We start from the raw sequence: 64,525 nt of genomic DNA on the forward strand, positions 1-64,525 counted from the left end.
AACTTTAAATCACTTCTCTACGTTAAATTATGGCGAGTCACTATGGGCACAAAGATGAGTGTTTTTTTGCTCTCTTCACGCCGAAACCCCATTCAAGTCAATGGAACAATTTCTCGCCGTTTTTCGCGCTTTTCGGCAAAACGGCCGGTCGAAGCTCTTTGAAAACTCGACTTTATTCCACGGAACAAACATTTACATATTCAACTAATTATACTTGATTGCTGCTGTGAATCAGGAAGGATTGTGCAGGAAAGCACACTTTCCTTCAGGTTTGAGTGCCACTGACAAAGCTGTGTGTTTTTAACAAGCATTAGTGTGAAATGAGTTTAGATCAAAGCTCAGACACACGTGTCTTAACTCATCCTAACCATTTGAAATATAATTACAGCTGGAGAAAACTAAAACAAATCCCCAGAGTAATTTTGCCAAGAAAACAATACAGAAGTGTGTAATCCTTTTAAATGATTGTTTATATGATAACTAGGATATATTTTAGCTATAGTATTGGTAGTAATAGTAGTTATACTATTGGTCCTGATGACACGTCTAAAACAGCACGTTTTTGACCTGTAGGAGAAAGAAAATTTATATATTTAAATATATCTTAGACACTTCAATAAAAAAATTAAATCAACATGTTTCGCCATTTGGAGAAAACCAACTAGAGTATTAATAGCATCCCTCGTCTGAGCAACACATGAAAACCTACTAGTGTGTAACAGTGAAATGTTTTCTGTGTGAGAGCTCTGGCCTTTCATATTATTATTGTATGTATCTTTCATCCCAGTTGTTTTTATATCTTATTTTTTGTCCGTAAATTGCTGCTACTAAACACCAAATTTCCCCTTGGGGATTAATTAAGTATATATTCATTCATTCGTCCTGGTTTGAACACTGCAAATTACAAGCTCTACCCACTGGAAATCACAGAGGACAAAGGCCCACAAGATATTAACTAATATTAATGCGATTAATGTTCATGGTGGATACATTTGTTTTCCCAAACCTGAAACCTTTTTTAAAAGGAGAAGAGTAGACATTTGAACTCTGGCGTGAGGCAAAACATGATGGAGATCACCTGGTTTAAAACAGCTGCTGATGGTCTCACCTGTGTGTTGTAATTAAGGGATGTATATAACAGCTGGCGGTGGATCAGAAGGCAGTCAGTGTTGGTCTGTTGTTCAGTGCCTAGCGCTCCTCGCTGGATTCCGCTACTTCTTTTGTTTGGCTGCACTCAGACTGCAACATGTGGAGGCTTGGTAGCATGTAAGTTCAATTTCTTTTTTCGAAGACTGCTAGCTGCACACGTAATGTCTCTAAATGATGTGCTTTTACTTGTTTAAGATTGTTATGGAACTTGATGGCTGCAGGAATCCTCTTGGGTCAAGCAAGGCCGAATATGAAGCTCAATTCACAGTCGAGTAAGCCTGAACTCAAACAACGACTTTACCGTTGTTACAGAAAGTTGACTCTTCCTCACAAGCCTTTTCTTCTAACAGGCAGCGGCTTACACTCAGACTGTGTGGGTAATCTAATGAGGCTGACTGTGGACAAGGCCCTAGCAGTAGGGAATGAGCTTGAGGTGGAGGCCATAAGTGAGTCTACAAGGTGCTAACAAGCATGACTGGTTCCTCACTAGGAGAGTGGTGTCCTCATGTTTATCTTTATTCCCCCCAGACGACACCCAGCACATCGTGTTAACACCCACCTTGGCTGCTCAGTGTGGCTACAGCATGGAGTCTGACCCGTGGGGCGACACCAGAATCTACTCCTCTCTGCTGGGCTGCTACGTGGACAACAACGTATGTTTTGAGCTCATTTTATTTGACGTTTTATTATAATTTCCCAGTGAGGAAAACGTGTCATCAAATGTTTGGCATTAATTCCTTAAACTGCTTGATTTCAGCTCTGACTTTCCTCATGTCAAATTCTTTCTCATGCATTTAACTTGTAGGACGCTCAAACCTTTCATGTTGGCTTAAGGCTCCGGCTGTACGGCCCCAGTGGATCAGACGTGGTTTCCCACGATGTGATGCAGACGTGCCGCTACACTCGCTGGGCCTCTAGAGAGATTCTCTGCGACAGGAACTACATGGAAGTAGGTCACTAAACATTGATGGTTCTACCAACTCGTCTCTGAGAAACTAAGCCACCATTTCTTGTTCTGAGGTATCGCACCACATTTCTACTCCTGAAGCTAAGGGACCGGCTCAAGATGTTAAAGAGATCGACACCATTCCTGAAGTATGTGTAAAAAGTCCACTGTTGCTTTTCAACCATTTAGCTCATTGACTGGAGGAACTTATGACTTCTCTTCCCTATAGGCCTCTGGGGCAGCACATGGTATCTGGAAGTTGACATTTTACACCCCAGAACCAGTGACGATGGCGCTGAGGGAGGCTGAACAAGCCGGCTATGGTGCCATGGTGACCTCGACCCGTCTGGTGATGCGATCCCCGTACAATGCAGCAGAGACTTCTTCAGAGGATGTAAGCAACACGGCCATCTCAAGTGTTTTGCATTACACCTTGCTTCGAAGCATGACATTAAACCTGACCTCTCTCAGGTGGGTGGAGTCTCCATGGAAGTGTTCAGGGTGAGCGCCTACTACAAGGCCCCACATGGGCTGAGTGTGCTGAACTTGGCAGCTGCTTGTCCCACAGGCAAGTCTGGAGCACTCGGTGGATGGACGCTGTTGGCGTTGCATTGTCACACAGTTGCATCAACAGTTTTTCATTAACAGGTGGCGTCCTCTTCATCAACGATGTCATCTCTTGGCACGTGCCTCGCCGTGTGACACCTCTGGTAGATGGCAGCTTTGAAATTCTAGAAATGCACATGGGCATCAACGGGAAGAGGCTTGATGGATCTCAGATGGCCGCACGGGGGTACACGCTGTCCACCACAGAGTTCTACATGGTCATTGAGATCCCAGTGGGGTCGCCTGATGGCCACTACAAGGTTGGGATGTCTATCTTAAAAATGCAAGTCACTTTAGAGTAGTTTTATTAAATGTTGTGAATAATTGCAGAGCCATGCCCCAGATTACCAATACCACATCACCTACATTGTGGAGCCCATGCTTGAGGTACTGTGGAGGGCCACTGACACCCAAGATGATACCAGATACAAGGTTTTGTTCCCCATTGCAACCCCTCTTGCGCTTCACCCTCCCCACGTCCAAGAAGGTAAGTCTCATTATCTGGCAGACAATAACTTCAGGCTAGTGGAGAAGGCTACACACCTGTCTCTGTCTGTCCCTCAGATACTGTCCCAGAGTCCCGGGTGTTCAGCGTTCTCCTGGGGCCCCTTCTTCATGATGTGGTGCTGAGGAACATCACCTTCTTCACCCAAGTTCTCACCGTTGAAGAGAGCAATGGCAGAGGCTTTACCGTCCAGGAGCACCGCTACTCCAATGGAACCAAGACCATCTCCGTTTTAGTGCCCTTTGATGCAGATATTGTCCTGAAACATGTATGAAGTTATAGATGCTACATGTCACTCTGTGCCAGCTTATCTGCTCTGTATTGAAGCGTTTCAGTGACATGACTGGGCTGTTTATATCTGCAGAATCCTGAACCCTTGGTTACAACCTACTCCCTTTCTCTGATCTTTGGGTTCATCATCCTACCTGAAGAAAGTCCATTTGCACACCCAGTCGAGTTGCAGGTATCTCTGCAGGATGTTGGTGAGATATTTTTAATTGGTCTAAAAGATGTGTTATGGAAGCAAATTTACGATAATCTTCAGTGTCTCCCCTTATTGAAATGATGCCAACACAACCCCAGTGAGAGCCTAGGGGAGAAGGATGCTCAGTCAAATGGTGAACCTCTTCTCTGCTTTTAGAGCTGCCCACCATCACTGGCACCTGTGACCAGAACCAGTTTTACATCAGCGTGACGTACGGAAGTCAAGGCAACCATTTCAAGGCAATGATTGGACATCAACAGCTGACACCTGAGATGGCTGACTACCAGGTCCAAGAAAACGGCACACATTTCAGCCTCGTACTGCCGTACACTGCCAAGGACACAGCCTTCGAGGTTTGTCTCTCTATAACATCCCGCCATGAATCTTCTGCACTGGATGACTTCCCTCTTTGTCTTACAGCTGATCACCTCAGATTCAGTAAGAGCCCGCGTTGACTTCTTTCTGTTGCATGCCAGTAATGACTGGGTTCTTGCTGATCTCTTCTTGGCCTGCAACTTCCCCTTAAAAACAACCGGTAAGACTTAAACCTGTAGTTTTTCTGCTGATGAGATTGTAGGACATTGTCTTAGCCCTTACCACCTCTCCCCTCAGAGTGCTATCCCAATGGCACAATGACTGCTATGGCTGTGAAGGTGGATTCTGTGACTAATATCCTCCCAAGTAGGCTGACCCTAAAGGACCAGTCGTGCAAACCGGATTTCAGTGATGATCGCTTTGCATATTTCTCCTTCAGTGTTGCTTCCTGTGGAACCACTAGAACGGTAGGTGTTGGTTCACCTTAAATCCCCACATTATCTGTGTTAAACATTCTAATGCCTCTGGTCTTTATTTGTTTTAAGTTCTTTGACCACTACATGCTGTATGAAAATGAGATTGCCTCACCTTACAATAAAGGAGCACCCCCCACATCACCAGTTGGTCCGCAGTACAGGTAGAGGGACTCACTTATTTATCCTAATAAACTGTCTAGTGAGGGCACCCCTTCAGTGTAATTCTCTTTTCTCCAAGACAAACCATTTCCTGCTACTATGTGGTCAATGAGACTCAGACTGTTGGCTTTAGCTCCAAACCAAGACTCTATGAACCCACCGCAGAGATCGGCTCGGGACAGCTGATGGTGCAAATGAGGCTCGCCCAGGGTAACGTTGACTTTTATTAAAAACCTTCTCTTGCAAGACTGTACACTGTCTGGGCCATGTCTCTTTCTAATGACGCTTCTCCTCCAGATTCATCGTACGAGCTCTTCTACCAAGCAGAAGACTATCCAGTTGTACAATATCTGAGGCAGCCTCTGTATTTTGAGGTGGCGCTGGTTGAGTCTACTGACCCACATGTGGAGCTGATCTTGGAGAGCTGTTGGGCTACACTTGATGAAGACCGGGCGTCTCTGCCCAGCTGGGATATCATTGTGGACGGGTAATGAGTATCATACAACTAAATGCAATCTCAAACTTCAGGTTTGACTTGTAACAATCATCATTTGATGGGTTTAAAAAAGAAGCATTAAAATGTGTGTTATGTATCCCCAGCTGTGAGAATCCTGATGACAGCTATGTGACACTTTTCCATCCGGTTGTGAGTGACGCCAGGGTTTTAGTCCCATCCCACGTCAAACGCTTCTCCATGAAGATGTTCACCTTCACTAAAGATGAGGAGGTTCTGAAAGACGAGGTAAAATGAGTCGTGTCCAAATGAAGCGTATTGGCCGCATGGGAGCTCTGCTTAATAAACCCTTCTGTCGTCTACAGATCTATGTCCACTGTGATGCAGCGGTGTGTGACGCACACAGCCAAGCAGACGGTTCATGCAGAGGCCAGTGTGTGCAACCGCCACAACAGATGAACTACAGACACGAGAGAAAAGGAGTGAAACGGGGTAAGTGACACCTGGAATAACATTTTATCAACTAAATCTACGTGCAGTTGGTGATCGCTTTTTGTTTTTCTAGTGCGACGAGGAACCGACTCTACCAACCAAAGGCAAATCTCCTCTGGGCCTATTCTTTTAACTTCTGAATAAACTTGTCTTTAAACTTTTACAATCATCTCTTCACTCAATTTGTATCAAAGCTTTGAAAAGTCCTTTTGGTTTTCACCCTGCATTACACCATACATACCCACTGTAATGGTGACTCTTTGTATGCAGATGCGGTAGAAGCTGCAAAATGCAGACTTTAGAAATTGTTCATTCAAAGCATCAATCATTTGCTTCATTTTTGTAGCTGGGGGATATGGTCCATGTGCATTAAACTCTGGTTTTAAATTGTTGCCGCCTTTACAGGCGCTTTAGCCCAGAGCTTCACTAGACCAAATGATCCCATGCGCTAAAGCTTTTTGAAAGTGACCCGTTTCATGTGTGTTTCTGCTGAACTCGCCACAAAGTGAAGCGTTACAAAGGCTGCACCACTTGGAGTGTTGTGTTCAGTATCGCTCACAAAGGCCACGAGATCCAAAGTGCGGTTACCGTAAACAGAGCTGCCAACTTTTCAAAAAACCTTGGCGTGAGATTTTGTCGGGTGACCAAAATTTTGCCACACGTTGGTGCATTTAGCTCCACCAATTTGCCTGGATGGACACATGAAATAAAATGATACTACAGAGCCTTAAGGCATAAACGTCAGCAGAGAAACCACACAATAGAGAAACTGGTAGAACTAGTATGAACTGTATTGTAGAACAGAATATATGATGGGGTGTGAACATCAGTAGTGTGTGTAGGGATGTTGACGGTGCATAAGAAAACAATAAGTTAAGTAACAAACTAACTCTGCCGGCCCAGGTGCATTATAGTCACATGGTTATAAAAACAATATCAGTACTCATTAAAGGTTTACGTGTTGGTGCCATGCTGTCGAATCACACTCAAAAGCGACTTCGTCTGTGAGCGAGTGACGCAAGATCCCCGTAGTACCGGGCCGCACAGAAAGAATGAAAAACATAATAATCACAAAATGTTTTATTTTGAATGGGCGGATGCATCCGTATGTGCGTCTGAGCCTCTTAGTCTTGTCAAGAGGCTACGTGATAACGGATTAAATTAATGGCAGAATATCCTGAAAACCTGCAAGCAACATCCAAACCATTAATGTGAATACAGATCGTGATCGGTAGTGTTGCATGCTGCTGGGTGTGGAAACCATGAATGTGAGTAGAGATGCCAGGACTACTATACATGTCAGTCAGTGATCATCGACATCATTAGAGTAAATTTAACATTTTCCCTGAGCCATAGAATATAGTCGTGGCCGGCGATCTCAGAGGCCGCTTGATGACGGAGGTGGGCCGGCCCAACGCCGTCGGCCTACCGGGGAAATCCCCGGTGTCCCCCATGGCCAGTCCGCCCTGCTTTGGGGGAAATAGGATGTCTATGCAGCGAATAGGTTTACAGATGCGCTCCTTAGCGCCATCTATCGTCGGGAGTTTGAAAAGGAACGAATGCGCCTCGGCCCAAAATCAGAATTTTTTTTGCCGTGAGAAATTGGTTGTGTGGCGTGAGTGCGTGTGAAAACATGCAAAAGCGTGTGTCACACGGCAAAACCATGAGAGTTGGTAGCTCTGAAACCATCTCACCGCCACCCCAGATTTTGTTCAGATGTATAAATATCAGTATATTTGTTACTGGTTAAGAGTAAATGAAGATGACACACAGAAAAAGGTATCAGGTCCGCCTAGAAAAAAAATCACTTTCAGGATGATTATTACTTTGAAATGATGCAGCTGTAAGGTCCAACTCTAACCCAAATCATAACACAATATGTGAACATTCTCTAACCCAAATCATAACTCAATATGTGAACATTCTCTAACCCAAATCATAACACAATATGTGAACATTCTCTAACCCAAATCATAACTCAATATGTGAACATTCTCTAACCCAAATCATAACAATATGTGAACATTCTCTAACCCAAATCATAGCTCAGTATGTGAACATTCTCTAACCCAAATCATAACTCAATATGTGAACATTCTCTAACCCAAATCATAACTCAATATGTGAACATTCTCTAACCCAAATCATAACTCAATATGTGAACATTCTCTAACCCAAATCATAACTCAATATGTGAACATTCTCTAACCCAAATCATAACAATATGTGAACATTCTCTAACCCAAATCATAACTCAATATGTGAACATTCTCTAACCCAAATCATAACTCAATATGTGAACATTCTCTAACCCAAATCATAGCACAATATGTGAACATTCTCTAACCCAAATCATAGCACAATATGTGAACATTCTCTAACATGTCAAACTGTTGACCCTTTTAGACAACTTTATTAAGAACATCCTTTTTATAGCCACGTTTTGTCTGCATGGCTGGAACCAATAGTTCTCTCTGCAGACCTGACTACTCATTGTAGTCTGACTCTGTCCTGTCTGGTGTTGGGGGGCTCCTCCTGAAGTCCACTGTCATCTCCACAGTCTTGAGCTTGTTCAGCTGCAGGTGGTTCTGACCACACCAGAGGACCAGCTGTTCAACCTCCGTCTGTACGCAGACTCATCACCGGTCCTGATGAGGCCGGTGACTGTTGTGTCGTCTGCGAACTTCAGGAGTTTAACAGACGCGTCCCCTAAGGTGCAGTCGTTGGTGTAGAGGGAGAAGAGCAGTGGGGAGAGCACACATCCCTGGGGGGCGCCAGTGCTTGTGGTCCGGGTCCTGGGGGGCAACAGTGCTTATGGTCCGGGTCCTGGGGGGCACCAATGCTTGTGGTCCGGGTCCTGGGGGGCGCCAGTGCTTAAGGTCCGGGTCCTGGGGGGCGCCAGTGCTTAAGGTCCGGGTCCTGGGGGGCACCAATGCTTGTGGTCCGGGTCCTGGGGGGCACCAATGCTTGTGGTCCGGGTCCTGGGGGGCGCCAGTGCTTGTGGTCCGGGTCCTGGGGGCCGCCAATGCTTGTGGTCTGGGTCCTGGGGGGCGCCAGTGCTTAAGGTCCGGGTCCTGGGGGGCGCCAATGCTTGTGGCCGGGTCCTGGGGGGCGCCAGGGCTTGTGGTCCGGGTCCTGGTGGGCGCCAGTGCTTGTGGTCCGGGTCCTGGGGGGCGCCAGTGCTTGTGGTCCGGGTCCTGGGGGGCGCCAGTGCTTGTGGTCCGGGTCCGGGGGGGGGCCAGTGCTTGTGGTCCGGGTCCTGGGGGGCGCCAGTGCTTAAGGTCCGGGTCCTGGGGGGCGCCAATGCTTGTGGTCCGGGTCCTGGGGGGCGCCAGGGCTTGTGGTCCGGGTCCTGAGGGGCGCCAGTGCTTGTGGTCCGGGTCCTGGTGGGCGCCAGTGCTTGTGGTCCGGGTCCTGGGGGGGGGCCAGTGCTTGTGGTCCGGGTCCTGGGGGGCGCCAGTGCTTGTGGTCCGGGTCCTGGGGGGCGCCAGTGCTTGTGGTCCGGGTCCTGGGGGGCGCCAGTGCTTGTGGTCCGGGTCCTGGGGGGCGCCAGTGCTTGTGGTCCGGGTACTGGATGTGATTTTTCCCAGCCTCACCTGCTGCTTTGTGGAAGTTTGGTGACCCACTGACAGGTGGGAGCTGGCACGGTGAGCTGGGAGAGTTTAGGTTGAAGTACCTCCGGGATGACGTTAAATGCTGTGCTGAAGTCCACAAACAGGATCCTGTCATGTCCCTGGGAGTCGAGGTGTTGCAGCACATGGTGCAGTCCCATGTCGACTGCATCATCCACCGATCGTTTTCACGGTAGGCAAACTGCAGGGGGTCCAGCAGGGGCTAATGTTGCTAATGTGGTCCCGTTGTTTCATGTTAACCTTTTGCGCCCCAAGGAGAAGCCCTTCTAGAGGCCTTAGTGACGTCTGTTCAAGTAGTCGTATGAACCCCACATTAGTTCTAATACTTATATTTATATTAAAAAAATTCAGAATTTTCTTGGGAATAAAAACTATATTAAAATAATGTATATATATTTTGATCATAACTATGAACATCTAGCATGATCTGAGCAAGATTTAGGCACGATTCCCCAAAAATGCCTCTTCGAGCGGCCACCGAGTTTTTCCAGATGCTTCAAGGCCTAAACAACAACCTACAGATTTGTAGGACCCCTCTTTGTAAAGATAATGACCTTCAGAATCGGAATCACAGTAAAACATGTGCACAATAAAACAAAGCCTTGGGGTGTTACCTAGGCGTTTCAGTAAAAAAAAAAAGTTGTTCGGTTAAAACATGTAAAAGTTATAACCTTTATGCCTAAACATGGTCGGTTTATTGCATGCTGTGTATTATCCTTTGCATCATTTTCCTTACTTGTACTTGTATATCACCTGTATAGTCCTCAAGGCTACTATTCATGAAATCACCTGCCATCAGGACTAATCATCACACTGTAGGCACAGCTACGGAAGCAATGTGGGGACAGGACCTTGGAAACCGTAGAACCACATGGTACCACTTTTTTTACTTCTCTACTTTTGTTCCCCGTGTTCAAGTAGTCGTATGAACCCCATTTAGTTATATTACTTGTATTATTTTATATCATTTTTTTCCGAATTTTTTTGTGAAAAAAATGTATATTTTCAATAAAATTACAATTACATTTTTCAGCTTTCCTGCAATTTTTTATGTAAAACATGGGCATGTACTGTAAAAGTGCCTTTAAAAGGTGAATTTAAGAAATTATGTAAAATCAGAAAATTACCTCAGTTCCTGAAGGGTTAAGGCCCTGATTGTACCACGCTCAACAACAACTATATATACTTTTTTTGTATATATTTTAAATATATATGTATATTACAAAAATGTGTATATACAATACAATGTCTATCTATCTATATATATATATATATATATATATATATATATATATATATATATATATATATATATATATATATATATTCAAATAGATTAACATCTCCTCAAAATACAATAAATAAAAACATAATTGCCAATGTGCCGTTATAGCTGCACCAGGAAGCAACAACAGTCACTGCAGCTACACCAGCGGCCACAGGGGGGCGATAGAATGCTTCAGCTGGAGGCACGTGTTAGAGTCGGACTCGGCAGAAACACACAGGAGCGCGTGCACGGAGAGTTTCAGAGCTCTCGCAGGGTTTGTGGTGTTTGGCTCACCGCGTTGGAGTCCGGCACAGATCCCACGCAGGCCGAGGAGCAGCAGGAGGCCTCCCAGTGCCGCCGGCCGGAACATGGCTGCAACACACACATCAAACTGCAGTCAGAGAGGAACACACTCATCAAACTGCAGTCAGAGAGGAACACACTCATCAAACTGCAGTCAGAGAGGAACACACACATCAAACTGCAGTCAGAGAGGAACACACACATCAAACTGCAGTCAGAGAGGAACACACACATCAAACTGCAGTCAGAGAGGAACACACACATCAAACTGCAGTCAGAGAGGAACACACACATCAAACTGCAGTCAGAGAGGAACACACACATCAAACTGCAGTCAGAGAGGAACACACTCATCAAACTGCAGTCAGAGAGGAACACACACATCAAACTGCAGTCAGAGAGGAACACACACATCAAACTGCAGTCAGAGAGGAACCCAGTGAAGAGCGCAGAGGAGCGGAGTAGTGTGAGTTTAGGTTAAAGACCAGTCGAGCTGCTGCATTCTGGATGAGCTGCAGAGGTCGATGGCACTAGCAGGTAGACCTGCAGCAGGATGTTGTGTAGCAAGGACCTACAGGATGTTGTGTAGCATGGACCTACAGGATGTTGTGTAGCATGGACCTACAGGATGTTGTGTAGCATGGACCTACAGGATGTTGTGTAGCAAGGACCTACAGGATGTTGTGTAGCATGGACCTACAGGATGTTGTGTAGCATGGACCTACAGGATGTTTTGTAGCAAGGACCTACAGGATGTTGTGTAGCAAGGAGCAGCTGTAGCGATAGCAATAGTAATAGCGGTAGCATTAGTTGCAGTAGCAATAGCAGCAGCAACAGCAGCAGCAGTAGCACAGGGCAGTAAGAAAGGTCCAGAAGTGAATGAAATAACATGGGATAACAGACCTATATATACAAATATTTAAACACACCCCCACTGATATGACACACCTCTAGATTGCATACGGTTACACACACTTTTCAAAATGACTCCACCTATTTTAAAAAATGCATATATTTGAATGTGCACGAGTATGTGCGCACACTCACGTGCACGCGTGCGTGCATGTAAATGCACGCGCAATACTATACCCCGTATACTACTCATGTGTTCAATCAGAATCACTTTCATCAAAAAAGCTTTATTGCAAATTTAAGTTGATTAATCTTTTACAGGTAAGTGATCCCATCTTGATGAAGCCAATGAGTGGTTCTCCTTCACCCAGCACCTCGTCAGTCAACACTGTTGCATGGAGAGTTGTTCCCACAACACAGTGTGACGTTCCCTGAGTCGGTGCTTGAAAAAACAGTGGAGATGAAATGAAATGTTTTATTTGAGTTCTGGAACAATCCTCTTGTTTTGTTTCTCAAACAAACCAAGAGGAATAAACATGAAGCAGTACAGATGTATTGATTGGACAGTTTTTTGGCGACTGAAATCCTGCAGCATTAAGACCCACCAAAAGGGAAAAGCAGAGGAAGGATGAGGGAGTCTGAACATTCTCTAAACCAAATCATAACTCAATATGTGAACATTCTCTAACCCAAATCATAGCTCAATATGTGAACATTCACTAACCCAAATCATAGCTCAATATGTGAACATTCTCTAACCCAAATCATAACTCAATATGTGAACATTCTCTAACCCAAATCATAACTCAATATGTGAACATTCTCTAACCCAAATCATAACTCAATATGTGAACATTCTCTAACCCAAATCATAACTCAATATGTGAACATTCTCTAACCCAAATCATAACAATATGTGAACATTCTCTAACCCAAATCATAACACAATATGTGAACATTCTCTAACCCAAATCATAACTCAATATGTGAACATTCTCTAACCCAAATCATAACTCAATATGTGAACATTCTCTAACCCAAATCATAGCACAATATGTGAACATTCTCTAACCCAAATCATAGCACAATATGTGAACATTCTCTAACATGTCAAACTGTTGACCCTTTTAGACAACTTTATTAAGAACATCCTTTTTATAGCCACGTTTTGTCTGCATGGCTGGAACCAATAGTTCTCTCTGCAGACCTGACTACTCATTGTAGTCTGACTCTGTCCTGTCTGGTGTTGGGGGGCTCCTCCTGAAGTCCACTGTCATCTCCACAGTCTTGAGCTTGTTCAGCTGCAGGTGGTTCTGACCACACCAGAGGACCAGCTGTTCAACCTCCGTCTGTACGCAGACTCATCACCGGTCCTGATGAGGCCGGTGACTGTTGTGTCGTCTGCGAACTTCAGGAGTTTAACAGACGCGTCCCCTAAGGTGCAGTCGTTGGTGTAGAGGGAGAAGAGCAGTGGGGAGAGCACACATCCCTGGGGGGCGCCAGTGCTTGTGGTCCGGGTCCTGGGGGGCAACAGTGCTTATGGTCCGGGTCCTGGGGGGCACCAATGCTTGTGGTCCGGGTCCTGGGGGGCGCCAGTGCTTAAGGTCCGGGTCCTGGGGGGCGCCAGTGCTTAAGGTCCGGGTCCTGGGGGGCACCAATGCTTGTGGTCCGGGTCCTGGGGGGCACCAATGCTTGTGGTCCGGGTCCTGGGGGGCGCCAGTGCTTGTGGTCCGGGTCCTGGGGGCCGCCAATGCTTGTGGTCTGGGTCCTGGGGGGCGCCAGTGCTTAAGGTCCGGGTCCTGGGGGGCGCCAATGCTTGTGGTCCGGGTCCTGGGGGGCGCCAGGGCTTGTGGTCCGGGTCCTGGTGGGCGCCAGTGCTTGTGGTCCGGGTCCTGGGGGGGGCCAGTGCTTGTGGTCCGGGTCCTGGGGGGCGCCAGTGCTTGTGGTCCGGGTCCTGGGGGGCGCCAGTGCTTGTGGTCCGGGTCCTGGGGGGCGCCAGTGCTTAAGGTCCGGGTCCTGGGGGGCGCCAATGCTTGTGGTCCGGGTCCTGGGGGGCGCCAGGGCTTGTGGTCCGGGTCCTGAGGGGCGCCAGTGCTTGTGGTCCGGGTCCTGGTGGGCGCCAGTGCTTGTGGTCCGGGTCCTGGGGGGGGGCCAGTGCTTGTGGTCCGGGTCCTGGGGGGCGCCAGTGCTTGTGGTCCGGGTCCTGGGGGGCGCCAGTGCTTGTGGTCCGGGTCCTGGGGGGCGCCAGTGCTTGTGGTCCGGGTCCTGGGGGGCGCCAGTGCTTGTGGTCCGGGTACTGGATGTGATTTTTCCCAGCCTCACCTGCTGCTTTGTGGAAGTTTGGTGACCCACTGACAGGTGGGAGCTGGCACGGTGAGCTGGGAGAGTTTAGGTTGAAGTACCTCCGGGATGACGTTAAATGCTGTGCTGAAGTCCACAAACAGGATCCTGTCATGTCCCTGGGAGTCGAGGTGTTGCAGCACATGGTGCAGTCCCATGTCGACTGCATCATCCACCGATCGTTTTCACGGTAGGCAAACTGCAGGGGGTCCAGCAGGGGCTAATGTTGCTAATGTGGTCCCGTTGTTTCATGTTAACCTTTTGCGCCCCAAGGAGAAGCCCTTCTAGAGGCCTTAGTGACGTCTGTTCAAGTAGTCGTATGAACCCCACATTAGTTCTAATACTTATATTTATATTAAAAAAATTCAGAATTTTCTTGGGAATAAAAACTATATTAAAATAATGTATATATATTTTGATCATAACTATGAACATCTAGCATGATCTGAGCAAGATTTAGGCACGATTCCCCAAAAATGCCTCTTCGAGCGGCCACCGAGTTTTTCCAGATGCTTCAAGGCCTAAACAACAACCTACAGATTTGTAGGACCCCTCTTTGTAAAGATAATGACCTTCAGAATCGGAATCACAGTAAAACATGTGCACAATAAAACAAAGCCTTGGGGTGTTACCTAGGCGTTTCAGTAAAAAAAAAAAGTTGTTCGGTTAAAACATGTAAAAGTTATAACCTTTATGCCTAAACATGGTCGGTTTATTGCATGCTGTGTATTATCCTTTGCATCATTTTCCTTACTTGTACTTGTATATCACCTGTATAGTCCTCAAGGCTACTATTCATGAAATCACCTGCCATCAGGACTAATCATCACACTGTAGGCACAGCTACGGAAGCAATGTGGGGACAGGACCTTGGAAACCGTAGAACCACATGGTACCACTTTTTTTACTTCTCTACTTTTGTTCCCCGTGTTCAAGTAGTCGTATGAACCCCATTTAGTTATATTACTTGTATTATTTTATATCATTTTTTTCCGAATTTTTTTGTGAAAAAAATGTATATTTTCAATAAAATTACAATTACATTTTTCAGCTTTCCTGCAATTTTTTATGTAAAACATGGGCATGTACTGTAAAAGTGCCTTTAAAAGGTGAATTTAAGAAATTATGTAAAATCAGAAAATTACCTCAGTTCCTGAAGGGTTAAGGCCCTGATTGTACCACGCTCAACAACAACTATATATACTTTTTTTGTATATATTTTAAATATATATGTATATTACAAAAATGTGTATATACAATACAATGTCTATCTATCTATATATATATATATATATATATATATATATATATATATATATATATATATATATATATATATATATATATTCAAATAGATTAACATCTCCTCAAAATACAATAAATAAAAACATAATTGCCAATGTGCCGTTATAGCTGCACCAGGAAGCAACAACAGTCACTGCAGCTACACCAGCGGCCACAGGGGGGCGATAGAATGCTTCAGCTGGAGGCACGTGTTAGAGTCGGACTCGGCAGAAACACACAGGAGCGCGTGCACGGAGAGTTTCAGAGCTCTCGCAGGGTTTGTGGTGTTTGGCTCACCGCGTTGGAGTCCGGCACAGATCCCACGCAGGCCGAGGAGCAGCAGGAGGCCTCCCAGTGCCGCCGGCCGGAACATGGCTGCAACACACACATCAAACTGCAGTCAGAGAGGAACACACTCATCAAACTGCAGTCAGAGAGGAACACACTCATCAAACTGCAGTCAGAGAGGAACACACACATCAAACTGCAGTCAGAGAGGAACACACTCATCAAACTGCAGTCAGAGAGGAACACACACATCAAACTGCAGTCAGAGAGGAACACACACATCAAACTGCAGTCAGAGAGGAACACACACATCAAACTGCAGTCAGAGAGGAACACACACATCAAACTGCAGTCAGAGAGGAACCCAGTGAAGAGCGCAGAGGAGCGGAGTAGTGTGAGTTTAGGTTAAAGACCAGTCGAGCTGCTGCATTCTGGATGAGCTGCAGAGGTCGATGGCACTAGCAGGTAGACCTGCAGCAGGATGTTGTGTAGCAAGGACCTACAGGATGTTGTGTAGCATGGACCTACAGGATGTTGTGTAGCATGGACCTACAGGATGTTGTGTAGCATGGACCTACAGGATGTTTTGTAGCAAGGACCTACAGGATGTTGTGTAGCAAGGAGCAGCTGTAGCGATAGCAATAGTAATAGCGGTAGCATTAGTTGCAGTAGCAATAGCAGCAGCAACAGCAGCAGCAGTAGCACAGGGCAGTAAGAAAGGTCCAGAAGTGAATGAAATAACATGGGATAACAGACCTATATATACAAATATTTAAACACACCCCCACTGATATGACACACCTCTAGATTGCATACGGTTACACACACTTTTCAAAATGACTCCACCTATTTTAAAAAATGCATATATTTGAATGTGCACGAGTATGTGCGCACACTCACGTGCACGCGTGCGTGCATGTAAATGCACGCGCAATACTATACCCCGTATACTACTCATGTGTTCAATCAGAATCACTTTCATCAAAAAAGCTTTATTGCAAATTTAAGTTGATTAATCTTTTACAGGTAAGTGATCCCATCTTGATGAAGCCAATGAGTGGTTCTCCTTCACCCAGCACCTCGTCAGTCAACACTGTTGCATGGAGAGTTGTTCCCACAACACAGTGTGACGTTCCCTGAGTCGGTGCTTGAAAAAACAGTGGAGATGAAATGAAATGTTTTATTTGAGTTCTGGAACAATCCTCTTGTTTTGTTTCTCAAACAAACCAAGAGGAATAAACATGAAGCAGTACAGATGTATTGATTGGACAGTTTTTTGGCGACTGAAATCCTGCAGCATTAAGACCCACCAAAAGGGAAAAGCAGAGGAAGGATGAGGGAGTCTGAACATTCTCTAAACCAAATCATAACTCAATATGTGAACATTCTCTAACCCAAATCATAGCTCAATATGTGAACATTCACTAACCCAAATCATAGCTCAATATGTGAACATTCTCTAACCCAAATCATAACTCAATATGTGAACATTCTCTAACCCAAATCATAACTCAATATGTGAACATTCTCTAACCCAAATCATAACTCAATATGTGAACATTCTCTAACCCAAATCATAACTCAATATGTGAACATTCTCTAACCCAAATCATAACTCAATATGTGAACATTCTCTAACCCAAATCATAACACAATATGTGAACATTCTCTAACCCAAATCATAACTCAATATGTGAACATTCTCTAACCCAAATCATAGCTCAATATGTGAGCATTCTCTAACCCAAATCATAACTCAATATGTGAACATTCTCTAACCCAAATCATAACTCAATATGTGAACATTCACTAACCCAAATCATAACTCAATATGTGAACATTCTCTAACCCAAATCATAACACAATATGTGAACATTCTCTAACCCAAATCATAACTCAATGTGAACATTCTCTAACCCAAATCATAACTCAATATGTGAACATTCTCTAACCCAAATCATAGCTCAATATGTGAACATTCTCTAACCCAAATCATAACACAATATGTGAACATTCTCTAATCCAAATCATAGTTCAATATGTGAACATTCTCTAACCCAAATCATAACTCAATATGTGAACATTCTCTAACCCAAATCATAACTCAATGTGTGAACATTCTCTAACCCAAATCATAGCTCAATATCTGAGCATTCTCTAACCCAAATCATAACTCAATATGTGAACATTCTCTAACCCAAATCATAACACAATATGTGAACATTCTCTAACCCAAATCATAACTCAATATGTGAACATTCTCTAAGATGTCAAACTGTTGACCCTTTTAAACAACTTTATTAAGAACATCCTTTTTATAGGCACGTTTTGTCTGCATGGCTGCATGTACTTGGACAAACATATAACAAAAGTCAAGTCTTTGAAAGCTAATTTCTATTTTGTAAAAAGAACTGGATGTGTTGTGAAATAAGAAGAAGAAAAAAAAGAGAGATGTGTAGGTTATCAAAATCATTTATGTGAAGAAAGACAAACAACTTCAAAATTAAACAGGTTTTATTTTTGCAACGTTTCCATTCCATCGCAGTCCACAGTCGGTTACACTGGCTTTAACACTTTGTGTTGCCTTGTTGCCAGACATGTGCTTTTTTATTTTTAAGTACAAATTAATAAAGATATTAATATTAATATTTTCCTCCCTTGGCTGTCGCTCCTTATCCTTATTTCTTTATCTATGGTTCAATAACTGTATAATCACGTCATTTAATACAAAGTTCACAGTTTGCTGCTTGAGTTCTTTAGGTTACACATATTTACAGGTTTCATCATACATATGTACATTTTACAGCGACTCACGATGCGTCCTTCTTCGTCCACATTGTTCTTCAATCTCCACCTTTTAGTCTGCGGTTCACATCCTGATGCAAACTGATGAGCAAAGCATCTTTGGCCTCTTCTCATCACTCACTCTCCCATGAGCATGTGATGTACATGATGTGCATGATGTACATGATGGTCATTATGTGCATCATGTATATCATGTATATCATGTATATCATGTGCATTTGTGGCCCTTTTGCTATCAGAAATGTGCAACTTGTAGCTATACGTAGCTTTAAGTAGCTATACGTAGATAAACGTAGCTTAACGTAGAGACCGAGGCTGTGAACATGTTCATGTTTATTATAAGTTGTACCGTGGAGGTCTGTGGGGACCGACTCGCTTCAGGAGACGACCTCATCTCAGAGGTTTGAGTGCTTCCATTTCTCAGCACTAGAGGTCACCAGTTCACCAGCTTCTCCCTGGAACCTCGTCACAAGTTCAGCAGCGCTGTCTTCTCGGGGTACAGCGCCCTCTTGCCCCTCACCGGCATCCGATACCTCACCTCCTTCCAAAACCCGGAGGAGGGGCAGAGGGACGGCTGTGCCTCGTCCCGCCCTCCTTTCTCTTCGTGCTCTCTCGCCCCCGCCGTGCACGTCCTCCACCGGCGCCTCTCGCTCGGGTTCCTCCACCAGCACACGGCGCCCTGCTTCTTCCTCAGGTGACGCACCGACTCGGGGAAGAGAGCCAGCTGAGCCGGGGAGATCTTCTCCAGCTCCACCAGAATCACCTGCGGAGCCGAGCGCAACATTACAACTAAAAACAACTGGAACTTGAACTACAGTCAGTTTGGCCTCATGAGCGGCTCGCACATCCAGGAATCTTTATTATTAAAATTATTATTATTATTATTATTATCAAATACATTTGTTATCATTATTGAATCCTTCAGCAGCCACAGAACCTTCTGTTTTATTTATTTTTCGTTGGACCTTGAGGAATTAGAATTTCCAACAAATGTAAGAAAAATGTAGTCAAACTTAATTTAACCTGATTTGATGCAAATATCTTGTATTTGTGTGTCATGTGTGTGTGTCAGACACAGTGCCCTGCAGCTGTTACCTAATCTACATATTTAATCTACATGCAAGTGAACACAGAGCTTGTTTGCAGAGAGCGGCTTCCTGGACTTTAACCACAAAGTGCTGGCCTCTCTCTCCCTGTGGTCGAGCATCATTCTGACCTTGAGCGACCCCTCCAGCAGCGCTCGGTGCATCGCTGTCACGCACTCCAGCTGCTGTCGGCTGTCCGGACAGACGTCCTCGTCTCCGTCGCTGCTCTTGGAGACGTCGTTGTTGTTGTCGCTGCTCTTGGAGACGTCGTTGTTGTTGTTGTTGCTCGCGCTGCTCGTGTGTCTCCTGCTGATGAAGGTGGAGGCGGTGTAGAGCAACAGGAGGCGGCGACTGGCCTGGATGTTCTCCTCCACCGAGTCCACGATGGCTACAGGGAGGAGGCGGAGGGTCAGGAGAAAACATGTCGCTCACTCAGTCGTCAAGCTAAGTGGATGGCAATAAAATACCTTTTTTCCACAAATTGTGAGATCACCACAACGAGGAGAGGTCCATGAGCTTAAAGTCATCAAATTAGCACAAAAATATTTGTGTGATGGAGCCTGTAATCTGGCAAATTAGCCATGGACAGACAGAGAGATGCACGCTTCTGAGCGCATGATCTCCCCACTGTGAGATTAGATGTCATGATTTTAGCAGCTTTTCACTCGCATCTAAATATATTTTTGTTTTGTGGGTTTTTGTTTTGGAAACTCTGCGTCCGAATTGTTACTGATGTGCCAGTAGGGGGCGCTGTTGTACCCCCCCCCCCCCCCAAAAAAACACAGTTTAATGTGGTCTCTTGCTGCAAATGTTAAGCTAAATATTCAAGAAAACACTTAAACTCCAGTATAGAATAAATACCATGACTCCATACAATGTCATGTTTTTTAATTGCATTTTTTTTAATTGAAACAGTTTTAATTGACGTCTTCTGTCCTCTATTATTCTACTACTTTTCCAGACGCTTTAGATTGTTGCCGTCGTGTCGGTGTGGAGGTATTTAGGCAGCATCGTGGCTCACCCGTCCCCGGCATGCAGTCCCGGCCCGCGATGAAGAGCTTGTACCCGCAGGCCTTCTCCAACACCTGGGGCAGTGTGTGCAGGGCGAACGCCTCCACCTGCTGGCTGAACCCGGCGGCACAGGCCTGAGGGTACGCCACGTAGGCGTCGTACGACTTTCCATCCAGATCTGACCCCGGAGGAACAGACAAGAACAACAGAAGAACTCTTTTTACGGTATTTTCAGTGGTGCTTCAGATTCAGCCATTTTATTATTTAATATTAAATATATAAAACAAGCAGTTTCATAATCGAGCAGTAGATGACATTTCATCAGAAGCTCTGTACTTAGTGTTGCTGCCTGTGTTTGCTCTCATTGTCGACACCTGCAGTCAGGTGATCGTACCTGCGGTCAGGTGATCGTACCTGCAGTCAGGTGATCGTACCTGCAGTCAGGTGATCGTACCTGCAGTCAGGTGATCGTACCTGCGGTCAGGTGATCGTACCTGCAGTCAGGTGATCGTACCTGCAGTCAGGTGATCGTACCTGCAGTCAGGTGATCGTACCTGCGGTCAGGTACGATCCGTGAGAGCACCACTAAGTGGTTTTACTAATGCAACTGACACACATTACTGCTTTGTTACCTGTGTTTGTGTAGAGGACGGGAAACGCCCCCCTGAACCACAGCACGATGTCGACCTTGAAGAGGTAGTAGAGGACGACGCTGACGATGAAGAGCGCCGCCACGCCGCCGAGCAGCAAGCCAACGGGGAGCAAGATGTTGGGATCTGGAGAGGGAGTGTGTGTCAGTGTTGGGCAATACAGACCTGTACCTGCAGGCGGCAGCAAAGTGTGTACCTGAAGTGTTAATGCGTGCTAATTATTGGATGTCTGGTGTCGCCTCCAGAAGAACTCAGTTCAACAACTTCTCTCGTTCTCTATATTTATTTACTAAATGATCACAAGCAAAGTAGTCAGCGCTGCAACTGCAAAAGCAGTGAGTGGTCCAGCAACACGCAGGTTGGGTCCAGAACCACCGCCCCCCAAACGGAAGTGGGGCCTTTCATACACAGGTTATCGTCACAGGTTGGTCTCGCCTCGTCCTCACATCTGATTGGCTCTATCCTGTCAAGAGGAGGAGAATCCCGTGTTCTCATCTTTTCTCACCAGACTGGACCACAACGACCCGTCTGCTTCACTAGTGTCAACATACTGATAAACAGGTGTGAGTGTTGAAGTGCAGGCGTGTGACTGACTTCCCTTGAGAACTGGACCTTTCATAGACACAACCAACTCCAGCTGATAGCTGTGTTATACTGACCTCGCTGACCTGAACTTTAATAACATGAAGAGTAATGGAAAATATCTGCAGAATACAAGGATTTATATTAACAGAAGGCAGCAGCAGAGTGTGTACCTGCAGGCAGCAGAGTGTGTACCTGCAGGCAGCAGAGTGTGTACCTGCAGGCAGCAGAGTGTGTACCTGCAGACAGCAGAGTGTGTACCTGCAGACAGCAGAGTGTGTACCTGCAGGCAGCAGAGTGTGTACCTGCAGACAGCAGAGTGTGTACCTGCAGGCAGCAGAGTGTGTACCTGCAGACAGCAGAGTGTGTACCTGCAGGCAGCAGCAGAGTTTGTAGAAGAAAGTATCCTTTTATTAATTCCCCTTGGGGAAATTCTTCTCTGCATTTGACCCATCCCTGAATGGGGGGCAGTGGGGGGCGGTTGGGGGTTCAGTGTCTTGCTCAGGGACACTTCGACATGTGAGCTATGGGAGGACTGGGAATCGAGCCGGCTACCTTGTGGTTGCGGGACGACCACTCATCCCCCTGAGCTACAGCCTGAAGGCTGCAGCAGAGTGTGTACCTGCAGGCAGCAGAGTGAAGTAGCCCGTCACGGTGCCTCTGGAGCTCTGTGCTAGACAAGTGTAGTTGGCGTAGAAGTCCTCCTCCCTCAGCTCAGAGAACATCAGCATCCGCTCCAACAAAACGCCAGGAACGGGGAGTTCCTGCCTCTCCACCAATCTGGGGAGGACAGAAGGTTCGTTAAATTCTGCCCGTTGTCCCCGAAAGCAGCAGGTGAAACCAAAGTGGAGGTGAAGGCGCTGACCTCTGTTCGGAGGTGTAGATGCGGTCGGGTTTGGTATTGAGGACATACTTAGAGTTTCTGACTATCCAAACAATGTCAACGCGCGGCTTCCCGACACACAGCACAAACACCAGGCACCGCCTGCTGAAACTGGACCCTAAACACACACGACAGACAATTACACAACTTACACTCTATTAACTATTAATCCTAATATATGAACCCAGGAGCTGCAGCTGGGGTTCAGGCTGAAAACAAGATGAGGTTTCTAATAAATACAGCCATGAGTTTGAAAGCTGATCAAGCAGTGATGTGCATTGGTTCCATAATACGCTGAAGATGCATTGAATCTAAAACTGAAATATCACATGACTGTTCATATCGTTCCTCCGTCAGAAGACGCTGCAGACGGGGGACTCACCCAACTGGGCCGTGAGTTTCACGTTGGCCGGTTCGCGGATTTGTGGCGCCTCAGATGTCACAACTGAAAAGACGTGAAATACAGATGTTGAGGTCATGTAATCACAGGAATATACTGTAAATGGATTGTTACTGCTGTGACCTTTACTGTGACCTTTGTGCAGGTCACTAGTGTCGTGGACACCGTGAAGCACCGATGTCCATTCTCACCTGAGACCGACGCCTCGATGGTCTCCGACACGGATCCCCTCATGCCCCCGAGAGTGAAGGTCAGGGTGCAGGTGTAGAAGGCGTTGTCATTTAGCTCCACCCCGTCGATCTTCAGTTTGGTCCTATGGAGGTAGGTGTAGCGGCCTTTCCCGTCCTCGATGTGTTCACAGCCCTAGAAGAGGAGAGGAGGCCCAGAAGCCTGGCGTTTTATAATGACCGCACGCAATCACTACTTTTATTATGATGGTCGACAGTCACCTGGTTAAAAGAGCAGCATAGTAGACTAAATCTTGAAGCTCTCTCTCCTGACCACCAGGGGGAGACTCCTCTGGTTGTATAGAAGTCTATGCTTCATGTGTTAAAGCTGCATTCTCTCTCCTGACCACCAGGGGGCGACTCCTCTGGTTGTATAGAAGTCTATGCTTCATGTGTTAAAGCTGCATTCTCTCTCCTGACCACCAGGGGGAGACTCCTCTGGTTGTATAGAAGTATATGCTTCATGTGTTAAAGCTGCATTCTCTCTCCTGACCACCAGGGGGTGACTCCTCTGGTTGTATAGAAGTCTATGCTTCATGTGTTAAAGCTGCATTCTCTCTCCTGACCACCAGGGGGCGACTCCTCTGGTTGTATAGAAGTCTATGCTTCATGTGTTAAAGCTGCATTCTCTCTCCTGACCACCAGGGGGAGACTCCTCTGGTTGTATAGAAGTCTATGATAACTCACCCTGTACCACGTGATGTGGGAGGTGACGTCGTAGCTGTCCAGTTTGCTGACGTAGTCTCCCAGAGGGCAGTTCAGGATGTCGGTGATCTTGTTGGTGAGGGTTTGATGAGCTTTCCTCGGCCGCCCACACTCTCCAGCAGCCGGCGGCTCCACCACCAGCTTGGTGGCCTGCCGGTAGCACCGAGACGGAGTCCTGTTGCAAATAAAGACGCAGAGAAGTAAATCTATTGTTCACTCAATGCAGGAACATTTCAAACAGACGGACATGTTGAATAAAACAGCCCCTTTGTGTTCAACCTGTTTGTTGTTGTTGTTTGTTTTTATTTGCAGTATCATGTTGTAGGTTTAATTCTCATCATACGGATCATAATGTTATGCTGCTGTAATTAGATAAATGAATAAGTATGGATGGATGGATGGATGGATGGATGGATGGATGAATGGAAAGATAAGTAGATGGATGGATGGATGGATGGATGGATGGATGGATGGATGGATGCATGGATGGATGGATGGATGGATGGATGAATGGAAAGATAAGTAGATGGATGGATGGATGGATAAGTAGATGGATGGATGGATGGATGCATGGATGGATGGATGCATGGATGGATGGATGCATGGATGGATGGATGGATGGATGGATGAATGGAAAGATAAGTAGATGGATGGATGGATGGATAAGTAGATGGATGGATGGATGGATGCATGGATGGATGGATGCATGGATGGAAAGATAAGTAGATGGATGGATGGATGATAGATGTTAATATAAGTAGATGGATGATAGATGGAAAGGTAAGGAGATGGATGGATGGATGGATGGATGGATGGATGGATGGATGGATTTAACTAACAAAACAGTAGCTCAGATTATGTTCACGATTTTCATGATTTTAGCACTGATGGCGGTGTCACTTTTTAGACAACGACATACGTCAATTGGAAACAAACTTAAGCAACAACACAAGATTCTCTAGATGGCAGGAGAGTACTTTGTTACAGAGTTTACCAGGTGCCCCTAAATGCACCATAATAACATCCCTGTGTGCTGACCTCAGGACAATCACGTATTCTCCAGCGTCCTCCAGCTGCAGGTTCAGGATCCACAGCGTATTCCCGAGCACCAGCACGCGGCCGCTCTGGTTGCTCACCTCCCGGCCGGCCTCGGGGCCGTACCAGGTGACGTTGTACGGGACGGAGGTGAAGTCGAAGACGTCCGGAGCCAGCATGGTGCTGTTGAGCATGGCCGTGTCCCCGGGGACGGAGAACACCCGCTCGAACTGGAGCTCGTAGTCGGTGCAGTTCCCTAAAACACAACAACGCTCGTCAGACACTCGGGACGTTTACTAGGAATATATTCATGTACTCAATGAGCTCAACTTTAATATGATTTCAGAGGACATTTTAAGAAAGGCGGTATGAAGGCACTTGCATATGATACATACTCATGTGTTGTATATCAAAATTTGCAGAACAATCTCAGCTCTCTGTATATTGAGGCACCATTGTCCTAAGGCACAAGTGTAAAGAGATAATATGGCCCTGAAGCTGAGAAATTGAAGCTCGATCTTTGAAATTCTTCACATCTCTTATGAAAACAAAACTTTACTCAAGTGTACAAACTGTTTTCATGCTTGAAATTGGTTTACCAAAGGTATTAGCTCCACAAAAGCAATGGAATATATGAATAAAATGGTAGATACATGTAAATAAATGTCTAATACTGATATTTTGTATTGTCGTTTTTTTAGTAGCATGGTGTCTGTCACTACTTTCATCAAAATGAGAGAGGGACTGAGATAAAATGGGACTAAGGAATGACTTCATACTACAGACCAAGCTTTATGGGGTGTGTGCAAATGAAAAATGAGCATTGCAACAGTTTTTGTTTTTTAAACAAATGATTTACTATACATGTATTATATATTTGAGTCAAAATATATCCTAAAAAGCAATGGCGGATCGTCATGGCCTGCTAAGCCTTCTCTGCTGGCCTAAACAGAATCACAAAGTGAAATTACAATTTTTTATATATATATTTTTTAGAATTAAAAGTTGTAGCTATTTTATAATTGAATTGCTTTTCACAAATACACTACAAGTATTATAATTATGTTTCCCTGATTATTTTCTCATTGCACAGCTCCTGTCTTGCTCTGCTGTGTGGCGCCTTGTTAAGACCGCTCATCCAATCACATTTCACCTCCGTTTCTCAATGGAATTGAGAGCTGGTTAAACTATATGGAGAGGCCTGCTAGCATTATGAAACGTGGGTTTGGCCACAGGGCCCACGTGACCATTAACGTGCGCGTGTCAACGAAAGAAGCTTCTAGAAACTTCTCGCTTCAACCTACAACTGAGAAGCTAGAATCTCAGGCTGAAGCCTGAGAAACGGACTTGCTCGTGGATTTACTGATGACACCCTTCGCACAGAGGGTTACGGAGAGTTATGTGCATCTGGTGAATGAAATGCTGGTTGTGTTACTTTTTTCTACATCTGCAGTCGTATTTAATCATAAACAAGCCACAGTGCTGTGGTTGCTGCTGGCCGAGCCGGGGCTGGGGCCGCGCCGCTCCAAAATGAACCTCTTGTTGGATGCAATCCGCCTTAAAACCCCAAAAGAAGAAGAAGCTCGAACAGTGGCGGCCGGCCAATAGAGGGCCACGGGGCCTGGCCCCACCCACCTTGAGCCACCACAAAAAAAATAAAAATATATATATAATATTATTAATTATACAAAATATAAATAAATTAGGTATGACCAGTACGTCCGGTACCTACCGGACCGAAAAGCAACGCACATTCTGGTGCTTCCTTTCGGTGCCTGAGCCGATTTAAATACTTTTTTTACACTACTCTGTAATGTTGCACGATACTAAAAAGGTAGTGCGGTGTCCGTACGTTAAAAACAATATGATTTTGCATAATTTTTGTATTGATACTTTATTAAAATGGTGCGGATCAGAGGCACTGCTCCCTCTCTCTCATGCAGAGACGGGGCTCAAGGCGGCGGGGCTGCAGCGCTCACAGCAGCACTGCTAGACGAGCTTTTGCCGTCCGTCCTCGGCTTGTTGGAACAAAGCTCTCCAGTTGATATTAATGATGACGTGTAGTCCAGGAAAGCAGCAGTTTATAGAATCCAACAGTTTCCGAGTGGAGTTCTTTTAGACACGGCCCCAATCAGGCCACCTGATCTTGTGTCTGTTCGTTTTTATATATATATATATATATATATATATATATATATATATATATATATATATATATATATATAGTTTATAGTTAAGTTATGTTTAAGTTAAACATGTTGAAGCTGTAGTTTAAAGTCAAGTGTTTTGTATTTATTTATTTATATTTAAAGTATACTTTAAACAGTTAATATATTGTTCAATTTAAAGAAAAAAAATTGCCTTGGCAATAAAAAAGTATCGGTTCAGGCACCGTTTAGCACCGGTATCGTTTTAAAAGTATCGTTTTAGCACCGGTATCGAAAAAAAACGATGCCCATCCCTACTTATAATATACTGAATTGTATGAATAAGATGTCCTTATTATGTCAAAGTGTTGGAATAAATGTTAAATATTTAACTGCAAAGTAGTAATGTGTGATACCTTGTTTTGCATTGATTCATAATGGGATTAGATGACCCTCCCAAATAAAATTGCCACCAGCCGCCACTGAGCTAGAAGCTAGGACCTTGAAGCTCAGGCTGAAGCCTGAGAGATGGACTTGCTGGTGTGGATTTACGTGGTGAGTGAACCGCATGAGACACGCAGCAGGACGCTTGATACGGCACATTTAGAGGAGTTGGCAACGAGGAGGGCGTGTGTGCTGTTGGCGCTTCGGAGCGGGCGTGGACCCCAGAGGGGTAATTGTCGCAATTGCTGTGGAAGTGAACCGGGACTTCCCTAGCTGCATCCAATGCTGTCAACTCATTTCATCAGAATGTTATACAACTGAGCTCATAAGATAGACAACACCAGCTCAGGCACGTGCACAGACATTTTGGGGGCAGGTGCTCAAACCAAAAAAAAGGGCACCCCATCGCCAAAATGATTTATGAAGTTAAAAATAATAGTAATTAATAAATAAAAACACAGGATATTTTTAACTTATATATTTATTTTTGTTAACAAACTAAGTCAAAATATCAAATTGAATTAATAAATGAATAACAGGCAACTTTCCGTGTCCTCTCCTGACCAGGCACAACACAGGTAAAGGAATGTTGAGCCTCTGCCTTCTCTGACGCACCTTGAAATATCTCCTGAACTTCTCCTCAGACCTCAATGCTTATTGTGTGAATGACTCCATCATTAGCTTGTAGGCTGTGGTCCAGGCTTTCTTCCTGCAGAGCGTTTGATGAAGAGCAGTGACTTCACATGCTGGGTGCTGATTTCCATGCCACGGCTATTCCACGTGAGCGGCGCGGAGCATGTCGGGGCGAAATGCTCAAATAAATGGCCCGTCAGATATCACAACACATTTGGGGGGAATTGATGACCCAGAGTCATTTTTATTCTGAAATACTGATGAAGAAAACAATTGGGCTCCAGCAGAAGGGGCACTTTTCTCATCCAGGGCAAAAGGGCAGGTGGGCTTTCACACTCCGGTACACTAGGTGGCGGTATGCACCTAGTCAAGTTGGTTGCGATCCGCAATTAAACTCAAGAAGAAGAAGCAGCAGCTGCTGCAGACTTTTCCTGTGGACAGTACTGTGTAACACGTGGACCTGCTGTCCTCCCCGCGGCGCATCTCACCTGCCTGGCCACCCGAGGCGCGATGGAAAGCAGTGAAGGTGCTCTGAGGTGTGAGAGAGGAAGGGGGGACTGATGTGTTCATACAACCGGGACTGCCCTAGCTGCAGTGCACACCAACAACCACCAGGGGGCCCATGTGAGCAGTCAAGATGGCGCTCTGTTGTTCTCCGGCTGCCACACCTCGACACGAATCTAAAGCTGCACAGCTGAAGCCTAAAAAGACGAGGATGAGAGAGATTGTCCTTGAGTAGCCTCCATACCTCCAACACTGCAAGACTAAATTAATCTGAAGCCAATGCTGCAATTGTTGTGCCTATCCTACTACACTTCCCACTACCACCACCAGAACCACAACAACTCAAAGTATTCTTCGTACGTGGTTCAACAAAGTCGATCAAATGTCCTATTAACCATCTTAAATTAGTGAGATGATTGACATCAGGTTGACCCGCCCTCAAACAGTCTCGTTCATTCTAACAGACGTCAGTCATCTGGATAAATGCTCGTGCACGCTCCTCTTCAGAAGGGGGAGGAGTCGAACACAGATTGCATGATCTTCAAACGCTACAATGTTAAATAAACTCGGAGAAAGAGCGTCTCTTCTCTCCGAGGAGGAGCAGGAGATGATCACGACTACATATGATGAATTTAAGTCCATAATCATGGCAAAGTCTAAAGCTGCGTTCACATCCAAAGCGTAGCGAATATTCGCAACACTTCCTGTTTGTGAACGCAGCTTAACGGTGTCCCCGCTAGTCAGGCTAGAGTCACATAAGCATCGCAAAATATCAAGTTAATGCGTAAATGTTGGGAAAATGTATCGGCTAATTTGAAGTGCCTCATCCCCCAAATCAATCAGATTATATTTATTTAAATGTATCTGCTGGCGAATTAATATACTTATGAGGGTATATGTACTGTATGTGTGTATGTATCATATATGTGTATATATACATGTATGTGCAGATTACCATATACCTAGGAGTTTGAATATGTTCTACAATAATGATATGCATGGTGTACTAACAACACTGTCATATAATTATGATGCTTTCAACACATGCATAGGTTTCTGATAGTCTGCATACTGTGAGACGGGCAATGGGCTGAGCCTGTGGTGATCGATGTCCGCGGTTTGAGAAGCTCTCGTGAATAAATGATTCTTGTCGGCAGAATCTATGGCGCCGCGAACAGGAAGTCATGATGATGTGAGGACGGATCTGGAAGAACTCTCTCCCTATTAAACTGATATAACTAATATCGCTCCTTCATCAATGAGGAAGAAGCTGCCTCTTTTGTCCGTGGGAGTGTCCAGCTGTCCAGTGAAGTTCAGTAAGCCTGCGCTGGAGCAGGTTAAGGGATTTCGATGTGTTGCTATGGTGATTTATCTAAACTTGCTTCGAAGAACCGAAAAACCTGACCTACGTCATCTTATCCTGAGGATTATCCGGCTAACTCAGTAAAGCAGGTACGAAGAACAGGGCCCAGGACACACACTGGAACGCTGCCATGACTTCAGACTGCAATCGTTGGGATTATTCCCAAAAATATTTACCCCTAGCTCTACCGCAACAACCACGACTACTTAACCTTTTGGAAACCAAGCGCACCAAGCCCCTTTTCTCGGACAAGAAATTATTTTTTAAATGTTTCCTTAATTATCTCCGTAACCACGTGGTTGTTTAACTTCATTTGAATTCTAAATGACCGTAACCCTTGTGAGAAGAGACCTATGGTTTAAAATGAATAAATAAAGTAACCGTTAAGGTGAAGTAATTACCTAAACTCCGGAGGTTTGCCGTGGCGATCGTAACGTTTCCCTAAAACGTTAATAAGGACCCCTCAAAACAAAAATAATACAAACAGAATACAAACACAAATAGTACAGTCAGATACCTAGTGCAGTTGAGAGCAAGTATGTATAATATGCAGTTCAACCAAGTCAAGTCAAGTGGTTAATGTCCTGAGATGCGCCTTTAATTGTTTTTTAAATGACAGATTATTACCAGTGTGAGTTATATGAGGAGGAAGTGAATTCCAAGCAGTAATTGCACAGAAAATAACAGTGAGTTTGAGGAGGCTTGTTCTTGGGGTTGGAGGTATCAAGTGACCTAAACTAGCGTTCCTTGTGTGATGGTTATGTCTGTTAGATTTATATTGTAACTGATTGAAGAAATATTCAGGTGTCTGATTAAATACGACCTTCCTGAAAAACGTGAGAAGGTTATAGTGAAGAAGAGTTTCCACTGAGAACCATGACAGGCGAGATGCATATATGCTGTATTAGTTCTTATTGAACACTGGAGTGCTAATCTGACAGCTCGGTTTTGAACCAGTTGTAGTTTGTTTATGTCCTTCTTAGCAGCTACTGACCATATGGATGGACAGTACAGCAGATGACAAAAGACCAGGGAGTGTAACACCTGACAAACAATAGAGTGTTAAATAAGTAAAGCACTTTCTGGTCATAGCTATCAGTGGCGGCTGGTGATTTTTTTTGGGGGGGGGCGCAGTTGGGCGGCGCAGTTTAAATAGCACTCCACAATGAGAAGAAAAGAGGTTTTGAGTAGAATATTCTAAAAAACAAAGCTTTATTTCAAGACAACACAGTGCTCAACACTGTCCAATAACAACTATCAACAAAGTGTAACTGTGGGCTTGAGAGGTTCAGAGCAGAATGGTTTAAGAAACATTGGGTTGGGTTTCAGAGGTTCACAGAATAAAAGAGGTGCCCACACCCTCACATGAAAGAGGTTTAGAGCAGAATAGATTCAGAAAGAGAGACATCACATTTTACATTGGGTGTTTGACAGAGTAGGCCCCACTGCTTGTAAAGACATGTAAACTGGGGCCCTGCAGTAAGGAGGCACTGGTGAGGTGGTCTTTGAAGGCAAAGCGTTCCCTGGTGTGTCCAAGTATGGTGTCACCAACCTACAGATGAATATATAGAGAGAGACAGATAAGATACACACACACACACACACACACACACACACACACACACACACACACACACACACGGTTGAATTGGTATTTTAGATAAAGTTATAGTCTGATATGATATCCATCCAAAGCTAACAATGTCCAGCATGTGTCCTGCTGTGGGAAAGATAAAACATTAAACTCTAACACAGGCATCTGCTGATGTTGACACTCACCTCTGCAGCGATCCTTCAAGCTCATCTTCCTTCACAGCCCGGCGCTTCCTCGGTCAGTGCTTTGCTGCTGAAGTTTGAAATCCGGACGTTCGGGTCCCAACTCTTTCAGCCTCTTCTTGTCAACATCTGATCGTCGGTTGAAAGGTGTTTCGCGTAGAGATACCACAGAGTTTTCGGTCGCCATACTGACACAATCAAAGCCTCTGCTAGTGTTGCTCGTAGATACGTGGGAGCTTTATGGGCTGTGAGGGAATGATGAAGGTCTCTGATTCGACGAATAGTCCAACCACGTTGCAATAAGAAACGATGTCATTGGCTAGGACGCACTTTTGTGCGCCCTAGGATTCTCGTTTCATCCGCCAATGAGAAGCTGTCCTCGCCGTAACGCCCCTGAAATGTTTGCTCGCTGCCATAGTCTTCCATCTGGCCGGCGCCCTGAGAGGGGAGGGGCTTTCCTCAGTGATGATGAACGGCGATATATTATATTTGGTCACATTTAACTGGTTGTTGACAGGGGCTTACGGTCTCCCACACACATTTAGCGCGTCAACACGGTATATTTCTTATTTAAATTATTTGGTACATAATGTTTTTTGACAATATATGTTATATTTTTTTTTTCTTCTTTTTTTTCATCGCAGAATTTTAAGAGGGGCGGCGCCCTAGCGCCCTCTATGGACGCACCGCCACTGATAGCTATGCTCCTTCCCATTCTAGTGACAATGCCATCAATGTGCTCAGACCAGACAGCTGTTGGTCTTCTTGACCTGTTCTATTGCTGAACCTGACAGGTGAAGCTGTGTGTCACCATTAAAGTCACCGTTAAGGTTAAGAACGTACACAAACTCCGGAGGTTGGCCGTGGCGATCGAACGTTTCACTAAAACGTTAATAAGGACCCCTTACAACTTTGAATTTCACTAACAGACACGTCTCTGTAACCCTACGGGCTTGTGGGAGTCTAAAAAAGCAATCAAAATCCTTATAAAGTCCTTATAAACCCCCAATTAGTACTTCTGTAATGGACGGCTCAATGGGCAATGCCCCAACCCTGATGACACATTATTTTACAGTTGTGCTGATGAAAGGGCCGGCATCCAACGCTGGCAACTCATTTAGTCTTCAAATACTAAAAATGTTTTGACTATCCCAAACATCTACCACAAACAACCCCAAAAAAACCAGCACTACCCTCTCTGAAAAACCTGTGAACTCCTGTATTGGAAAGATCAACGGGCACTATGCCAACCCTGTGACCTGAGAATGTTACAGACAATAGACAACACTCCCAGGTAATTGGGGTCTGAGGTGGGTATGTTCCTGCTGTGGAATTTATAATTAACATGTAATTAGATGTCCGTCACATGCTGTTCCTCATTTACAAAAGGAAGCTAGACTGGTTTTGTGCATGTATCGTTACTTCTCAATAGTTTCTGTATTGGACATGGCGTACAGCATCACGTCACGATGTTATTTGAAATGTATTTGATGATCTCAGGGAATCTATTAGCAAATTGCTAGGAACTACGGGGGAAACCACACTTTGAACTGATCATACCAGAAAGATAACTGTTGTTATTGATTGTGTGTTCAAATGGAGTGTTTTTGAAAATCAGATGACTAAAAAGCAAAGGAAAACGTCTAGTGGTTAATGTCCTGAGATGCGCCTTTAATTGTTTTTTAAATGACAGATTATTACCAGTGTGAGTTATATGAGGAGGAAGTGAATTCCAAGCAGTAATTGCACAGAAAATAACAGTGAGTTTGAGGAGGCTTGTTCTTGGGGTTGGAGGTATCAAGTGACCTAAACTAGCGTTCCTTGTGTGATGGTTATGTCTGTTAGATTTATATTGTAACTGATTGAAGAAATATTCAGGTGTCTGATTAAATACGACCTTCCTGAAAAACGTGAGAAGGTTATAGTGAAGAAGAGTTTCCACTGAGAACCATGACAGGCGAGATGCATATATGCTGTATTAGTTCTTATTGAACACTGGAGTGCTAATCTGACAGCTCGGTTTTTAACCAGTTGTAGTTTGTTTATGTCCTTCTGTAACACCTGACAAACAATAGAGTGTTAAATAAGTAAAGCACTTTCTGGTCATAGCTGTGCTCCTTCCCATTCTAGTGACAATGCCATCAATGTGCTCAGACCAGACAGCTGTTGGTCTTCTTGACCTGTTCTATTGCTGAACCTGACAGGTGAAGCTGTGTGTCACCATTAAAGTCACCGTTAAGGTTAAGAACGTACACAAACTCCGGAGGTTGGCCGTGGCGATCGAACGTTTCACTAAAACGTTAATAAGGACCCCTTACAACTTTGAATTTCACTAACAGACACGTCTCTGTAACCCTACGGGCTTGTGGGAGTCTAAAAAAGCAATCAAAATCCTTATAAAGTCCTTATAAACCCCCAATTAGTACTTCTGTAATGGACGGCTCAATGGGCAATGCCCCAACCCTGATGACACATTATTTTACAGTTGTGCTGATGAAAGGGCCTACATCCAACGCTGGCAACTCATTTAGTCTTCAAATACTAAAAATGTTTTGACTATCCCAAACATCTACCACAAACAACCCCAAAAAAACCAGCACTACCCTCTCTGAAAAACCTGTGAACTCCTGTATTGGAAAGATCAACGGGCACTATGCCAACCCTGTGACCTGAGAATGTTACAGACAATAGACAACACTCCCAGGTAATTGGGGTCTGAGGTGGGTATGTTCCTGCTGTGGAATTTATAATTAACATGTAATTAGATGTCCGTCACATGCTGTTCCTCATTTACAAAAGGAAGCTAGACTGGTTTTGTGCATGTATCGTTACTTCTCAATAGTTTCTGTATTGGACATGGCGTACAGCATCACGTCACGATGTTATTTGAAATGTATTTGATGATCTCAGGGAATCTATTATCAAATTGCTATGAACTATGGGGGAAAACCACACTTTGAACTGATCATACCAGAAAGATAACTGTTGTTATTGATTGTGTGTTCAAATGGAGTGTTTTTGAAAATCAGATGACTAAAAAGCAAAGGAAAACGTCTAGTGGTTAATGTCCTGAGATGCGCCTTTAATGTTTTTTAAATGACAGATTATTACCAGTGTGAGTTATATGAGGAGGAAGTGAATTCCAAGCAGTAATTGCACAGAAAATAACAGTGAGTTTGAGGAGGCTTGTTCTTGGGGTTGGAGGTATCAAGTGACCTAAACTAGCGTTCCTTGTGTGATGGTTATGTCTGTTAGATTTATATTGTAACTGATTGAAGAAATATTCAGGTGTCTGATTAAATACGACCTTCCTGAAAAACGTGAGAAGGTTATAGTGAAGAAGAGTTTCCACTGAGAACCATGACAGGCGAGATGCATATATGCTGTATTAGTTCTTATTGAACACTGGAGTGCTAATCTGACAGCTCGGTTTTGAACCAGTTGTAGTTTGTTTATGTCCTTCTGTAACACCTGACAAACAATAGAGTGTTAAATAAGTAAAGCACTTTCTGGTCATAGCTGTGCTCCTTCCCATTCTAGTGACAATGCCATCAATGTGCTCAGACCAGACAGCTGTTGGTCTTCTTGACCTGTTCTATTGCTGAACCTGACAGGTGAAGCTGTGTGTCACCATTAAAGTCACCATTAAGGTTAAGAACGTACACAAACTCCGGAGGTTGGCCGTGGCGATCGAACGTTTCACTAAAACGTTAATAAGGACCCCTTACAACTTTGAATTTCACTAACAGACATGTCTCTGTAACCTAGCTAAGTATGTTCCTTGAGCCAAACACAATACATTTAGTTTTGGAAATGTTCAGGGCTAGTTGGTTCACTTTCACCCAATCAGACACTTTCTCCAGATCCTGATTCAGAATGGTTGCAAGTTCTAGTTTGTTTGATTGATGGCTGTACAGTGTTGTCATCAGCATGCATTACCATGTTGTAATTCTTAATTGATAAAGGGAGATCATGTGTAAAAATGGAAAAGAGTAAAGGGCCTAAGCAACTTCCTTGTGGAACTCAACAGCTAACGTGTCTACAGTCTGATAAACTACCATTACAAAAGACTCTTTGCGATCTCTCAGAAAGATAACTGACCATCCAAGAGGGTGCAGTACTGCTGAATCCATAACTTTCAAGTTTGATAATCATGATTTCATGGTCCAACATCTAACGCAGCACTGAAGTCAAGCAAGACTATGCCGATCATGTTCTTCTTGTCCATCTGTATCAGCCAGTCATCAGTTAGCTGGGCAAGGGCAGTTGCTGTTGAGTGATTCGGTCTGGATGCATGCTGGGAGCTAGCAATGAGGTTATTCACAATAAAATAATCCTGTATTTGTTTGAAAACAATTTTCTCCAACAATTTGCTCAAAATGGGGAGTATACTAATTGGACGGCTATTTACACATGTGAAGGCTGATTGCTTGTCCTTTGGTATAGGAATCACCTTCGCCACTTTCCAGACCTTTGGGCATACGCCGTACATTAAGCACTTGTTGAAGATGTGACATATTGGAATAGATACGTAAACAGAAGCAAATCGCAACAGTTTACCATCTAGATCAGCGGTTCCCAAACTTTTTAGGCCACGCACCCCCTTCTACATTCCGACCGGGTTCACGCGCCCTCAATCCCCCACACCTTAAAAAAAAAACGCAACAGAGCCTATTTATAGCCGCATAAAATCGGACCAATGCGAGAACTGTTTGCTCGCGCGTGGCGTTTGTTACAAGATTTAGTCCGCTGTATACATGTCAGTTACACAAGGCGTCACTTTTAAAGAGCAATAAAGGGGCGTTCACACCAGACGCGACTCTCAAAAACGCGTCGCTAGCAAAACCATTGTTTTCCTCTGGTACGGCGCGCCTTTCATGCGCGCTTTTTAAATGCCGCGCGACGTGTTTTTCGAGTCGCACAGCTCAAACGCACAACTCAGTCGCACAGCTCAAACGCACAGCTCCCTGGATGGCGAGGACACACGCACAGGCTCAGAGGCAGATTGCATTTCACATTTATTTACTTAAACACAGTAACTCCTCCAATGAATCGCCACCTTAACGTGGTGGAGGAGTTTGAGTGGCTCAGTGATCCTGGGAGCTATGTTGTCCGGGGCGTCAGCCCCTGGTAGGGTCTCCCAAGGCAAACAGGTCTCGGGGGAGAGCCCAGACTAAGAGCGATTCAAAAAACCCTGATGAATTGCAGCCCACGGACTAAAGCTACCTCGCCCGGACAAGGGAAACCGGGGCACCCTCCCGGAGCCAGACCCAGGAGGGGAGCTCGTCGGCGAGCGTCTGGTGGCCGGGCTTTCGCCCATGGGGCCCGGTCGGGCTCAGCCCGAAGAAACAACATGGAGCAGCAGTCACCCCGTGGACCCACCACCCGCGAGGAGAATTATCGGGGTCGGGTGCTATGCAGACCAGGCGGCGGGCCAGGCAGGAGACCTGGGCGAGCCGATCGCCGGCGGCATAGACTAGCTCTAGAGACGTGGAACGTCACCTCGCTAGCGGGGAAAGAGCCGGAGCTGGTGCAGGAGGTGGAGCGGTACCAGCTAGATTTAGTTGGGCTCACCTCCACGCACAGCATGGGCTCTGGAACCAAGCTCCTGGAGAAGGGTTGGACTTTGTCCTTTTCTGGAGTTGCCCAGGGTGAGAGGCGCCGGGCGGGAGTGGGGATACTCACAAGCCCCCGGCTGAGCGCCGCTATGTTGGAGTTTTCCCCGGAGAACGAGAGGGTCGCCTCCCTGCGCCTACGGGTTGCAGGGAGTAAAGCTCTGACTGTTGTTTGTGCTTATGCACCGAACAGCAGTTCGGAGTATCCGGCCTTCTTGGAGTCGGTGGGAGGGGTCCTGGAGAGGGCGCCGCCTGCCGACTCCATAGTTCTCCTGGGAGACTTCAACGCTCACGTGGGCAATGACAGAGAAACCTGGCGGGGCGTAATTGGGAGGAACGGCTTGCCCGATCTGAACCCGAATGGTGTTTTGTTGTTGGACTTCTGTGCTAGCCATAGTTTGTCCATAACGAACACCATGTTCAAGCATAAGGTGTATAAGCTCATAAGTGTACCTGGTACCAGAACACCTTAGGCCGGAGATCAATGATCGACTTTGTAGTCGTATCATCTGATCTGCGGCCGTATGTCTTGGACACTCGGGTGAAGAGAGGAGCAGAGCTGTCAACTGATCACCACCTGGTGGTGAGTTGGATCAGATGGCGGGGGAGTCGGCTAGAAAGACCTGGCAAGCCCAAACATGTAGTGAGGGTGAACTGGGAACGTCTGGCGGAGGACCCTGTCCGGGAGGTCTTCAACTCCCACCTCCGGAAGAACTTCTCACAAATCCCGAGGGAGGCTGGGGACATGGAACCCGAGTGGACCATGTTCAAAGCCTCTATTGTGGACGCGGCTGCTCGGAGCTGTGGCCAAAAGGTCATCGGTGCCTGTCGTGGCGGCAACCCGAGAACCCGGTGGTGGACACGGGGGGTGAGGGAAGCCGTCAAACTGAAGAAGGAGGCCTTTCGGGCCTGGCTGGCCCAGGGGTCTCCTGAAGCAGCTGACGGGTACCGGCAGGCCAGAAGGGCTGCAGCTGCGATGGTCGCGGATGCTAAAACTCGGGCATGGGAGGAGTTCGGGGAGGCCATGGAGAAGGACTTTCGGTTGGCCTCAAGGAAGTTCTGGCAAACCATCCGACGGCTCAGGAAGGGAAAGCAGGGCCTACCCCAGGCTGTTCTCAGCAGGGGGGGGGGGGGGGGGGGGGACTGCTGACCCAGACTGGGGACATCGTCGGGCGGTGGAAAGAGCACTTTGAGGAACTCCTAAACCCGGCTAACATGTCCCCCGGAGAGGGGGCAGCACCGGAAGACTTTGGGGTGTTTTCTCCCATATTCCTGGCAGAGGTCGCTAAGGTAGTCAAAAAGCTCCTTGGTGGCAAGAGATCCGCCCTGAGATGCTGAAAGCGCTGGACATTGTTGGGCTGTCTTGGTTGACACGCCTTTTCAGTGTCGCATGGGGGTCGGGAACAGTGCCCATGGACTGGCAGACCGGGGTGGTGGTTCCCATCTTCAAGAAGGGGGACCGGAGAGTGTGCTCAAACTATCGTGGCATCACACTGCTCAGCCTCCCGGGAAAAGCTTATGCCAGGGTGCTGGAAGGGAGGCTCCGACCGCTTGTCGAACCTCAGATTCAAGACGAGCAGTGCGGATTCCGTCCCGGTCGTGGAACAGTGGACCAGCTCTTTACCCTTGCAAGACTACTGGAGGGGTCCTGGGAGTTTGCCCAACCAGTCTACATGTGCTTTGTGGACTTGGAGAAGGCTTTCGACCGGGTCCCTCGGGGGTTTTTGTGGGGGGTGCTGCGGGAGTATGGGGTGCCGGACCCGTTGGCACGGGCTATCCGGTCTTTTTACGCCTGCAGTAGGAGCTGTGTTCGTATCCTCGGTAGTAAGTCAGACACGTTCCCGGTGGGTGTTGGCCTCCGCCAGGGCTGCCCTTTATCACCGGTCCTGTTCTTGACCTTCATGGACAGGATATCTAGGCGCAGCCAGGGGGCGGAGAGGATCCGTTTCGGGAGTCTCGGGATCGCCTCTCTGCTGTTCGCGGATGATGTGGTCCTGTTTGCCTCCTCGGATTGTGACCTCCAGCATTCACTGGGGCGTTTTGCAGCCGAGTGTGAAGCGGCAGGGATGAGAGTTAGCGCCTCCAAATCTGAGGCCATGGTGCTCTGCCGGAAACCGGTGGATTGCTCCCTCCAGGTGGGGACAAACTGCCTACCCCAAGCGAAGGAGTTCAAGTATCTCGGGGTCTTGTTCACGAGTGAGGGTAAGGAGGAGCGGGAGATCGACAGACGGATCGGTGCGGCTGCAGCAATAAAACAGGCGCTGTACCGGTCCGTCCTGGTGAAGAGGAGCTGAGCCGGAAGGCGAAGCTCTCCATTTACTGGTCGGTCTATGTTCCAACCCTCACCTATGGTCACGAACTCTGGGTCGTGACCGAAAGAACGAGATCTCGAATACAAGCGGCCGAAATGAGCTTCCTCCGCAGGGTGGCCGGGCTCACCTTTAGAGATAGGGTAAGGAGCTCGGACATCAGGAGGAGCTTGGAGTCGAGTCGCTGCTCCTTCGTGTCGAAAGGAGTCAGCTGAGGTGGTTCGGGCATCTAGTCAGGATGCCTCCTGGACGCCTCCCATTAGAGGTTTTCCAGGCACGTCCAACTGGTAGGAGACCCCGGGGAAGACCGAGGACACGCTGGAGGGATTATATCTCCCGGCTGGCCTTGGAACGCCTCGGGATCCCCCAGAATGAGCTGGAAAATGTTGCGGGTGAGAGGGAAGCCTGGGTCGGCCTGCTGAACCTGCTGCCACCGCGACCCGACCCCGGATAAGCGGCTGATAATGGATGGATTGATGGATAAACACAGTAAGCCACGTAAAGAACAAAGAGTGACACATGCATAGGCTCAGAAACAGATATAAATAAAAAAGCAGGAGTCCATATGAGGATGTTCACATGCAGCGCAGCAAGAGAGATAGAGAGGGAGAAAGTGAGAGACCTAAGTCTCTCACTTTGAGAGACTCAGGTGAATGAGACTGGAATTGTTTTTGGATGTTTTGTAACTCTTCCAATTTGGATCTAAAAATGTAAGGGGCTTCTGACTTGCACTGGCATGCTTTGTGTTCAGGTGGCGGCGCAAATAAGAGGCTTCAGACAGCTGTTAGCCAGAACCTCACTGCACAACAATCTGCATCGCCAATCCAAGTGAAGCCCAGACCCAGACAATTGTCATCATGTTTCCTCTTTTTTTTCCCAGTCTGATGCTCACTCTCGTTTCCTCTTTTTTCACCTTGACTCTTCGATGGGTCTCTGTGCTCCCGGTTTGTCTGTGATATCTCTTCCTCCTTCTCGGTCTCCTCCGTCTCCTCTTTCTCAGACTCCCGGTCGATTTCTTCTCCCGGTCTCTCCCCAACGCACCTCTCCGTTTCTCTCCCTCCGGTTCCTCCCTCTCTCTCTGTCCCTCTCCTCTTTTATTACTGATAGCTTCAGATGTCCCACCTGACAGCTTCCCCGATTTCAGCCAGTTTAACATATTTTCATGATGTTGCTGAATGAATGAAATGACGTTAGGTGCACAAGCTAGGCTAGCTAGCGTGTATGTAAAAGACAGTCTGGCGGCCGGACCGGAAGTGCATCTATTTATTTAATTGTACGTTTTTAATTTTAAATTTAAATCTTACAAAGGGACATTTTATAATAAAAAAAAATCCTACTTAATTTTTTTTTTTATTATGTTTAATATTAATTATTACACCATTAGACCAGCATTACATTTTTCCTCTCGCGCACCCCCTAGAGGCAGCTCACGCACCCCCAGGGGTGCGCACCACACTTTGGGAATCCCTGATCTAGATGATCTATACCAGCCATTTTATCAGCAGGCAGAGACACAACATTCTCTCAATGTCAGGGGAAGTAACCTGCACAAAATCAAATTGGCAGTTTGTATCCTTCATCATATAATTCTCAATGAGTGTGCATGAGGAGGAGCCATCAGTGAGTGTCAAGTTCTTTCTAAGATAATCAACTTTACTCAAGGATAGATACGTTGTGTGCTCCTCATCAGTGTCAGACGTCTCACTAATGTCAGCATAGGCCATGAATGTGTGCATCCACATGGCTTGAGGATCCACTGTCCCCCTCTGTGTATGTTTAAAAAAGACATCTTTCCATTATTGTAATAGTTCAGTATTGTATGCAAGATAACATGTAACGTTTACGCATGGCAGTGGGACTAATAGGACATTACTCATTTCCGTATGTTTAAAATAAAAACATGAATAGCTTGAATAGATGATTATCATGCAATTGACAGACAATGTTTGTATTGACATGGTATCAGTTGACAAGGTACGTTTATAAATGGCAGTGGCACAATCACTGTACCTTGCACATGTTTAAAATAAAAACATGAATATGTGAACCTGTGTATTATTTGACTAGCTTAGTATTGAATGCACAATAACTAGGTATGTTTATACATGGCACTAGGCCTAATGTAACATAAAACACAATGTTATACAATATACATAGTCGGGGGTCCCTGCTGCATCTCTATCAGTTTGGGGTCTTTGGCCTGAAACACGTTGAAGACACCTGCTCTACAGAGATGTAAGTTCACGTTCATTATATGTCAGGATAATATGTTCATAGGAATCAATGTGTGTTCTGAACTACTGGTGGTGCTACTCTTAACTGGAGGAAGTGCTGTGGCGGTGAAGGTGTATTCATGATAGAGACACAAGATGGACTCGTTTATGAAAATGTGGACTGCAAAATCATTTCAATGTACACTCACTGGCCAGATCAGCAGACATGTACAATCAAATGCATTTTAACAGTCATATAATAAGTGCTTTATAGCACATGCTCTGCAAAGAGCAGGCAATGTTTTTCCAGTCTTCTATTGTCCAATTCTGGAGCGCCGTTCCAGTTGTAGCCTCAGGTCCGTGTTGTCCGGTGTGGTTTTCTGCTTCTTTAACCGTCTGCTTCAATGTTGAACATGTTGTTGTGAGATGCTCTTCTACACACCTCTGTGGTAACGAGTGGTTCTGTGAGGTACCAGTCTGGCCAGTCTCCTCTGACGCATGGCATCAACTTTGCATTGGACTGGATTTTTGATCTTCTTCCAAAACATTCCTACAGCATTAGGAACATTGTGCCTTAATGGCCACGCCTCATCAGCTCCCTATTTAAAGCATCGTAGCAATACATCTGTCAGACATCAGTCCCAGCAGAGAGACAGTGTGCTTCTTTCACCATTTGTAAGTATACCTTTACTTTGATCTTACAACAACTTTGTGTTATTACATGTATTGCTATCACATACAGGGATACTTATGTGTGGGCAGATGCTGAGCACCACCATGTCCTTCCTACTCTATACATATACTTTTGCATTTGATATCTGTATTGTACATCTTTCTCTGCATTATTGTCACTAAATTTGACAATTTGAATGTTAGTCTTGGTGAGACTGGAGACTATCCCTTCATATGTTGGTGGGAGCTGACTATATCAGTGTCTGTTGGCGACATCATATCTGCACAAATACACCACCTGTGTGAAATGTGTCAACAATTATTGTTTAATTAAACCTTTGCTTCGTGGCCCTGCTGGAACAACCACAACATATGAAACTGACCCACTGTGCGGTTGTCTGACTCAAAAACTATTGTGGATCACGTTATTAATAATAGCTCAGAGGATTTGTCTAGTTCATAATTCTGTTCATATTTCTCCTGCTGCATATTAATCCAATGCTTCTGTTTCTGCCCACACAGTGGCAACATGTGCAACCTCGTCCTAACTGCAGGTAAGATTGTTAAATTGAATGAAATGTACTTCTGTTGATTATTCATCAGAATCAGAATAATTTATTGCCAAGTATGTTTACACATACAAGGAATTTGTCCTGGCGGGACGTGCACAACATTTAACATTTAACAATAAATGTAAAACAGAGTGCAATAAAAAGGGAGCATGAATATTTACAATTGGGTCTACAGAATTTAAAAATTAAAGTTATAATTCAAATAAAGTGCACGGAATGAAGTGATTGTGTGAAAGTGTAAGAAAACATACAACAGTTTCATTTAAAGAAGGTAAAACTAAATTCCATTCAACTGGGTGACTGCAGAAATCTCAGAGAGTATTCTCTCATTAACAGACAAATACAGATACAGACTAGTGGACGAAGGATATAAGACCTGTGTTGTAATCTTCATCTATGCACTGACCTGGGGTCTGTACCACGGAGCATTATTTGAGGTCAGCAAGGTAACTTCAGGGTTCAGTCTCCATGGGACAGTTCAAAGTGACTCAAAGTGACAGCTGGCAAGAAATGAATTTGTAAATGGACGGATTTAGAATATGGCTGCTTCATCTTGAGAGCAAGATAGCTGTGTATATGAATGAATGTGTGTATTCTGGTGAAGTATTGTTTAACTTCTACGTATTTGTCCGATATTATAGTTTTCTCTTCGCTCTGCTGACGGCAGACCTGTCCCCCTTTTTATGTGAACGCGCTCGTGACACAGAAGAAACCCTGGGATGGTTTACTGAGTTGATAACCAGCGGCTGTTCGGTTTAGTTGAACCAGATAACTGAAACATACCCTGGGTATGCTGAACTCCCTTTGTGGTTCAGGTCCCTGTTAAGCTTTGTTGAAGCCGATACTAACCAGTCTGTCACTTTCAAGGTCTCTGTGTGGTCATCGCCAGCTTGGGTAAGTTTATAAACATGTATAATTCATAATCAACAGTCTTACTATTCCATGCATTACGTCCTTAACTCAACAAGCGTTGGATAACCAGGAAGTGATGGGGTGGTGGTTTTCAGTGTTTATATGATGCAATGCCATCATCTTCAATGTCATCCACTTTTACTACATTTATACATTTGTGTAATGCACTGAAAATATATGTGCTCTTTCAGAAACAGCTATTAACACAAATCTGAATCTGATTATTTTAGGTTTACCTGGCCTCGGTGTGCTTGCTGACAACCTCTGTTATGGCGAACCAGATGGAGACATCCGTCACCCTTACTATGACCGTTATTTTATCACCTGTGCACATGGAATAGAGCACTACAAATTATGCCCAGGAAATTTGGTGTATAATCCAAGGATAAAGGTCTGTGACCAGCCTCCTCAAACCACCAATGGAAACTTCTGTGACGGAAAAGCAAATGGGGACCACGTTAACCCTTATGACGTACGTTCTTTTATCACCTGTTCACATGGAACAGTCTACGTCAAACAATGCTCAGGAAATTTGGTGTATAATCCAGACATAAAGGTCTGTGACCATCCTCCTCAAACCACTTATGGAAACTTCTGTGACGGATTAGAAAATGGGGCCATCCCTCACCCTTATGACGAATCTTGTTTTATCACCTGCGCACATGGACAAGACAACGTCATTCAATGCCCAGGAGATTTGGTGTATAATCCAACCATAAAGGTCTGTGACTATGCTGCTCAAAGTCCTTTTGATGGAAACTTCTGTTATGGATTGCCAGATGGGGACATGCCTCACCCTTATTACCTAAATTCGTTTATCACCTGCGCACATGGAATAGACCACTTCAAACAATGCCCAGGGAATTTGGTGTATAATCCAACCATAAAGGTCTGTGACTATGCTACTAACGGAAACTTCTGTAAGGGAAGACGAGATAGGAATTTCCGCAACCGTGGTAACCGATATACTTTTATCAGCTGTTCAGGTGGAATAACCTACATCCGACCATGCCCAGCAGGTTTGGTGTATAGAAGACGCAGCGATAGCTGTGAATATCGCAGAAATTACTACAACTACTAAAGGAAAACATAAAAATACCCTTAAGACTGGCAGTCTTTTCACTGTTAAATTGCTGACGTGAAAAGTTGGACAGTGGTAAACTATGATCATTTATCTGACATGCCTTACTTAACTTCATGATGGTTGTTTATGATACAGGCCGATGTCACTGATGGTGTATTTAATCATACGGGTGTGTTCTCTTTGGTTTGTGTTTAACCTTTGGTGACTGGATTTGTTTCACATTATGACACAGATGTCGCATATTGCATATGTATGTATGTGTCTGAATGTACATAATAGAACAATATCATCACGGTAAAATAATGAAACAATAAATCAATCAAATGCTGCAAATATAGCAGACGTGTAATGGCTTGTTTTTGGGGAGTTTTGGTCTGTGTTGGGCTGCTCTGTATTGGTTGCTCTTTTCCTATCTGTTTGTAAAAATGAAAAACACAACAGAGACCGGTTCATAACCAATGCCATGATGATGTCACGGTGTTAGCAGGAGGTACAAGGATATGGAGGCAAACACAGATCACTCAGAGTAGTGGGCTAGACTCACCCATTAAATATGTCATCTCTTTTTGGGAGACAGAATTGATATGGCATACATTTGAGATGATATACTTTGACTCTAGGCCAGGGGGCGCTAACGACTAAAGAAAAGTCACGGAGGAAAATAGAGAGTCTAATTCTGCGTGGACGTATTCATTAGCTTTCACTGCCAACGATGCTGCTGACCTGTCTGCTTGATATGAGGCGACAACAAAACATGTGATGTTGAAAGACTCTTCCAGAACAAACACACAGCATCCGATGAAAAGAGTCACGCTGCAGACGAGTGAAAAAGAGCGATTGTTCAACTGCTGCAGCAAACTGAGCAAAGTAAATATGACTCAACTCCCGCTAGCTCTGTGGCAGCTCGTGAGACAGTGAGGCGTCCGTTACTAAAACCTATCCGTCCTCGGGAGCGTTTCCAAACTCCTCTGCTTCCGGTGATCTGGTCTAAAACTCCGGCGTAGTGAGGACGCTCAGTGTAAACGGACCAAGGGATATAAAGGGAGGACTCAAGGCCTTCATAGTTCAAGTGTTTAATTGACTTCAACGTAGGCCGACACATGCCAGTGTATTTCTTTCCTCCTCTTCATTACAGCTTGATATATATTTGTTATAACAGGTAAAATAGCAATACAATGTCAAGAATTGTTTTCATTATTGTTCTATATTTTCATAAATACTACAAACTATATTTGTTGTATACATAATATGACTATATATACATTTTTATTAGCTGTAATATCAAAGACCTTTTGCAAAAGAAAATATGGCAAACTGGCTCTTTGGAAAGGAAAGGTTGCCGACCTCTGCTCTGAGGCGCTAGCTTGCAACAGTATCAGCACAGCATTGTGTTGATAGAGGAATATGGCATCAAGAGGGATCCATTTGAAGATGTGTAAGTGTAGTTACTAAACTTTGTTACGTGTCCGTAAGATTACATGGTGCTGACTAGTGTTTACACAGAGCACGCCGTGCACGAGAGCACGCCGTGCACGCTGCTCAAACGTTACGACCACTGACCCAAAGTCCTTCCTTCCCGCTGCTGTCAGGCTGCATAACAAGCTGAGCTCACAGGGAACACAAACACTTAGAACACTTTAATTACATTCATCTGGTGCAATATATAATACATTGAAGTACTTTTATTTTATTTTTGTATTCCATCTGTATATTTAATATTGCTACTGTATTCTTCTTTACTGTTTTATTACTGTTTCATATTACTTGATTTTTTTTATTTACTATTTGTCTCTGTGTGCACTGCTGCTGTAATCCTGCAATTTCCTCACTGCGGGACTAATAAAGGATTATTTTATTTGATCTTATCTTTCTTTCAGTTAACTTAGTACTTAGTACTGACCAGTAGTCATTTATTTTACAGAGAGGATTCACATCTGCAGCAGTGTACAACAGCCTAGGTACACAGCTCACTGTTTACCAGGTAACGTAGGTACACAGCTCAGCTGCTCAGGTACACCTGTTGAACTGTTCAAACTTAGTACTGACTAGTCATTTATTTTACAGAGAGGATTCACCACCACCAGCCCCTCTAGCACAGACATCCACCACCAGCCCGGGTCTGTTTTCTATTTCTGAACATGTATATTGTGTAAATATATATATATATATATATATATATATATATATATTTAATGTATAATACATATTTTCATTGAAAACAAATCATGTTGTAATGGTCATTTTTTCATTTGCACATATCCTATGAAGCTTTATCTGCAGTATGAAGTCATTTCTCATTCCCATTCCTATCATTTTGGTGAAAGGTGTAACAGACCACATTTCTACTCAAATAACGATAATAACAAATGTGGTTTTAGACATTTATTTACATGTATCTACCATTGTATTCAAATATTTCACTGCTTTTGTGAACCTTTTTGTGAGACCTTTGATAAACCAATTTCCATCACCAAAACAGTTTGTCCATATATATATATATATAAATGTATATATATATGTATATATATACATACATACATACATACATATCGAATAATATATATATGTATATTAAAACAAATATATAAATCCTATATTTTTTTATTTTATTATATCTTTTTATTTTTTTAAATATATATTTAAAATATATATATATTTGAACAAATGTATTGTATATATTTATACATTTTTGGTGTGCAGAAAACCTCTTTTATAACATATATAGTATTGTTATGTATATTCTTCATGCTGAAAAAAAGCTGAATTGCTTTGTTCTGGAAAAGTGCTGTAAAAAATAAAGTATTTGATCTGTTGAGTTCAATGCCTCGCTCAGTGATTGTGTTGTTCAAATAGATAAACATCTCCTCAAAATACAATAAATAAAAACATAATTGCCAATGTGCCGTTACAGCTGCGCCAGGAAGCAACAACAGTCACTGCAGCTACACCAGCGGCCACAGGGGGGCGATAGAATGCTTCAGCTGGAGGCACGTGTTAGAGTCGGACTCGGCAGAAACACACAGGAGCGCGTGCACGGAGAGTTTCAGAGCTCTCGCAGGGTTTGTGGTGTTTGGCTCACCGCGTTGGAGTCCGGCACAGATCCCACGCAGGCCGAGGAGCAGCAGGAGGCCTCCCAGTGCCGCCGGCCGGAACATGGCTGCAACACACACATCAAACTGCAGTCAGAGAGGAACACACTCATCAAACTGCAGTCAGAGAGGAACACACTCATCAAACTGCAGTCAGAGAGGAACACACACATCAAACTGCAGTCAGAGAGGAACACACACATCAAACTGCAGTCAGAGAGGAACACACACATCAAACTGCAGTCAGAGAGGAACACACACATCAAACTGCAGTCAGAGAGGAACACACTGGAGGAGCCGGGGTGGAAGTGCTAGTGGGAAACAGCTGCAGCAGCTTACTGGAATCCTTCTGCCCAGTGACAGCGGTCACACAGGTTTAGAATACAGAAGGAGCAGCAAACAATGACATCTAACATGTTACACAACACACAACAACACACTGAGGTTAACAGCACCATCACACTAACATGTGAACACACTAACATGTGAACACACAACAACACACTGAAGAAAATAATAATGAAAAAAGTGAGTTTTCCAGAGAAAAATGTGTTATTGCGTTTGTCGATTACCAGCAGTGATCCTGTTGGTGAGCAGTGACACACACATTGTGTGACTAAAGCTACACACACACACTGACACACAGTGTGTGACTAAAGCTACACACACACACACACACACACACACACACACACACACACACACACACACACACACACACAGAGATAAGGATTGACTCATGAAGTTACAAAAGGGAGAATTCATATGAAACTACTTCTAAAAGACACACAACAACAACAACAACAACAACAACAACAACAACAACAGCAGCAGCAGCAGCAGCTGAGAGTTTAGGCACACGTGCACACACACAGACCAGAGCGCACGTGTTGCTTGTCTTTAGAACAACAAATACAATCTGTGGTTTGGGCTCTGCAGCATCTCGGTGAATCTCACAGGAAGTCTGTGACGTTCTGGCTAGATGTGAGCAGTGAGTGTTCATCGTCTTCATCGTCTTCATCAGATAGCACCGATCTAATCTCACCACGTCTCTCACCACTTTCACAATATAGGGAATCCAACACAAGCGGCTGCGACTCATCTTCACAGAATATTCAGCCGCTGAAGTTTGCTGAGTTCTGATCATTATTCTAAACATATAGAGGCGAATGTTTATAGAAAAGGATGCACAAGACATCCGGAATATTTAGATCTCACAGGACGGAGCAAACATGACATCCTGGCATTTTGCTCAATATATAGAAATTTTACGAAAGAACATACAGAACATTTCCCTTTAACAAAAAAAGAGGTAATTCAGGGAATATTTAAGGGAAAAACTGGGCTTTTAAATATGTTTTAGAAATGTTTTGTGAGATTAAAAATGATAAAATACTGAACCCTCAAAGCTGACAATGTATATAAATATAAACTCTTGATGTAGTCTGAGCCCTCAGAAGTTCTCAGACAAACGGAAGACTGAACAAGAAGACAGAAGCCAGACGGTGAAAGTGCTGTGAGGGAAATGGTGAACGGGAGGAAGATTGAGCAGAAAGAGAGGAAGAAAGCTCCTCTTCTGTGGAACCAGCTTCCACTTTCACCTCTTTTAAGACTTTCCTCTTTGATAGTGCTTATAGTTAGGGCTGGCTCAGAAGAGATGAAGACGAGAAGAAGAGATGAAGACGAGAAGAAGAGATGAAGACGAGCAGAGGGGATGAAGAGGAGCAGAAGAGATGAAGACGAGAAGAAGAGATGAAGACGAGAAGAAGAGATGAAGACGAGCAGAAGAGATGAAGACGAGAAGAAGAGATGAAGACGAGCAGAAGAGATGAAGACGAGAAGAAGAGATGAACACGAGCAGAGGGGATGAAGAGGAGCAGAGAGGATGAAGAGGAGCAGAGAGGATGAAGACGAGCAGAGGGGATGAAGACGAGCAGAAGAGATGAACACGAGCAGAAGAGATGAAGACGAGCAGAGGGGATGAAGAGGAGCAGAGAGGATGAAGACGAGCAGAGGGGATGAAGACGAGCAGAAGAGATGAAGACGAGCAGAGGGGATGAAGACGAGCAGAGGGGATGAAGGCGAGCAGAGGGGATGAAGACGAGCAGAGGGGATGAAGAGGAGGTGGTTGAGCCGGCTGCAGAGAGCGTGAAGCTCTGCTGCGGTTTGACTTCCTCACCACCAACCTCTGCACCTGAAACTCTCCTCTTCTCGCCTGCAGTTCACTTCATTCTGTCTGAGAGGAAATGAAATGTTTTATTTGAGTTCTGGAACAATCCTCTGTTTTTTTTCACAAACAAACCAAGAGGAGTAAACATGAAGCGGGACAGACTTATTGATTGGACAGGTTTTGGGAGACTGACATCCTGCAGCAAAGGGGAAGTTTATGAAGCACTGCAATGCTTCTGGGTGTATTCATGTTCTCTATGTTGTTGCGGATATAATACTTGGACAAAGCAACGTCATTTAGATTTTATGAGCTTTCGCACCACAAATAAAGTTGAGTCGGGTCTTTTATTAATATTTAAATCAACCCCGATGCTCAGTAGTACGAAGCAGTCCACGAGGATTCAAAGGACGTGTTTAGTCTCAACACGAGCGAGAAAAAAGTCAGAATGATATTTTTAAAAAGGCATTTTGGAAAACCATCAAACCGTAACTTTGCAATAGTTGGTATCAGCTGAAGTTTTCCATTTCTCTTGATAAACAATTTCGAAGATTCACTGTTTATCTAAATCTCACCACTGAAATACAACAAACATGAAGCATTTGAAATAGTTGATAAATATGTTTACCTTTGGTGTTTAAGCCTAGAAAGACTGACGGGGTTAATCCAAGACAGCGAGGTTCAAGTTAACCTCACTACATTAAAAAAGCTGCATGCTGTCGCTTCCAACGCTGGAGGACGGGCGCTGCTCGTCACGTGACCCTCGGAGTCTCCGTCTGGGACAAGTCCAGGCGGGACAGGGGAGCGTGGGAAGAGCTCCGCCGGTTGGTGATCATGAACAGAGGGAGGAACCCACGAGGCCAACGGCGCTGACGTGAGTCACCGGGAAAACGTTTAGCGAAGCGCTTTCCCTCCCTGAAGGCGCCGGCAGGCGGCCGTGTGATGCAATGAGCAGCGAGTCAGACGGGTCGTGTTTTCTGATCCTTTTGTTTACCGAGAGCTGGGTGACAAATAAGACCTTTAGTGTTCACTCGCCATGTGTTCAGCACCACACTAAGTAAGTAAAATACTCGTGGCTACAAGCAGCTTGTCATCTTTCATGTTAAACCTCAACAGCACTTCATCTAAACATATTCTAACTCACATATTGCTGGTGACCTATTCTGCTCTGCAGACAGCATCTAATGGAAATAGGGCTTCCTGGCAGGAAACCACCAAGAATGCAGTTTGATGTAGTCTTTTTATAACCGTGTCTGCTTTTTTAACCTTGAGCCGACCAACTCTGACATGGAAACATGTACCGCTCTGCTATTGGAAGAACATGAGGCCTTCACATCGAGGACCGGCATCCTCTTATCAGCTTCTAACCCTGCTGGTTGTCTCCCAAGTTCATGGGCTGGTCTCCTCTGGAGGACCAGGGGAGGGGGAGTATAGAACGGTGTAGAAAGGCATAGAAAGATAGAGAACGGTTTAGAAAGGTATAAAAATGGTATAGAACGGTATAGAACGGGGTAGAAAAGTATAGAAAGGTATAGAACGGTTTAGAAAGATAGAAAAAGGTTTAGAAAGGTATAGAACGGTTTAGAAAGGTATAGAATGGTTTAGAAAGGTATAGAATGGTTTAGAAAGGTATAGAAAGATGGAGAAAGGTATAGAAAGGTATAGAACGGTTTAGAAAGGTATAGAATGGTTTAGAAAGGTATAGAAAGATGGAGAAAGGTATAGAAAGGTATAGAAAGGTATAGAAAGGTATAGAACGGTTTAGAAAGGTATAGAAAGATAGAGAAAGGTTTAGAAAGGTATAAAAAGGGTATAGAAAGGTATAGAACGGTTTAGAAAGATAGAAAAAGGTTTAGAAAGGTATAGAATGGTTTAGAAAGGTATAGAAAGTTAGAGAAAGGTATAGAAAGGTATAGAACGGTTTAGAAAGATAGAAAAAGGTTTAGAAAGGTATAGAATGGTTTAGAAAGGTATAGAAAGTTAGAGAAAGGTATAGAAAGGTATAGAACGGTTTAGAAAGGTATAGAAGGGTATAACAATTTATAAAAGGGTACAAAAAGGCATAGAAATATTTAAAAAAGTCTATAGAAAGGGATAGAACGGGTAAGAAAGGTATAGAAAGATTAAAAAAACGGGACAGAAAGGTATAAAAATGTATAAAAAGGTATAGAAAGGACACCAGTATGAATTGGCACTACTTCGTTCTGACCAGTAGAGCCTAGAGCGGACGATCGGTTTCGGTCACATTCACTAAAGGGCAGCATGATAGTTTACCATCAGCACACGACCCAGATGATAACAACACAGCGCGAGTAGGGATGCCCTCATAACCCGGTTCTAAATGGGAAAACTTGACATGCTAAAAACAGAAACCATAGAAGCAATAACAATGCACACAGCTGCGAATGAAGTTTAAAGATGTTGATCAAGAAAAACTATTTGTTTACATACAAGAATAATAAAGAAATGTGGATATTTTCTGAATGAATTGTCTTTTTTTCCCCTCACAAAATAATCCAAAAGAAGCAATAAGAGTATTGTTAAGTACTAGTATTAATATAATCCTACCGTGTCGGTGAGTGAAGAAGGCATCGTCTAAAAGTCCACAATACGCCATGGAGATAACTACCAACTCAATCATTCCCATTCAAGCTGTTCAGAGTAATTGTAGCTAAACAGCTAACGTTAATGGAGGTTGTGTTGGCTTGCGTGGTGCGTTCAAGCTCTTCTCAGTAAAAATGAGTGTTGGGAAGGAACTTGAAAAGCCTTTATTTGGACATTTGAGGAAAAATAGATCTCATGGCGGTCTGTCAGGACAACTGGCTGGTAAACGCTAGAATTAGGTCCGTGACCGTATCAATGTGGAGTGCATGCGTGTGTTTGATTGGCCAATGCATTGACTGTTGCAGGATGATGATGTCACATTGTGTTGTTGATTAACTGTCTGGGCGTTGATGTCCCATCTGCAATGTTGTGTGACTCAGCTTGAACACTTGGATGGACTTGATATCTTTCAGTTGAATCATCGTCAGTGCAAAAGAATAATAAATGTGCTTATGGGGTGGGGGGGATTTAAAGTGCTGGTTGAAATGGAACCAGCCTTGCAAGCACGTTTGGTTCAGAAATGTTGAGGATGCAGGTTCTGGGACGCAGCCGCTGAGTCAGATTTGGAGGGAAACGTCTGTTAGGTTCTTTTAAAGCACAAAACAAGAAGCTGTTTTCCCCCCAGAGCAAACAGGGCCGAAGCTTCTGTTCTCTGGCATCGGCAGACGGAATGAAAGCTGGATGTAAATATCTAATATTCTCGTTCAGGCTCTCAAAGGGCTCTCAAAAAACGGACCAACACTTTCGGGAAATGGAGCGTCACTAACTGAACACATTTGCGCAATGTTTGCCGTCTCTTCATCGGAAAGGAACGGAACGTTCGTACATTGGCTTATGTTTGCTCGCGACTAAGTGCATCTGTTCAGGGAACCGCGGTTACAACACAGACTGAACGAGCAAAGGTCCGGGGTCCGGACAACATGACCTTATGTAACAACATGAACCTGTGAAACAACATGAACTTGTGAAGCAACATGTTGCCTTTCTTCTCACTGCAGAATAACCTAGTTTGTGTATAAAAAATATGAAGCTACAAAAAGTCCAGTTCACAACTAACGGTGAAACTGGGGAAAAAAGGTCCTGGACTGAGTGAGGTATAGAAAGGTATAGAAAGATATAGAAAGATTTAGAAATATATAGAAAGGCATACAAAGGTATAAAAAAAAGGTATAGAATGGTTTAGATGGGTATGGAAAGGTATAACAATTTATAAAAGGGTATAGAAAGGTATAAAAAGTCTATAGAAATGAATAGAACGAGTAAGAAAGGTATAGAAAGATATAAAAAGATAAAGAACGGGATAGAAAGGTATAAAGATGTATATAGAAAGGCTGGTCTCAGTGCAGCCCCCCAGGTCCTGGTCTGAGTGCAGACCCCCAGGTCCTGGTCTCAGTGCAGCCCCCCAGGTCCTGGTCTGAGTGCAGCCCCCCAGGTCCTGGTCTGAGTGCAGCCCCCCAGGTCCTGGTCTCAGTGCAGCCCCCCAGGTCCTGGTCTGAGTGCAGCCCCCCAGGTCCTGGTCTGAGTGCAGCCCCCCAGGTCCTGGTCTGAGTCAACATGAAACACCCTCATGATTTACTGACGGTGACGAGATAAACGTGAGGCAGGGAAGTGAAAGCTATGCTGTTGTTCCTCTCACGGTTCACTCTGACTGTGACATGAGTGCGTCACCCAGACGGGGCCGGACCTCATCTCGATCTAATGGGAAACTGAGCAAAAAAGGATCTGACCCAATATGTTGTCAAAATGCTGCTGTTGTTTGTTCAGCGTCCATGAACCCCAGAGATATTTACACTTCGGTTACATATCGGTTATTTCATTATTAGTTCATGCTGGTTTTTTTATTTTTATAATTGATTCATTATTTTATCCAGAAAACGTCAGAAAACATAAATATTAATAGTAATAATAATAATAGAGACTTTTTAACTGAATCAAAAGTCCCAAATAAAACCTTTTTAGTTTAGTTTCTCATAAGATGAAGAAAATCAGAGAACGTTTGTTTTGTCTTTTGCCTCAAAAATCCCTCAGAAGTAATATCCGATTATCAGAATTGTAGATTTAATCACCCTGTTGTGTTCTTCACCTCTAAAAGCTCATCATCTGATCCTCACGCTGACAAGCTGAACAAACACTCAGAAATAAACCGTGAAGCTCCTCCTCAAACCTTCAGCTTTCACTTTGTTCTTTCATTTCATTTACTCTCAAACACATTGTTTGGCTTTTTTTCCTTGTTTTGGGGTTCTGAGACTTGAAATAAGACAAAGATCATCTCTCTTTGGTCCAGAGTGATGCTCCACGTTCTTAGAGATGTATATATATACACACATAGAGAGAGATGGAGAAGTGCTGAGCAAAGCACTTCTCCATCTCTCTCTATGTGTGTATATATATATATGTATATATATATATATACATATATATATATATATATATATATATATATATATATATATATATATATATATATATATATATATATATATTTAACCCTCCCGTTGTCTTGGGGTCAAAATGACCCGTGTACGAGTGTATATGTATGTGTGTTGATGGGTCATAAGGGATAAGGGGAAGAGGATGTGATTCCAATTGGTGATAGAGAATTGAAACTCGGGTCCTCAGTGGATGTTTTCAGCACAGACTGCAACACAAGCAGGACCAGCAGGACCAGCCCAGCAGGACCAGCCCAGCAGGACCGGCCCAGTAGGACCGGCCCAGTAGGACCGGCCCAGCAGGACCAGCCCAGTAGGACCGGCCCAGCAGGACCGGCCCAGTAGGACCGGCCCAGTAGGATCGGCCCAGTAGGACCGCCCCAGCAGGACCAGCCCAGTAGGACCGGCCCAGTAGGACCAGCCCAGCAGGACCGGCCCAGTAGGACCGGCCCGTCCTGCTTCCTCATTCACGTGCTTCACTTCACGTGACCGAGTGGAACCAAGGGGAGGAGAACTCTGCATCTGATCCTCGTGTTCCGTCTCTCAAGCGGTTTATTTTTAGCCACACCTGAGAAAAAGTCTCTGAAACCAAAGAGGCACTGGAGGCGGTTGAGGCGGGACTACGTGGGGTATATTCTAACATCGAGGAGATAACAAGTATTCATATTTCAGAAAAGTCCTGTCAGTCTTTTGAATCCAGATCATTGGAGGTCGTGGGAGGTCATCGGACTGCGTGACTCATTGAGGAAAGACAGCGGGAGTTTCCCTTCCTGCCACGGAGCACGAGAATACCACGAGAATACCACGAGAGTACCACGAGAATACCACGAGAATACCCAAAAGGTGCTGTTTCACACCGAGCTGGGACGTGGCAGCGTTTATTTCTCAGCAACAACATGATTTTCTTTCTTTCTTTTCTTGTTTGTTTTTTCCCTGTGCGGTGAGGTGCTCCACCAGGCTGCTGCCGGGGCTTCTGCTGGTTTTCCCCACTGTGGTTGTGTTTTCTGGTACTACGGTGTACTTCTACACTAAAGTAAATGAGGTCAGCTGCAGCAGCAGAAGACCGCACATCCAACTCTGGGAAAGCAGCAATAACACCACAAAGAAAGCCTTCAAACAAAGTGCACAGCAGTAAAGAGAATACAGTCATTCTGATGCTGGCGCCCTGATAACCCGACCTTAGGCAAACCCACAGGTATCGAAGTCTAACACACACTCACACACACACTTTCACACACTCACTCACACTCATACCACAGTGCAGAGAGATCCTCTGCACTGTGTCCATGTTTAAAGGCCGATCAGAAGGAACAGGGTTCCCTGAACGATTCGCTGCCTTGCCGTGGATTTGAGGAACGTTCTGGTGGCTCATAGACGTGATGTCTATCTCATCTATGAGGAGCTGGAGGAGCTCCTCATAGATGAGATGAGATAGACATCACATCTATGAGGAGCTGGAGGAGCTCCTCATAGATGAGATGAGATAGACATCACATCTATGAGGAGCTGGAGGAGCTCCTCATAGATGAGATGAGATAGACATCACATCTATGAGGAGCTTCTCTTGCTGCACACAAGGTGCCTCTAACAGGGTGAGGAAGGAAGGAAGCGCCTTCCTTTGTGGTGAGAGTTACAACACGCTTCTCTTCAACGGTTAACATGCAACTCTTAATGAGGAGCTCTGGTTTCTCTGGCAGACGCGCTTTTATTGAGTCAGAAAAAGATAACTTGTGTTTTCCTGATAAGCAAAAGTGAGCATAATATATATTGACTCACCTCAGAGAAAGCGGCTCATAGGAACCGAAGCAGACGGCGGAGGAAGGATGAGGGAGTCGACCAGAGGAAACCTCACCTCTGACCCTCGAGCGTGCCGAGTGGAGTCTGAGCTCAGCGTGACTCACCGGCTCGGTCCCTCCTCCACCAACCAGAGAGGGGGAGGAGGAGGAGGAGGAGGAGGAGGGGGGGGGGGGGGGGGAGAGAAGGGGGGGGGGGGGGGGGGCGTTCTCATTGCACATTGCAACTTCCCCAAACCAAACCATCTCACCGCCACTTCAACATACAGCAACTTAACCTTTTTAAATACAATCCCATCCTAGGGGGGAAGACTGAGCGATCACAGCTTGTTTTATGAAAAAAAAATGCTGATGTATTGAACACCAAAAGTAATATATAAGTGAAATATATGGCTTGGTATATGAGAAAATTAAAACATCACAGATGTGTGCCAATGGAAATGTTGGAGTCCTCTCCTGAATGATCTCTGTTCTAAACCCTCTGAAACTTTGTTCTGCTTCACTTTATCAAAGTCAACCTTTGACTTGCTATGATTTGGGTTAGAGAATGTTCACATATTGAGCTATGATTTGGGTTAGAGAATGTTCACATATTGAGCTATGATTTGGGTTAGAGAATGTTCACATATTGAGCTATGATTTGGGTTAGAGAATGTTCACATATTGAGTTATGATTTGGGTTAGAGAATGTTCACATATTGTGTTATGATTTGGGTTAGAGAATGTTCACATATTGTGTTATGATTTGGGTTAGAGAATGTTCACATATTGAGCTATGATTTGGGTTAGAGTTGGACCTTACAGCTGCATCATTTCAAAGAAATAATCATCCTGAAAGTGATTTTTTTTTATAGGCGGACTAATAACTATATAAACTAATAACTCCAGACCAGAGGAGAGGAGGTAGAGGAGGAGTTAGGAAGCTCATAGAGACCAGGAGAGGAGGAGCTAGGAAACTCATGGAGACCAGAGGAGAGGAGGTAGAGGAGGAGCTAGGAAGCTCATGGAGACCAGAGGAGAGGAGGTAGAGGAGGAGCTAGGAAGCTCATGGAGACCAGAGGAGAGGAGGTAGAGGAGGAGTTAGGAAGCTCATAGAGACCAGGGGAGGAGGAGCTAGGAAACTCATGGAGACCAGAGGAGGAGGTAGAGGAGGAGCTAGGAAGCTCATGGAGACCAGAGGAGTGGAGGTAGAGGAGGAGCTAGGAAGCTCATGGAGACCAGAGGAGAGGAGGTAGAGGAGGACCTAGGAAGCTCATGAGACCAGAGGAGAAGAGGTAGAGGAGGACCTAGGAAGCTCATGAGACCAGAGGAGAGGAGGTAGAGGAGGAGTTAGGAAGCTCATAGAGACCAGGAGAGGAGGAGCTAGGAAACTCATGGAGACCAGAGGAGAGGAGGTAGAGGAGGAGCTAAGAAGCTCATGGAGACCAGAGGAGGAGGTAGAGGAGGAGCTAGGAAGCTCACGGAGACCAGAGGAGAGGAGGTAGAGAAGGAGTTAGGAAGCTCATGGAGACCAGAGGAGAGGAGGTAGAGGAGGAGCTAGGAAGCTCATGGAGACCAGAGGAGAGGAGGTAGAGGAGGAGCTAGGAAGCTCATGGAGACCAGGAGAGGAGGAGCTAGGAAACTCATGGAGACCAGAGGAGAGGAGGTAGAGGAGGAGCTAGGAAGCTCATGGAGACCAGAGGAGAGGAGGTAGAGGAGGAGCTAGGAAGCTCATGGAGACCAGGAGAGGAGGAGCTAGGAAACTCATGGAGACCAGAGGAGAGGAGGTAGAGGAGGAGCTAGGAAGCTCATGGAGACCAGAGGAGAGGAGGTAGAGGAGGAGTTAAGAAGCTCATGGAGTCCAGAGGAGAGGAGGTAGAGGAGGACCTAGGAAGCTCATGGAGACCAGAGGAGAGGAGGTAGAGGAGGAGCTAGGAAGCTCATGGAGACCAGAGGAGGAGGTACAGGAGGAGCTAGGAAGCTCATGGAGACCAGAGGAGAGGAGGTAGAGGAGGAGCTAGGAAGCTCATGGAGACCAGAGGAGAGGAGGTAGAGGAGGAGTTAGGAAGCTCATAGAGACCAGGAGAGCAGGAGCTAGGAAACTCATGGAGACCAGAGGAGGAGGTACAGGAGGAGCTAGGAAGCTCATGGAGACCAGAGGAGAAGAGGTAGAGGAGGAGTTAGGAAGCTCATAGAGACCAGGAGAGGAGGAGCTAGGAAACTCATGGAGACCAGAGGAGGAGGTACAGGAGGAGCTAGGAAGCTCATGGAGACCAGAGGAGAGGAGGTAGAGGAGGAGTTAGGAAGCTCATAGAGACCAGGAGAGGAGGAGCTAGGAAACTCATGGAGACCAGAGGAGAAGAGGTAGAGGAGGAGTTAGGAAGCTCAGGAGACCAGAGGAGAGGAGGTAGAGGAGGAGTTAGGAAGCTCATGGAGACCAGAGGAGAGGAGGTAGAGGAGGAGCTAGGAAGCTCATAGAGACCAGGAGAGGAGGAGCTAGGAAACTCATGGAGACCAGAGGAGGAGGTAGAGGAGGAGTTAGGAAGCTCACGGAGACCAGAGGAGAGGAGGTAGAGGAGGAGCTAGGAAGCTCATGGAGACCAGAGGAGGAGGTAGAGGAGGAGTTAGGAAGCTCATGGAGACCAGAGGAGAGGAGGTAGAGGAGGAGCTAGGAAGCTCATGGAGACCAGAGGAGAGGAGGTAGAGGAGGAGCTAGGAAGCTCATGGAGACCAGGAGAGGAGGAGCTAGGAAACTCATGGAGACCAGAGGAGAGGAGGTAGAGGAGGAGCTAGGAAGCTCATGGAGACCAGAGGAGAGGAGGTATAGGAGGAGCTAGGAAGCTCATGGAGACCAGAGGAGAGGAGGTATAGGAGGAGTGAGGAAGGTCAGGAAGAGGAGGAGACTTCTCTCTTGTAGATCTTTGCATTTATAATAATAATTGTTTGATGGCATATATTATTATTATTTATTATATATTATTTACAGTAACTTTACAGATTCAAACTTTTTTCCCAAACACATTATATATATATATATATATATATATATATATATATATATATATATATATATATATATATATATATATATATATACATACATACAACCTCCTAAAAAATAAAAAAGAAGGCGGGCAGGTCCAGCCGGGGTCACGTGACACTGGTCCTGAACGTGTGCAGTTGGAGCAGGTGACGTCACAGCAGGCGCCGTGATGTCACGACCCCGCGGAGTGATACAACACGAGAAAAGGGGCTCAAGACCGAGGACTCACCGAAACGTGGTCGGATGCGGTTCTGGTCCCTAGGCGAGGACCTGGTCTCCTAGTCTTCTAGTCTCCTGGTCTCCTAGTCTCCTGGTCTCCTGGTCTCCTAGTCTCCTAGTCTCCTGGTCTCCTCTCGGCTCGTGGACTTCCTCTTCCAGGAGTCTCTGGCGTAACTTCCTCTCTTCTGAGTGTTTCCTAATCCCGTTGAGCAACAGCAGGGAGGAGAGCAGCTCACGTGACTCACTCACTACTGTGTGCACTTTAACTTTGAGATAATTCATCCGTTCATTCATCCTCTCAGTGCGAGCTCGTTCCCTCTGACGTCACGTGGAGACCTCTTGTGGCGACACGTTTATTAGTGTATGAATTCAAAGTGCTTCACATAAAAGCATCAAAACATCAAAACATCAAAGCATCATGCACGAAAAAGAAAAGGTCTATTAAAAACAGTTAGTAAAACATTAAAAAGCTTACACATAAAAAAGTAATAAAAGTTGCAGTGCAGTAAGTAGTGAAATAGAGTTTTAGAATTACATTTATTACATTTTACAATTATTGCATTCAGAAAAACACACATACATATACATGATAAACACTCAGTGGCCACATTATTAGGTACACCTGCAACATCTGAATTCTACCTTTTTATGAAGATGATAATGTTCAGCTTTGAGGAAATATTGCAACTGTATGATTATTTTTCAGGTTGTAGTTTGTGGTCGTTTTTAACTTTTAAAACGACCAATTAGAGAAAATTAGGCTTGTTTCCTCACATGGAGCAAATACACTTGATGGAGTTGCTGGTGCAGCTGGTGCTGATCGAGTTGCTGGAGTTGCTGTTGCTGCTGGAGTTGCTGTTGGTGTCTCTGTTTCTTGGCGTCCAGGTGCAGGAGCATGAAGCTGTCATGAAACAGATGTTTTTCATCAGATTGATCTGTTTCCATTCTGCGTTCATGATGTCGCTTCAAACTTTGAACAGTCTTCATGTTCGTCACGTTCTCAAGTAAACCGAGTTAGAACCAACAACTTCACACAGACAGGTGTTTTCCTCTGAGCAGAACCTGAGCTCATGTTAGAGGTTCTGCTGTACTGCATCTCTGTGAGCTTGTTCTGTATTATATTACATATATTACATATATTAATACATTAATACATTAAAGTAGACGAGGGTGGCGACTATATAAAACAAAACAATGCATCAGAATCAGAATGATTTATTGTCCACGTATGTTGTTCACACAAGGAGTTTGACTCTGTGAACGGTGCATAACAATAGACATAGAATAAATAATAATAATAAAAATAAAAAACAAAAAATAATAAACATTAAATAATAAACATTAAAATAAATAAAACCAATAAACAGTGCAATAATAGATACAGGTAAACATCAAACAGATAGCAGTACTCTATAACAATGAACATTATAAAAAGTAGAACAGAGGAGTCACGTGAAGGAGCTGTCAGCAGCTGATGATGAGGAAGAGGAGAGGAGAGGAAGAGGAAGGAGAGTGGAGGCAAAGGAGGATTGACCTCGTGGACTTGCCGTAGTTATCCACACACAACAGGGAAGCAATACATTACTGCTACACTCCATAAGTCATAATCAATAAGTCTTTATCAATAAGTCATAATCAATAAGTCATAATCGATAAGTCATAATCAATTAGTCATAATCGACACCGATGGCATAATTATGCAAATATGACATAATGGTTCAGCGCTTCCCCTGGATTTATTTCATTTTATTTATTTATTTTATTTATACGTGCACTAGCAGAAAGGACAAGCTGGAAAAGCATATATTTTGCTCAGATATCCTATTTTACAAATATTACTGAGTATATTCCATAGCTCAAAAACACAAATATTGACAATTTGTATAATTTATTAATATTATTATCATTTTCATAATCTATTATCATAATGTATTTATGTTGGTGGCTGAAGGTGGCCCTCTTTTGGCCGGCCGCCACTGCAGCTCAGGTAGCCAAAACGACCCGGCCCAGATCCGGCTTGAGCTCGGCACTCGTTGGGCCGAGTCCAAGATAAATATATATGTATATATGTATATATGTATATAATATATACATATATATGTATATATGTATATAATATATACATATATACATATATATATGTATATATGTATATATATACATATATATATACAGTAAATATGCCGATGGAACTTCTCTCCAAGAGAAGGCGGTTTCATTCCTCAAGAAGAGGCTGCTCTCCTCTGTCGACGTCACAGAGGAACAGATGTTTCTTCTCGCTCCAGAAGCCGCCTGAGAATCTTCTGGTTTCAAGTTGTCTTCAGTGTCAAAGTTCTGCAGCGGTATTGTCTGTGCACACACGAGTACACTGCAAACCAGAACTGCTCATGGGTAATTATGCATACTTTTAATGCTGCCAATCTGCCAAAATGTATGGAAAATATAGGCTAAAATAATATGCAGCCCACAGCTAACTTATGACTCCATGTTCCCCAAAAACCCAAATTATAGGAGCTGTTGATCCAAAACATAGAGCAGGATTAACCCCCAATAAAAGTAAGACAAAGAATAATAATAGTGTCAGAATGTATGTTGTTGTTATAATAATATTCAATAGAAATATGACGAATATTGCGGCTGTAGTTCAGTGTCAGAAGTTAGCGGTCCCACTACATGTGTGTCTTTTCACGCTTTCCAGAGTCATCGCCATGATGAAAGCATGAGATATGTATCAATATATTACTGTCATTGTTTCTCTGTCCCTGAAGACTCAAACTGTTTCTCAAATATGATACAAAATATATGTTTTTGTATCGTTTTGTATTTCAACTTTTTACTGCAATAAAAAAAAGATCTAAAAGATCAATGTATCTATTATCTATTATTATCTATGTATCTATTATTATCTGTTTTTTGCCTTTTTTTATTAAGAATGAGATGCAATTTTCCAGTTATAATTTTGTTTTTCTGTAGTTGTAAATCCATGTTTCTAAACCTCTAATGTAGTCTCATTGAGGAGCTTAGGGGACGGTGAAGGAGCCTGAATGCACCTCGTACCTTTCTTCTTCACCTTTTCTCACGACGTCCAGCACTCTGGAAACGCCCCTCGTTATCACACAATATAGTTGGAAACTTGTTCACACATTAATATATATGTATATAAGTGGTGCTGGGAAGTAAGTCATCTTTACTGGTTGCTTCTTCAAGCATCATAACGACCTGATTATAGTTTTATGATCATCAGCCTGATAACCGATACAACCCTGAAGTAGAACAGATACAGCATTTAGTTTTCACAGAAGTTTAGAAAATGAAAATAAAAGGAGAAAGTGAAAGAATATGTGTTTTGTAGTTGTCGGTCTTAATAATAATATATATTATAGGGTCAAACTAGAATATATTAGTTTGACCCTATATGAACTCACAAGCTACAATTATCAATACAACTTCAAGTGAGTTCAAAGGCTCTGAAATAAAACATTGAAAAACGATCACAAAGTCCACAGATAGTGAGAGCTGTGATGCAGCGAGGAGCAGCACTGAACAATCTGAAGTGTAAAAGAGTTTAGCGGAGGTGTCTTTTTATCATGGAGCGTTTCCAGCTGTTGCTTCGAGTCGTGTTTCACTGTAACTCAGGAAACATCAGCTTTCTGTTAGTGTACAGGATCATTTCTCTCACAGGTCAGATCATCACACAGAGAGAAACAGAGTGTGGCGAGAGGTAGAAGCTATATAGTTTAAAGTTGGATAATGTAGTGTTTTTTAAGCTTAGTTAGTCACATTTGGACTTGCACATCTATGTAAAAAAAGTTGTTTGTGTGTACATTACAATGCATAAAATATGATAATTAATAAGGGATATTATTATGAGGGATTTGTAATTGTCTTGTCCGGGCGAGGTAGCTTCATTCCGTGTGCCGTAAATCATCAGGGTTTTTTGAACCGCTCTTAGTCTGGGCTCTCCCCCGAGACCTGTTTGCCTTGGGAGACCCTACCAGGGGCTGACGCCCCGGACAACACAGC

At 44.5% G+C, this 64,525-nt stretch overlaps 3 protein-coding genes across 3 annotated transcripts; 2 read left to right on the forward strand and 1 right to left on the reverse strand.

Annotated features, from left to right (window-relative positions):
• Window positions 1–1,534: 1,534 nt before the first annotated feature.
• Window positions 1,535–8,318, forward strand: LOC306743428 (uncharacterized protein; the record flags this gene model as incomplete). Its single annotated transcript, XM_079225935.1, has 15 exons — window positions 1,535–1,595; window positions 1,678–1,802; window positions 1,955–2,098; window positions 2,325–2,489; window positions 2,567–2,663; window positions 2,810–2,961; window positions 3,032–3,188; window positions 3,266–3,474; window positions 3,571–3,688; window positions 3,847–4,043; window positions 4,551–4,642; window positions 4,720–4,850; window positions 4,938–5,127; window positions 5,241–5,382; window positions 8,169–8,318. 15 exons carry the CDS (start codon window positions 1,535–1,537, stop codon window positions 8,316–8,318), a joined length of 2,130 nt encoding a protein of 709 aa, XP_079082061.1.
• A 10,407-nt stretch (window positions 8,319–18,725) lies between these two features.
• Window positions 18,726–60,612, reverse strand: LOC306743526 (interleukin-1 receptor-like 2). The gene is made up of 12 exons (XM_079226045.1): window positions 60,513–60,612; window positions 48,259–48,336; window positions 24,939–25,191; window positions 23,883–24,075; window positions 23,160–23,331; window positions 22,951–23,013; window positions 22,551–22,686; window positions 22,308–22,465; window positions 21,086–21,229; window positions 20,464–20,631; window positions 19,574–19,830; window positions 18,726–19,120 (listed from the first exon to the last, which is right to left on the reverse strand). Exons 2-12 carry the CDS (start codon window positions 48,332–48,334, stop codon window positions 18,824–18,826), a joined length of 1,917 nt encoding a protein of 638 aa, XP_079082171.1. The 5' UTR covers window positions 48,335–48,336; window positions 60,513–60,612; the 3' UTR covers window positions 18,726–18,823.
• LOC306735603 (chondroitin proteoglycan 2-like) lies at window positions 42,580–45,516 on the forward strand. Its single transcript, XM_079217088.1, has 4 exons — window positions 42,580–42,614; window positions 43,134–43,165; window positions 44,051–44,077; window positions 44,326–45,516. Exons 2-4 carry the CDS (start codon window positions 43,141–43,143, stop codon window positions 45,174–45,176), a joined length of 903 nt encoding a protein of 300 aa, XP_079073214.1. The 5' UTR covers window positions 42,580–42,614; window positions 43,134–43,140; the 3' UTR covers window positions 45,177–45,516.
• Window positions 60,613–64,525: the final 3,913 nt, after the last annotated feature.

This window comes from Taurulus bubalis (assembly GCF_910589615.1).
Source record: "Taurulus bubalis genome assembly, chromosome: 1".
NCBI lineage: Eukaryota > Metazoa > Chordata > Actinopteri > Perciformes > Cottidae > Taurulus > Taurulus bubalis.

Bases quoted from the DNA above. Each gene is read 5' to 3' on its own strand.
- LOC306743526 (XM_079226045.1), bottom strand. From the start codon at position 48,334: ATGTTCCGGCCGGCGGCACTGGGAGGCCTCCTGCTGCTCCTCGGCCTG. The intron at 19,831-20,463 runs GTGAGCCACGAT...TCCTCCCTGTAG, and splicing joins GGACTGCATGCCGGGGACGG to CCATCGTGGACTCGGTGGAG. The intron at 19,121-19,573 runs GTCAGAATGATG...TCGGCTCCGCAG, and splicing joins TGCTGGAGGGGTCGCTCAAG to GTGATTCTGGTGGAGCTGGA.
- LOC306735603 (XM_079217088.1), top strand. From the start codon at position 43,141: ATGTGCAACCTCGTCCTAACTGCAG. The intron at 43,166-44,050 runs GTAAGATTGTTA...GTCACTTTCAAG, and splicing joins CAACCTCGTCCTAACTGCAG to GTCTCTGTGTGGTCATCGCC. The intron at 44,078-44,325 runs GTAAGTTTATAA...TGATTATTTTAG, and splicing joins TGTGGTCATCGCCAGCTTGG to GTTTACCTGGCCTCGGTGTG.